The 72,089-nt window shown below is 34.8% G+C and overlaps 1 non-coding gene across 1 annotated transcript; it reads right to left on the reverse strand.

Moving 5' to 3' along the window:
- Nucleotides 1-32,986: 32,986 nt before the first annotated feature.
- On the reverse strand, nt 32,987-33,156 carry LOC123638940. The gene has a single exon (XR_006735522.1). It is a non-coding gene; the product is annotated as a U1 spliceosomal RNA (small nuclear RNA).
- Nucleotides 33,157-72,089: the final 38,933 nt, after the last annotated feature.

A 72,089-nucleotide genomic window follows, 5' to 3' on the forward strand; every position in this document is an offset into this window, starting at 1 on the left:
TTGTCAATTTTTTCAGGGATTGTGCTTTTGATGATGTATCTAAAAACTCATTGCCAAACCCAAGGTCACACAGATTTTTTTTTCCTGATAATTATTTTCAGGGATGCAAATAATTTTTAGTGTAGGAAGCTCCATTAATTACTAGAAAAAATGATAAAAAAATTTACACTCCAATCTTTATTTTTCATTTATAAGAAAAATGTTGACAGTTTTATACAAGAGACTCATGAAATAATACTGCTTATATATGTGCAGAAATAGAATCAATGTCATTTAAAGGCATTTGTAAAATACTCCTAACTGTAATGCTAGCCAATTAAAGGTTAATTTTCTTATATTATTATAAGAACTGCACAGATAGTAGGTCAATTTCTTCCCCATTGTATTTTGATAATTCCCGTTATCATTAATTGGCATTATTGTCTAAGAAGAAAGGGAAATACATAAAGTTGATAAAGAAAGAACATTGCCAGCTGTCCACAAGGCCAAATTCTCTCAACCAGTAGATGTCATTCTCTCTCTATTTGAATGTGAATTTCCAATCTCTGCGTGTAGTTATCTGTTCTTAAGACAAGTTATGAAAACCAGGTTCATTTCAGTCTGCATTTCTCTTGATCATTGTTCCAAGTTGGTATCTTTTCCCTTCCATAATAGAAAGAGTGCCAGAGTGTGAAATTGGGGCACTTTGACAAAAGTGACAGTCGATAAGCTTCTGTCTTTCAGGCATTTAGCCCTTGGTGTGGGATATTTGTCTACTTATTCGTTCAATTTACAGTGAAACATTGATTAACTTGAAATAGAGAGACATTCTGTTCTTGCCTGTCTTTCAGAGTGGGGCATTCCACAATACTTTTTGAGTAAAGACAAACAGGAAAATCTATTTACAGTTTTGGTAAGGTGTCAAGAAAATCCAATCCTCAGAAAGCACTGACTGTGTTTCCCTTTACATGTACACAGCCCTTTAGTGCTGTAGAGATCGTCTCTCCCTTGAGAGGACCGTGGCTCACCAAGACCCATCAGTTGACCTTCCTTTGTTCTCTCCTTAGACGCTGTGCCTACCACAATGCTGCATTTATAATTCTATAGTATCTATGTCTGTTTACTGGACTTATTAATAAATAAAGGCTTGGGAGGTGGAGATACCATCTCACATTAATTGGCATTCATTCATTTAGTATTTATGGAGATCAGATTGTTTTAGGCACATTTTAGGCAGTGTGACCACCATGGTGAATAAATACACCAGTTGCTTATGGGACACTAGTAGGGAGATAGTGGGTACAGGGAAGCCAGACAAAAATATAGCTGATGACCATCCAGGAGGAAAATGTTACAAGAGAACTAAGTAGAATACTATGGAAGCACAGGGAAAGGAGTGCTTGGAGGATCAAGAAAATGTTTATCAGTGGAAAAGAAGCCAAACTCTGTAAAATAATTTAAAGAGGTTTATTCTGAGCCAAATTTGAGGACCATGGCCCAGAGCCACACCCAAGAAGCCTTGAGCAAGTGGACTCGCTGTGGCTGGGTTACAGTTTGGTTTTACACATTTCAAGGGGACTGGAATTACAGGTCAATTCATAAACCAATACATGGAAGGCATACATTGGTTTGGCCTGAAAAGGTGGGCCATCTCAAAGCAGGAGTGGGGTTAGGGGGTGCTGGGTTACAGGTGGGTTTAAAGACTCTTGGACTTGTATAATTGGTTAAAGAAATGAAGCTTTGTCTAAAGGCTTGGAATATTTTAAGTTAAGGAAGTCTGTTAATCAAAGACAGGCTGCTGGACATGTACCAAGACTCAAGTGATCTGTGAAGTAAATTGATGACCTTCAGGTGTGGTTTAAGCTTTGTCTTTCATAACCTTAGGCCTGTTAATGAGTCACACAGGATATCTACAAGAAGGGAATGGGCAGGATGAGGCATGTCTGACCTCCCTTCCCATGGCCAGCAACTCAGTTTTAGGGTATCCCCGTGGCCAAGAGGGAGTCCTTTCAGTCAGCTGGTGGGGGGATCCTTAATCCTTAAGATTTTATTTTGGTTCATAAGTTTCCAGAATATATAATACCTGAGCAGAATTCTAAAGTATTTTTTAAAAATACTCAAGGGAAGAGTCTAGGGTGGAATAGGAAAGGATAAAATGGAATTTCAGGAAAAGGGCATTTGTTTTCTTAATTATTTTATTCCCAGAACTTAGAACAATAAAGAATAGATATATTTTTATTGAATCAGTAGAGTGGTAAATTATTTCAAGAACCCAAGGCCAAACTGGAGATACGAAGCTCTCCCTAAATATAGAACAATTAATGTGCCTACTATTTTTAATAGCCACTTAATCATATTGCCAAGAAAAGAGAAGAAAAATAAAATAATATTTTCCTCAACTAGTGGATTTTCCTGAAAACCTAATTACTTTGAAGAATACATTCTCAAAATGTTATTTTTCAATGACTGGCCATAACATGCAGTTCTAGGGTGCTTGTTAAAATTCTGGAAAATATGGAGGCTAAATACATGAACTTTGAAATAGGATTATGCATTTTAAACCTAAATCAGTCCATTTGTTAAGCTCTTAAGCTCCTAATAACTATTCACCTGATTTTTTCTACATGGCTTATGAAAAACAAGAAAAAATGATTATTTCACCTAAGTAGGCATTTTTGTAATTCCATTGATCATAAATGTCATGACCTGTCTCTCTAGTTGTATAGGTATGCCGCACAATTCATCTGATTTTTGTGGTGTCTCTCCCAATTAGCTAACTAAAATGAATACTAAACATCCTTAGGGTTGATAATGTATTTTAATAAATATATATTATAGTCATAAGTGTTCTCAAATTTAAAGGATTTGTGTAACTGTTGAAAAGTTAAGAGGATAAGAGCTAAGAAAATAGGGTTTCTCCAAGAAATAGAATAAAGTGTTTGAGCATAGATATATGTTTCTGATGTGTTTTTGTAGTAGAAAATCTTATAGTTTTTTTAAAAAATGTTGTATCAGACACCACCGTATATATTGGAATATGTGGAATAATCATTAACTTTAAAATTTCTTATAGCTCTCCCACAAGTGGCTCAAATTAGGATGCAATTTTGACCACCACCAATTCTCATGCATCTTACCCCTTGATTTGAATGTCCAACAATCTTCTCTAATAAGAGGAGACAGAATTCCTTGAGATGGTACTAGAAGGAAAAAGGGGGCTAACCTAAAGGGATTCCATTGACCAAGAAATTTGAAGACAATATCAGTAAAAATAACAGCAACAACAACAACAATCATAACTATTATGGTTTATTAACATAATTTTAGTTTAAAGGTCATATGTTTCTAATGAGTCTTAAAACAGAAAAGAAAAATATATATAATAATCATGCATTGTTATGGATGTACCAGTGGTTGTTTATAGCTGGTATCCATTTTTTTTCAACTGGCACCTGTTTTGACGAATTGGATCTTGAACTCTCCTAGTTATTAAATATTTTAAATAGTATCCCTTGTTTTGAATTAATTTTCAAAAGTAAGGATGTATATTTATTTCTTTGAGAGCATTAAAATAAGAATAACAACAACCCCACAATTTAAAAGCCTATGGAAACTTTCAGGCATTATTTTTTACCCCAATAGCAGTAAAAGAATGAGGTCTCTGTGCTTTGGTGTAAAAATGATTCTTATTATGAATCACTACTGTCTTTGAAGCAACCTCTTCCTGTGATCTCCTCACATGAATTTAATTTTCTATGGCTCTAGAGAAGGGTCATATGGCTGAAAGTCAAAATGTCACTCAATTGTGCCCCAGCACTATGAGAAGACACTCCTCTGAAGGAGCTTTTGTATTTATCTCATTGCTGGCTTTAATTTGATTGAGAATCAATGCCCCAGAGATAAGCAAGAAGCTAAGACTTGCTGGGCTCAGTGAAATGTAAATTCTTGGAGGAGAGTGGAGGTCTAGGAGCTGGTTCAGAAAGCTGGGGCCATCTGCCTAGCAGAGAAACAACGCCAATCAGAAGACCATGCTTTTGAAACAGATTTTGGCTTCCATCTGTGATTTTGAGCTAGATACTTAACACTGTAACTGAAAGTTCAGTACTCATCCCCAAGGCTGATTCAGTGAGAACAAAGAATGAGGACAAATGATTTGAGGAAAAGGAAAAAGAAGTTTATTAATTTGCCAGCAAAGGAGGAAGGTGGCAGACTAGCTTCTCGAAAGACTGTTGTCTGCCTTTAAGCACAAATACAGGGCTTTTTAAATGGGGGTTTTCAGAGGTTGGGCTCAGGTCTATATGACCAGTGTCACATGTCGTGGCCTTGGGCTATTGTTGTTTAACTGTAGTTGGTGGTTTTGGTCTACCTTATCTCCGATGAAGACAATCTTGTGACCTCTGGACAATTCTGTTGAGGCATCTCCTGTGGTTAAGATACTAGAAAACTAAGAACAAAGAGCGTTTTCCTGCCCCTTTGATTACTGGCTTTGGGCAGAAATGCAGGTTTTAATTCCCAAAAAAGGTGGGGAATTTTAAAGAGACAACTCATAATACATTTGTCCCTTTTTCAGGACTTTAAATCTGTTACAGCACATCTGGTCATTAGTGTCCACATAGAATAAGTTATTTGCTAGGGTTAAAAAAATACACATTAAAATATGTACTCCTATCTTCCTTCAGAGGCCTTCAGAACTCTGGGCACAAACTTGTAATTGGCCCCCCATTGAACAAATGTCAATGACCCCTATATAATCTTCTCCTCTAACTATCCACCTGACCTTTTGAGTTGTTTCCCAGAAATTTTCTGCATGACAAAGGAGCTGAGGTTCTGAAGGCCCCTGGGCAGACTTCCTGGAGACTCACCATCCCCCACCACCTGCCCCTACACACATGACCTGCCCCAAGGCACACAGCCCCTTGTTAGTTACACCATGACCTACTGAAGGCAAGTGACCCCTTCTTTAAATGCCCATGGTCTCCCTTAGTCGGAGAGACAGATTTGGGGCAGCTTCTCTCATTCTCCTGACAAAACATCTGTCATATTAAAAATTCCTTTCTTCCTTGGCAATCCTTATTGCCTCAATAATTGGATCTCAGTGTGATGAGCAACTGGAACTAGACTGAAACCCCCTTGTGGTTTTGAAAATAATCTCTCAAGTAAACTCTTTAATTAAACAAATAAAAATGCAATAATGCTTAATTCTTTTTGTTTGATAAGGTTAGACAAGGTGATTGCTAATAAATATCATAATATCATAATTCAGAAATTCTGATACAGAAGTAATAATGCCCAATTACAAGAACCTTCCTGCTGGAACATTAAAACTCTTCTCTACTTTAAGTTTTAATCCTATGAGTTGTGTTCATAAGTCACAGAGCAGGCATTTGAACTCTGATCTTCTCCCAGCTTTCTTTTCCTTGTGTGTTGCACTGTCTGCTCTACCTTGAGTAAGGAAACAAGTCAAAAAAAGACAAAGTAAGAGAGGATGTGAATAATAGTTAGAAGTTAGGCTATATTATAAGTGAATCAAGAGAATGTAAGTTGGTTTGCAGGGAGTTAGCTACGCTCCCAGCAGTAAGTCCCTTGAGAGACCATGAAAATATTGGATGTTTTCCCACTGTGCATAGAATGTATCCACCTTATCTGGATATTGCAAATGGAAATCCCAAAGGCTAGAGGACTATGAGACATCTTGGTTACACTTAGATTTTTCCATGACTGGTATATGTGAAATGAAATTCCATCTCAATTCACTTTTGATGCCTCCCTTAATGATTTCCAAGCAACTGTTCTTTGCCATCACTGAAGGGAAGCCTGGAAGTATTGCTATAATTCCATAGAACTTGAGTTTCCTCTGTGGATTTGAGCACTATGATTTGATGTCATGGATGTTGTCCTTGCTAGGCCTGCTCTGGCAGAATATGTGCATTCTGAGGTCCTATACCAAATAAACATGCTTAGATGTGTGGATGATACTACCAACTTATTTTAGAATTATAAAGGATCACAGCTGGAAGGAGGAAAGTCAACCCAAGTAATCTTGTCTTTTGCCTCCACTCAGACTTATTTCTTAGGCTTTCTTTTTTTCCAGTTCTGGTTTCTGCTGTTTCATTTGTTATTCTGATAAGCACAGACTCAGGAGGGAACAGAACTGCAGGACTGCTTCCTTTGATGCATATCAAAGCTATCTCCGTAAAAAGGAGCTAGTAGGTGTAGAGTTATCAAAAACTAGGAAATTATAATGCACAAGTTACTGAGTCTGCCAACATCATAGTATATCTCTATGGTAAGTTATCGATTGCTTTGTTTAAAAAAGAGCCATGCTGAATCTGTGGCTCAGTTGGTGGCATTGACTATAATAAAAACAAAGCTCTGTAAGACACTGAACATTGATTGTTCCAATTGCCATTTTTTTCTGTATTTTTAAATGCGAAAACACAACCAGACCTAGTTTGCATTTGTGTCTTGGAATCACTGTTTATAATTTGAGTGACTCAACACAAATCATTGGAGCTGAATGTGTCATGTCATGCAGTAAAATTAAAATATGCCTTATTGTTTTACAGGGACATGCAGTTCCAGAAATAAGCTGGGGTAAAAGACCAATTTGTGTTTGAAACAATGAAATGCTTATTAAGTAACTACTGCATGTGAACAGAACATGTTAGTTCAGGGATCAGTAATAAGATAAGCAGATGGTGCTGTCAGGCCTTCAGCACATTTTGATGGTCTCAATGCATATGTAGTTAAAGAGGATTTTATTAATATTGTCCTACTTTTAGCACAATGGTCATATGATCCCACTGAAGATATCTGTACAGTTTTTTGGAACATAAATCTAGTCAAGGAGATCTGATACCTTTGGTTATTCATTTGGAGACAAATCTTCACCCATCTCTATAACCATTAAACTAGGGATTTTAGAGATTCAGTTTTTTTTTTTCTGACTTTAAACAAATAGATTTGAATTTCACTTTTCTCCTTCCCTTTTCCTGGAGATATTTTCCTTAGGACATTTGTTTTTTCTATAGCTAGGAGTTAGGTAGGTCATTTGGTCACTGGCTAACATGGAATTCTGTAACTAAGAACTTCTTTTGTTAAAATTCCTGACTAGTTGAGGGTTGGTCTTTAGCTTGTTAATTTTATTTGTTCAGCTCTTCTGTGATGGTTCATAATAAAATCTATTGTCTGTGGCACATGAATGTTTATTTCTACCTAGAATTGTATGTGATTTCTCTAGGTCTATTTTTATATCATAGTATTGATAATTAATAATAAAATCTATACCTTATTGGTTGCCTGTTATGTGTAGGGAACTCCGGTAGGCACAAGGAACACAACAATGGAGGACTGAATGATGAGGGTTAGGTATTTGATTTCAAGGATCTTAAAATCTAGCTTACCTTTCCAGTTTAAGGATAAGGAAAGTAAGGCTCGAAATTAAGTAACATACCTAAATTAACACAGGAAATAATTTCTAAAATCAAAAGTCAAAAACAGATCTATCTGATTTTAAGGTTCATGCTAGTTACTTGCTCTCTGTAACAGCTATTGAAATTTTTTCCACACTTAATAATGGTGATAAAATGGCTCAGATTAAATGCTGCAAAAGCAAAGACTCAGAAAATAATGTTTCTTCCAGATATGATTTAAGATGCCATCCTGTGCTATATATGCAAATGTTGTCCAATAGAAAAATAGATCAACATGCCAAGGAAATATAGAAAATTTGTGAACAAAGTAGGTGATATTGGTAATTCATGTGAGAAGTGCCCAGTCTAGATGAGCCAGCAGAAAGGGGTATTATGAGCACATATCAGATCTGCTCAAGATGTTGGATGGTTCAATGATGAAGGAAGTGTTATACCTATAGGTACTTGGAAATAAGCTATAGAGTGTTTGAATACTGTTGTATTTACCTTGGTTTTGGATATGTTGAGGTAATTTCTAACATTAAAAATAATATGAGAAAGAATAATAGTGATAATTCTTATCTTTTATTTTATACTTATTTTGCACAATTAATTCTGCTAAGTTCTTTTTACATATTAATTAATTACTAAAATGTCACATGAACAGGTGATATCAACTCATTTTAGAGAAGAGGAAACTGAGACTCAGAGAGCTTAACTTATTCTCCCAAGTTCACACAACTAGAAATACACAGAGCTTTCATTTAAACCAGATCTGTCTGACTTTCCTGTTACGTGCCGCATCCCCTGGAAAATGGAGTGACATAAAATAGCATGACTATTGCCCATTGATCCAAAATTGAATTTTTATTTCTTCTTTATGATGTTATGCCAATATTTTAATTCTTTCTTCTTTAAAATTGTGTTTGCTATTTTCTTTATTTATTTACATTGATTTTGAATGACTAGTCCTTGGAACCTAAACTATTAATATTCTGCCTTTGAAATTTTGTTGTCAGCAAAGCTGATTTTTTTGTACTCTTGTTGATATGTCATGGAGATGTCTAAGTGGCCGTCAAAATCCTTTCAGCTTTTCTATAGCAATAGAGGCATGGTTGCACAGTGCCTGCTCTGATGACCATTCTTAGGTCCTTTCATATTCATTCATACTTGGCTATATACCTAATTTTCATTAATGAAATGTGCATGGAATATATATGTACTTCTGGGTTATGGCCTCTAAAAAGTGGATGTCCTTGTTATGCCTTTATCTGACAAGCTATAGACATCGGCAAGGTTGTAGAGAATAATGCAGAATAGAAGTATGAGCCCCATGTCACTGTGAAAAGGACAGTCACCTGCCAATACCACCTGCTTTGCATGGGGAAAGAAATAAACAACTATTGTGTTTAAGCCATTAGAGGTTTGGATTTATTTTTAGAGTATTTTAACCTAACATAACTAACATCCTATTATCAATAAAGTGAGTCTTGTTTTCTAATAGTAATAGTGGAATATAATCCTATGTTTTCTCCTCTATGGAACGTATTCAGACACGTAGATGCTCTTGCAAGCTACCTAGAAATTCCTAAGTTCATTAGGGCATGGATTTAGAATTGGGCCTGCATACTTAAGTTGGACTTCTTTCTGCTACAAAGTGCAGAAGAAATTTTGATCCACCTTTTATCAGTCATATCATGTTCCATGGCATAGTGAGTGAAAGTTAATTGAAGTCTTACATGTTTCTAATCACAGGGCCTTAGATGTGGTTTGTAGTGGATTTGTCTACAGGAAAAGACACTTCTTTTTACAAACGTTCATAAATAGTATGCAACATGTCTTATTTTTTTCACAGCCAGGTAATTCTGTTGCTTCTAAATTTCTATTGGTCTTTGAAAATGTAAATTTTCATGTGAGTGCAAGTTGTCTTTTACCTCTGTTGATGTCTCTGAGAGAGAAGCTTGTGGTCAGGCAAATCCTGAGAGACAGTCTAGATTTAGATTCATGTTAATATCCCTGTCACCTAAAGGGTTTTTAGGCAATATTCAATGACTTCCACTTTGTGTACATTGGAAGGGTTGCCTCTGATGCAGACATTTTGGATATGTGATAAAAGTAATTATTTTCAGGCAAGTTCTCCAGTGGTCAAGAAGAACAAAGGACAATGTTTTCACAATTCAGCTTTTATTTAAATTTAAACTTATTCCCTTTTTTAAAATAAATAATATTCCCCAGTACTGACCTTGGTCACCAAAGCCTTCAGTTATTGCCTTACTTGGGTAACGCCAGAGAGCAGTGCTTGCAGAATGAGCTTCAGAGGTTTAAAAATTAATCTACCTAAATGCTGGAGCAAAAGACATATGCTAGAGAACAGCTTCTCATTTTAAAAACCAATTACAAAATTCTCAGAGCTGAGAAGAAAGAAAAAGCAGAGCAGGAAAAAGAGGGTGTTGTATAAGTAAACCTGGCTCCTTTCTTTTGAGTCTCTGAAGAGCTTCTCATAGATTTCTTTGTCATGACTTTCAAGACAGTCTCATCATTGGATCAGACCTGGAAAGATTTGACCTATATTTACATTATTTAATAACTCCCCTATGGTTTCATTCCTAATAGTATGTTTTGTTATTTTTTTTCTCTAAAAAGTAGCTTTTTTATGATCACTTGAGTTATATAAAGTTGGGTTCAAATTCCAGCCCTGAGGCTTTATAGCACTGTGGTTCTTGCCTCAGCTGGTGCAGTTGTAAATTACAGGTGATATCAGACAATGCAGTTATGAAGAAAAAAAGGAAAAAAAATTACAGGTGATAATATTTATAACCAATAAGGTTGCTGTGGGAAGCAAATGACTTACTGCCTGTAAAAGGCTCTGCTCAGTTCCTTGCTTATACTAAATGCTCAATAAATGTCAGCCCTTCTTATGTTGTCATTAGTAGTGGTTGTTTAAATCACAAATATGCCTTTGTCAGTTCCTTTCTCATTATTTTTAAATTTCAAACTATTGTGAGGTTACAAATGTTTTTTGTTACATGTATGGATTTTGTTATGCTTGAGTCAGGGTTATGAGTGTGCCCATCACCCAGACAGTGTTCACTGTACCGATTAGGTAGGTTTTCACCCATCTTCTCCTCCTCCCTGCCCCCTGCTTGATTTCCACTGTGTTTTACTTCCCTCTGTGCACATGTGTGTTCATCAGTTAGTTCTAGTTTAATAGCAAGTACATGTGGTGTTTGTTTTTTCATTGTTTAGATACTTCACCTAGGAGAATGGTTTCCAGTTCCACACCAATTGTTGCAAAAGGCCTTAAGTTATCCTCCTTCAAGGATGTGTAGTATTCCATAGTATATATATATATATATATATATATATACTGTATTTTGTAAATCCATTCATGTATTGTTTGGCACTTGGGTTGATTCCACATCTTTGCAATTGTGAATTGTACTGCAGTAGACATTCATATGGAGGTATCTTTTTGATAAAATGACTTCTTTAACTTTGGGTAAATACCCACAAATGGGATTGCTCGATCAAATGGTAGGTTGACTTTTATTTCTTTGAGGGATCTCTGTATTGTTTCCATAGAGGTTATACTACTTTGTAGTCCCACCAACAGTGTATAAGCATTACCTTCTTTCCCAATCCATGCCAGCGTCTATTGTTTTTGGACTTTTTAATAAAAGCCATTGTAACTAGGGTAAGGTAATATCTCATTGTGGTTTTAATTTGCAGTTCCTTGATCATTACTGATGTTGAGCATTTTTTCTTCATATTATATTTCATATTTTTGTGGAATCAGTTGTAATATTAATATTTCTTTTTCCATTTTTTATTGTGCTTATTTGGGTCCTTTCTTTTCTATTTCTGATTAATCTAGTGAGAGTTCTATCAATTTTGTTTACTTTTTCGAAGAACCATCTTTTTGTTTTATTGATCCGATGTATTTTATTTTTGTTGTTGTTGTTTTCCATTTCATTTAGTTCTGATCTGATCTTAGTTATTTCTTTTCTTCTACTGGCTTTGGGTTTGGCTTGCTCTTCATTTTCTAGTTTCTTGAGCCATGACATCAGATTGTTAATTTGTGATCTGTCTATTTGAGGTAGGCATTTAAAGCTATGAATTTTCCTCTTAAGAATGCTTTTGCTGAATCCATAGATTTTGGTAGCTTATGTATCCTTTTTTGTTCAGTTCAAGGAATCTTTTAATTTCCATCTTAATTTTATTATTGATCCAATAATAGTTTAGCACTGGGTTGTTTAATTTCCATGACTTTGTGTAGAACTGAATGTTTCTCTTAGAGTTTATTTCTAATTTTATTACACTATAGTCTGAAAAGGTACATAGTATGATTTCTGCTTTTTTAAAATGTTTTGAGATATGTTTTGTGGCCTAAGATATGATCTATCTTGGAAAATGTTCCACGTGCTGATAAGCAGAATATATATTCAGTAGTTTTTGGGTAAAATATTCTGTAAATGTCTGTTAGTCCCATTTGTTCTAGAGTCCCATTTATGTTCAGTGTTTCCTTATTTGTTTTCTGTTTACATGGTCCTTCCAGTTCTGTCAGTGGGGTGTTGAAATCCCTGGCAATTATGATGCTGCTGTTTATTTCTTTGCTTAGATTCATTTTTCTTGAATAATATTCCAAACTCTGTGGTGGTTTGGAGAATTATGGCATAGTAGATAAAAACTCAGGTCTAATAAGCCTGTCTTTGACCCTACTTACAAGCATTACCAGCTAAATCATTTCAGGTGTGTTACTTAACCACTGTAGGCTTTCATACCTTTATCTATAACAGGAAAATAAGGCTGTTCTTCTTACAAATGCTATAAACATTAGAGACTGATGTTTGCAAAGCATCCAGCACAGGGTTTGGAACATACAGAAACCTCAGAAAGTGTTAGCGATTGATTCTTCCACTGGCAGTGATGATGTTAAAGATTTAATTTAGGCCTATTAAGCATATTACAAAGTATTCATTGGTCTAAATGCCCACTGTGGCATATTGAGCATGTAAAACTGTTTTCAGGTGTTCTCAGTAAATATTTAATAAATACTCCTTTAATCTTTATTTTCACATTAAGTTTAAAAGTGTGAATCTTGAAACTTAAAAATTGATTATTTACCTCTGTACTTTATAAAACTAATTTACCTTGTTTAATACTATTTCTGTTATGATAAACCCATAGACTATGTAGCAATTCCCAGAAAGTATTGGCAGTAAGCAGGTAAGTTTTACACAAAAATAAAAACAAACAAACAAACAAACAAAACTCACAAATTTTTAGCTTGTCTTGTGTTAGAAGGATTTTTGGCAATTTGTTTGATTTTCTTCTTGTAATACCAAAGTGTAAAACAGCAAGAGTCTCCAGGTGAAGGCCTGGTCCCACATCAGAAGTATTGAAAATACACTTTTCATCAGAGAGAAAGACTAGAGTAAGATGGAGACACATTAAGAGGCCTGGGCAAGAGACTGTGTTGATGTTCCATGACTCCTATTGTAATCTTCCTTCTCAATCTTGTATTGATCAATGCCAAAATACAAAAGGCAATATAGTGCATATTTGACCTATTCTCTTCCTCCCATTTGATAACAGCACCTCCCTTTCCTGTTGGGAAATTATCTTTCCTCTATGAGTTTTGTGGAAATTGCCAATCAAGGCATTCTGGCTTCTGTTAGTATAATGTCCTGGATTAGGCCAGACACTTTCCTTTGGGAATTTGAATATTGAGTAGAATTTCCCTGATACTTGTTCTTTCCTGAATCTGGCTCACAAGCATTATGTTTCAGTCTATGTGCTACATGACAATCTTCTAGTTAGTTTCTTATCTTTTGTGGTTATTCAGTGCTGGTTTCTGTTGATTACAACCAACAAAATCCTAACTGATACACACAGTACTAATATTAGAGGCTAGATAAATATAAACAGTCTTGGGAGTAGGTAATGACTGGATAACTATAATTGTTTGTCAACTAAGGGGAAATGAATGGGAAAGATCTACATACCATTCTTATACTCTACACAAGACCGTCTAAGTATGTCTTTAAAAAAATCCCAGTGAGTGGTTTTATTTTCATTAAGATATGAATATCTCACTTCCTTGCAAATCTTTTCCATTTTTCTAAGACTCTTTTGCTTGGATCAGAGCATTATTCAATCAAACAAGATACATTTTTGTTGAATGAACACATTTATTCTAATGCTTTGAGTTTGCAGTTGCCAAAAAGGAAATCAAACCAATTCATTCACAAAAATAGATTGAGCTGCATGCTCTCATCTTTCATGATTGTGTTCAAGGTAGAGCTGTGCTTCTATTTTAAGAATGAAGAACAAATTTCTAGAAGAGATAAATTGGTATTGAAGAATCCCTACATAATCGGAAGACTTACAGGCAAATAATAATTATAATTTGGACCCAGAGATTGAAGTCACTTCAGTAATGATACTCATTAGATTTTTTTGTTTCCCTTCTCTGGCCTATATAGGAGCAACAATTTGCTTAATGTCCTGATGGACATAAGCAACATAAACATGATGATTATTCCTCGTATGATGTCATCTTTGCAGATCACCAGATTGAAAGCTCCCATTGCTTTCCCTGTCTCAACTAAGCAAAAGTAAATCTTTCCCAAGATGCAGTGACACATGTTTAGGCTGTCAAGAAAAATGGGATGATGGTCTATCTGCAAATGATTTACTAGCAAGTAAATAAATATTTATTCTTCTTTGGTTTATTCTAACAAAATTTCTTTTATTAATAGCAGACTGTGAAGGTCCATGTCAGGCCAATCATATAGGGGATTGTAAAATTGTTTATTGTTCTCCCAAGGAAATATCTATGCAAATATAGCAGAACTGGCTATGAATAAAATGTATGATTCTTTTCATTATTAATTAAGTCAGTCTCTCAGAATGGACTACAGTTTTGGTTCTTTGTAACTTATAAAGTAGTATAACATTTTCACCAGAACTTAGAGGGTATCTGCTAAATATATTTATAAGAATTTTCTCTATATTTTACATCACATAGTAGTCTTTTATTAATAGAAAAAGCATAAATAACAGGGAATTAGGATTAGAAAAGACATCAATACACAATTAAACTCTATTTTTATATACATGAAAATATTCTGAAGGCCAGAACCATAACCTCTAGATTTTGGAAATAGAGACAATTTTATAACTTGAAAGAATCATACATCCCAACACAAAGAATCTAGATCTGGCTTTGCCATAACTTACTATATGACCTTAAACAAGGCACTTATATAATCCAAATTCTACTTCAGGTTTTGTATTTATAAAATAAGATGGCTGAACATTAGGTCAAGAGTTTTACCTAGTTGGCTCTGAGTTGGATCTAGTTTAGAGAAAGGTTTTGTTTGATCGTGATGTAATTTTTAAAATTGAGTCTGATGCTTTTTTCCAGGGGATAGTCTGGAATTCTCTGCAAACTCTATCCCTCTCTGATGTCTTTTATTTTTACATTACTTGCCTAGCTTTTTTTGGAGATATTTCCTGCAGACAGTTATGACCTCAAAATCTTATGGTTTGGTTCTAACTATGTACGTTTGGAATGGATCAACTAACCCCGTTTGCACTTACTCAAGGTACTTGGATAGCAAAAGCAATAAGGAGTCAAATTATATATTTAATTTGATTATATAGTTGGTTATGACTTTAGAGTGAATTACTAATTTTCCAAGATATGTCTACAAAATCCAGGAGACTTTTGTTATTTAAAAGTGTGCTTGTTTTTATTTAACCTCAGATAAATGTATGTATACTATACAAACCAAGAAGTTTTCAAGTTATATAGCTCATGAAAAGTTCTACATTCTGAAAACTTATTTAAATCTATGCTAACAGTTTCAATCTGAAATAGGATAGCGAGTTTTAAATGAAAAAACTCAAGTCATTTTCTATTGGGTCATAACTTATTTCATGAAACAGTTTTCATTTTATAATCCATCTAAATATTGGATTCCTAGTATTAACTCCAAATAAAATCAATGTTTCTCTTTTTAAGTGATTTCTAAGAAGAACATTTTAGAGTTTATTTTCAAAACAGAAACAATTCATGCTTCCATCAGTAGAAATGATAAACAAATTGCATGTTGACTTTAAAAACTATCTGTTTTTAATCATGCACTTGACAATAGCATCGAAGTCACAATCATTTGCTGTGAAAATGGTGTGGTGAACAAGGACTAATATTCTTTTTCTCTTCTTTTTATCATTCAGAACCACCATCCTCCAAACAATGGCATGCTACCATATTACCTAATGATATTCCTATCAGAGAAACTTATTTCCACAAGATGACAATGTCTCTTCTTTGTGTAATATTGTTAACTTAAAAATTACTCTTATATTCTCAATTTAAAAATTATCTGATTGGAAGAGAGTTTGGAGCATATCTACTACTGTCTTCTCTACAGCACTCTGACAGTTGAGTAACTAGCCTATCCCCAAACCTTTCTGATGACAAGAAGTTCATTACTTTGCAGCATTGTATTTTCACTTATGGGAAGCTCTAATTGCTAGGCATGTTTCAACTCAAATTTATTTTGCTATTGCAGTGTTCTAATGACAGACAACATTTTTGAAACTTTACTTGTCCTTGTTAATTATCCCTGATTATTTCAAAGTTTGTTCCTGCAACAGTTTCCAAACACTTGACCTGTCCTTTATTAGAAAGCTCTCTGTTTTGAGCAATGTCTACTTGGTGTGACCAATACAGTATATGATACCCTGTTGTGTCCCTTGAATGAGATAATAGTTCTATTTTTGTAGTCTTAGATTTTATTCACTTTTTAGCAGCCAGGCAATTGAAATCTTAATGAGAAATTGTAACCTTATTTTTTTTCAGTATAGTTTTAAATATATTCTCTCTCCTCCTATATTTGGACATTGACTGATTTTGAACAATTGACTTTGTGTACTTAAATGCAGAACTTTACATTTACCTATTATCTCATCTTAACCCTATAGTGATCTTCAGAGATAGAGAAGAAAGATATTATTTCCATTTTTATTAATAAAAATAGTGATTTATGAAGAGACTTACCTAAATGTGTACAGCAAGTTAGTTAGTGGCAAAGTTAAGTTTCAGAACTGATGCATTTTTTATTTGATGAGAAAAGGTCTAACATTGACTAATAACAGAAATGCATTTATGTGGTAAGCTCTATTGTTAACAAATAGTTGAGATACAAAATGAAACTGCTGGTTATTTAGTACATCTCCCTCTTTTTACTTCACTCTTATCAGCAATTCCTTCATGTTTCTATATAACTTCTTAATTATTGGAAGAATTCTTCTCTATCCAGTTACACAAATCAGTTATATAAAAGAAAAAAAATCTGCATTTGCTCTTTCTATATTCTACAGAAGTATAGGCAGTACATTTTAGATCCACATGGTTCTTTCCAAATCTACAGCTACAACACTCATCTGTCTTACTAAACTGAACATTTGCTCAGTTTGAGTCTCAACTTCAGCTGTTTATATCCTGTGTTTAAATGAAAATTCTCTGATGACCAAGCTGGGAATTACTACACATTTTAGCTTTTACCTAACAGGCACAATTAGAAGAGAAAAATAGAGAATCTGTGACTTGTAGATTAGCATCTCTCTCTCTTTTTTTAGTAGATTCCCTAAATATTTTGCTTAGTTGTCTCATTGCAGTTTGTCATTTCTGTATTAAATGATACCTTTCTAAGAGGTGGAATAGAGCACCTGTTTATCGGTCTCAAAGCAACAGTGCAGGTCTCTTTTAAGGACATGAAATAGCTGGGAAATGCTTACCTGAAAATAAGTTTTTTCTTTACACAATCATGTGTAACCCTAATGTGACGGCTTATTACCCATTCCCATAGAGAGATTGATGTGGGCAGGTGCTATGACAAATTTGTCAATTCCAGCCCAGAGCTACAAAATTCCTTGTGCAAGGGCATAGAATTGACTAACTCAGTATTAATGTTCAAAAAATGCCAAAGACAGTTCTGTTCTCTCAAGCATTCCGTTTGCTCTAATTGAGCTTCGCTAACCTTTTCTCTTTGACAGAATAACTTTGAATACATGCCAGGAGGAACCTTTATAAATATTTATTGAATCAAGTAGCTTATTTGGATATGAAATGAGTTTAGAGACAGGAATTAAGGCCAGTAAACCTCTGACTGTCTGGTGTGGAAAATGTGTGCTGGGAGAATGCCTAATATCAAATTTAAAATGACAATAATAATTGATTATGTTTTTAGTATTAAACTTAATGTAGTGCTATCTTAGAAATATAGAACTTGTGCTTGTCAGTAACTTATAAAAAGTTTTTGGAGGGATAGATATCTTCAGTTTATATACCATTCATTCATTTGTCCATTTATTCATCAAATTTTTCTAGGAATGACTTAAGATCATTCAGAAAAATACTTATGATATTAATATATTTTAATCATATAAAGAAAATCTGGACAAAACAACAAAAATGTAATAAATCCAGGGATGGTATCTATAAAAAAATTGTACTCTATCTCTGTTCCGGTAAATCATGTAGGAGCTGAACTCTGAAAATTTGAAGAGTTTTTACAGTTTGTTTTCTTGTTTAATATAGATCAGAATGAGTCACCATGAATCAATCTTTTTATGCTGATGCATTCTAATAAGGTATAGACTTCTTGGAACTATAGAGAGGTTAAAATACCAGTCAGAACTTGCTTGTTATGTTCATATGGGTAATAAGAGACATGAGGGTGTAGGGAAGGGAGGGATGGTCTGTGAGTTTGGAGTTGTGGATTTCTGTGCTTGTTACCATACAAGCATTATTCACTCATTTCATAGAAACTGTGATGGGTTTGGGGGAAGGAGGATTTCACAGCTGAATAGGATATAATCTCTTCCTTCAAGGACTTGCACAGAAAACATTGTGGCATGTTATAAAATTAGAAAGTATACAACTCTATAGGGACATAATTCTGTGAGGTGGAATGCCAAGGCCCTCCTCATATAATCTGAGTATTAAATATTAAAACATTTTAAATCACAAAGTAAAGACAAAGGGGAAAAATCCAGAAATAGGAAAAACAAATTTCAAAGGCACAGAAACATTGTAGGGCAAACCTATCTTGAAACATGGTGCTGGGAGAAAGGAATGAATATTTTTTTAAAAGTAGCACAACTTACTTAACAATGATACTGGGATTCCATGGGTTGTATTTTTAATATTAACCAAAATAAGGATATCAGGTAAGCAAGAATACTTAGCACTTTCATTAATATTACAGACTTAAACGAAAAGGAGAAGAAATGTATTTATTTTAAGGTGAAATAAGATTTCTTCTGAAATTATCATTGCTTTGCTTAATATTTAATCATGATAATTATTTTGATTTCTCTGTTCCCATCAAATACCACTAATGGGACCAGGCACTCATTCCTGTAATCCCAGCACTTTGGGAGGCCAAGGCAGGAGGATTACTTGAGGCCAGGAGTTCAAGACTAGCCTGGGCAATACCAAGACCCAGTCTTTACAAAGCAAACAAACAAACAAACAAAAAATCACTATGGAAAGTTTTAGATTGTTCCTTATGGGAAGGTTAATAAAATCTGAGAAAAACTACTTTGTCAAGAATATATATATGACGAATGGGCTGACTAAATAGTTGTAGTAGGAAGAAGGGGCTTCCAGGAAATAGGAGCAAAGAAATATTTTATGGAAGCGTAAATATTTGATAGGAACAGAGAAATCAAAATAATTATCATAGTGGGACTGCAAATTTGTACAACCTTTATGGAAAACAGTATGGAGATTCCTCAAAGAACTAAAAGTTGACCTATCATTTGATCCAGCAATCCCATTACTAGGTACTTACCCAAAGGAAAATAATTCATTTCATCAAAAAGACACCTGCACTCTAATGTTTATTGTGACACAATTCACAATTGCAAAAATGTAGAATCTACCCAAATGACCATCGATATATAAGTATATTAAGAAAATGTGGTATATGTATGCTGTGGAATACTACTCAGCCATGAAGAAGGATGACTTAATGCCTTTGCACGAATCTGGATGGAACTGGAGACCATTATCCTAAATGAAGTATCTAAAGAATGGAAAAACAAACACCACATGTACTCACTATTAAATTGGAACTAATGATGAGCACACATATGTATTGAAGGAAGTAAATCTTAATGGTAATCAAGCAAGGGAGTGGGGGAAGAGGGGATGGGCAAAAACCTACCTAAGGGTACAAGGAACATTATCTGGGTGATGGGCACACTTTTAGCTCTGACCCAAGCATTACAAAAGTGATCCGTGTAAACAAAAACATTTGTACCTCCATAATATTTTGAAATAGAGAAAAAAAAGAAATTAAAAAAAATAATGGATCTTTTAAATGTTCTATTAATTAAAGGATCACTTTATAATTAAAACTGGCTTTTAAAAATGCAAGGATAACAAAACCTTTTTTAAAAAAATGGTAGAGTAGTTAATATTTCTTTTTTTAAATTTCAGAATATTACAGGGGTACAAATGTTTTGGTTGCATGGATTGCTTTTGTACAGTTTGTGTCAAAGTTATGTGTCCCCATCACCCAGACAATGTGTATTGTACTTGTTAGATACCTATCGCCTCCTCCCCTCTCCCATCTACTTGATTTTCATTGAGTTTTACTTCCATATGTGAATGAGTTTTAATTGGTTACTTCCAATTTAATAGTGAATACATGTGGTGTTTGTTTTTCCATTCTTGGGATACTTCATTTAGAATAATGATGCCCAGTTCCATGCAGATTGTTACCAAAGGTATTAGTTCACCATTTTTCTATGGCTAAAGTAGTGCTCCATGGTATACATATACCACATTTTATTAATCCATTCATGTATCGATGGACAATTGGGTTGAGTCCACACCTTTGCAATTGTGAATTGTGCTGCAATAAACATTCTAGTGCAAGTGTCTTTTTGATAAAATGACTTATTTTTCTTTGGGTAAGTACCTAGTAATGGGATTGCTGGATGAAATGGTAGGCTAGGTCTACTTTTAGTTTTCTGAGGTATCTCCATACTACTTCCCATAGAGGTTGTACTAATTTGAAGTCTCACCAGCAGTGTATGAGTGTTCCTATCTCTCCGCATCCACACCAGCGTCTGTTGTTTTGGGACTTTTTGATAAAACCCATTCTCACTGGAGTTAGGTGATATCTCATTGTGGTTTTGATTAGCATTTCTCTGATGATTAGAAATGTTGGGCATTTTTTCATGTTTATTGGCCATTAGCCTATCTTCTTTTGAAAAGCTTCTGTTCATGTCTTTAGCCCAATTTTTAATTGGTTATTTGATATTTTCTTGCTGATTTGCTTGATTGAGTGCTTTGTAGATTCTGGTTATTAGCCCTTTATTGAATATTTCTTAAAGTGAAAAAAAGATGAGTTATATTCTGGCTTTAACAGTTACTAGTTTATGGGAGAAGAAATGCTCACTATTTTCTCCAATACTGCCCCCTCTCACTCCCTAAAAGGGAGAAATCCAATCTAATTCTTCATACTGTAGATCAGTAGTTGAGCCATTGTTATTAGTGGTCAGGGTCACTGTGGAGTTCTTTTTTCTTACTTTCTCCTCCTGTCTCTTGGACTTGTAAGGGCCACAGGCCCACTCCTACATGGAAAGGCCATTATGCATCTTGAATCTCTATGCTTCCACTTAGAGCATTCCCTGAACTTTAGGGAACCATTCTGATTGGATTCCATCACACAGATAGAGGAGCTGTCTCAGGGCTTAAGCCTAAGCTATGTGTATGATCCAGGTTACAAGGAAGTCTTGCTTTTGGGTATTCCTACTATTCCATTTAAATATTAAAGCAATGTTTTGGGTTCCTATTTATGAGTGATATATGTATTTAGCCTTCTTAGCAATCATCTAAGAAGAAGGGGCTGCTTGATGAAATGTGATTGTAGGGTTCTTAGGCTCTTATTCAAATTTCATCAAATTGTGCCTCGAATACTATCTTAATAACTATTGTTTGCTTTTCAAGATTAGATATGCAGAAACTTTAAAAAATGATATTATCTGAACTTAGGCTTGTTAAATAATTTATTACATCTTTTAAATGGCATTAACTGTAGCTCAAAGGATTTAAAGAATAAAATGAGATACTATATTTGCACCTCCCCTATTGGCACATAATAAGGGCTTAACAGGATTTATTAGACTCTAAACAATTTGAGGGGAGTAAATTGGCTTGTTCATTATTGTTTCTTCAACACTTAGTATCTTGTTGGTCTATTGTGTGTATGTCCAGACACATATACACACACATATACTTCCTTTAATGAAATGAATGAAGGGAATGTTAAAACCTTTTCACAGTGTAAAATAATTAGATAATCATCTATTTGGCATTCTGAAATGTATTTTCTGATCGGTATGGGAAAGAAAATAGAAGAGACCTTCTATGGAGTAAATTTAAAAGACCTAGTATTGAAGTAAAATTTGACAGCTTCTGGCCAGCAGAAGACAATGGGTATATAAAGAATTTGAGGGCAATAAACAAGACAGGCTAACTGCTCATTCATGATGCAGTTATGGAACTAATTTTAGATTGAATATTTTTATCCAACACACACTATGTGTTTATGTAAATGTGTATATAAATATGTATATATTATACAACTCCATGCATTTTTGTACATTAAAGAATTATCAAATAATGACAAAATTATTTTCCCAAGTAAGAACACAATTAGACTTGATTTTAGACTAGACTATATAATTGGGTAATATTTACTGCATACTGTGTGAACTATAAGCTATACATTTATTTTAACTTAGTAGGTATATTTACGGACAAATCACACTCATAAACAGGGTCTTTCCTATTAGAATATTTAACTTCATCTGTGACTTTTCCCGGAAAATGCTGGACTAAACTGTTGCAAACTTTCTGTCGCATCTGCTTATGAATTAGTTTATTGAGCTATTTAGTTTTTAAATGAAAGAGGAAGTAAAATGATTGAATATAGAAGGAAAAATTACACATGATTCTATTTTTTAAACTCACTGTATGTTTTCCTCATCACATTATCATTTAATATTCTCCTAATAAAGAGAATGTTGCTTCAAATGTAATTGTGAATAAGTAATTCCAAAGATTTTGGACTATTGCTTTATGTACAATTTTATTAAAATATTTATTAATTTCTTGCTCTTCAAACTGGTCAATAATATCATTCATCTATCTACTTTCTTTTTTTGAATGCAATATTTAGGGCCTTTTTAAATTTTTTTGTGGTTAGTATACAGAGGAACCACCTGATAAAAGATTTATGTTTATAAATAGGGGATTGTTATTTGAAAAGTCATTAATCATCTCCTTTATCATTCTGTTGTCAAGAGCATTTGTGGTAGACACTTTCTGAGATTTCTGCTAAGGACATGGACAACTGCGTGTATACCCTCCCTCCCCAAATGACTGTAAATAATTGGTCATACATGACCTAAGATAGCCCAATCAAGTTATTTCTTGAAACAATTTGTAATTACTGTGTGGTGAGAGAACATGTTAATTTGAATGCTGTGGAGCTGCTATATGAACTTGGAAGCAGGAAAACCATTCTTTAGGGAGAGAAGAATAAAGAAATGCACAAAGAATAAAAGAGAAGAGAGACTATCTGGGGAAAGAACTAGAAGGTGAAGGAGAATGAGAAAGAGAGAAGGAGAAGAAAAGACAGACACCAGTGTGTATTAATTAAGGAGGCTTCTTCCTAAACAAATAATTAGAAAATATCTACTCATTGTTTTCTTTATTTTGTGAACTCTCATTTTTGCTACCTAACACTTATTTTTCTGTCAGGTACTATAAAGGATTCTGAGGATAAAGTTGTAAACATGGGACTTTGAGCCCCTTTTTCATGGAGATTTTATTCGAGAAAATAAATGATCCTCAATGAGTAAACAAAAGCATAATCTAGGATAATGATGAGTAATGTGAAGCATTATAGAGCACAACAAAGGGTTAAATTGTGAGGGATGGGGAGAGGAAAGTCGTCAGTGAAGAGGTGACATTTTTAAAGCCTATACTAGGAAACTAGCCTGCTAATTTTCTGTTTTCCAATTCTCCCCCTAGAGTTTCTAGCTCAGTAATTATATGATCATAAGTTGCTGTAGGTAATAGCATAATCACATGTTTTGTTTCTGTATATGAGGGAGTAATACATTTTTGACCTCCAATATCACCTTCCTGGCTGCCCTAGCACTTGATTCCTGAACAGATGCCACATATTTTTGTTTTCATTTTGGTTAAAGAAGTCCCCACCTATTCCTGGTACCAATTTTGTTGTTTTAGAGTAATTAATACTAGCTGCTACAAGACACAAACCCCATAATCTCAGTGGCATGACCCAGTAAAAGTGCATTTCTCATCTCACATTCTGATGCAGTTTGGCAGCTCTCCAAAGCAGCACTCCTCCAAATGGTGACTCAAGAATCCAAGCATCTTCAATCTTGTAGTTATGCCATCTGGAATAGGTGGCCTTTAAGGTCACTACAGCCAAGAAAGAGGGAGTTAAAGGAGGCACACCAGTTCCTAATTGCCTTGGAGTAGATGTGACACTGTTGTCACTCAAATTTCTTTGGCTTGAATTAGTTCCATGGTTCCAACCTAACTTCGTGGGGATGTGGAGGAGAATGGGGATATTTGTTGAATATTAACAATTACTTCTCTAAGGGGTATATTTTGAAAATAGAGCCACAGACTTTGGAGATAGATGGATTATAAGGATGTGAGATGATTCCTAAGCTTTGGCCTGTGTAATTTGGGGAATGGCTGGAAAGATCGCTGATATAAGTAAAAGCCTGACTTTAATAGTATTCAAAGGTGCACTTTATTATATCTGCAGCCAAAGCTGTTATTGTTTGGCAATATTATAATTGATTTAGTGATACGATGGCATGTCCTATGTTATAAAATTCTTTTTAGTTCACAAAGATGAAGTACTTATTTTCTCTAAATTTGATTTTCAGCTCCATCTCTAGCTTTTATGGCATGAAGAATTTTATGTTACATTTATTTATTCAATATATCATTTAATAACATTGAATGCTTACTATGTACTAGGCTCTGGAGATAAAAAAATAAATAAATAAGACACAATTCCTTATCTCAAGGAGCTCAAGGGTAAATATAAATTTAAAAATAGTGATAAGTCTAAGTTTGTGAAATTTTTATCTCATATGAAGACAGGGGAATATATCAAGTGACCTTTAGATATTTCTTCCCTGTCTGTGGTTTGATGAGTCTAGAAATCTTTGGAGCACTTTCTTCCATCTAAATTTATTCCAACTGTCTGGTTTGAGCTCTAAACTGAGTGAATCTGGCTTTGATTTTTCTAAGATTGTCCCTTACGGGTTTGGTAGCAAATATAGAGCAGATGTTCATAAAATATTTTAGGATTGCATACTTTGGCTATTAAAAGCACGACGTGAAAAAGAATTTCCTTTTAGCATATCATGTGTAACCAAATAAAATAACCTGATGAAGTGAAAAAATCTCCAAGATATTCATCATTTCTTGGGGTCATCTCAGCTTTGGAGAAGACACAGGTCAGTGAATTAACTAACCAAATTGTTAATTAAACAACAACAACAAAAGGCACGGTGGTGGGTACTTGGGATATAGCAGTGACTCAAATGAACAGAAATTCTTCTCTCAGTGAGGATGTATGTGAGATGAAGAAGTATGGTAGACAGAGTAATGGCCCCACATGATGCCTACATCCCAGTCTCCAGAACCTGCGAGTATGTTTTCATATTATGTGGCAAAGGGATTGTGCAGATGTGATTCAGTTAAGAATCTTGAGTTGGGAAGATTATCCTATTAATAGATTGTCAGTGTGGGCCCAATATAATTACAAGGATCCTTATAGGATAAAGAGGAAGGCAGAAGAGTTAGGGTCAGAGAAGGCGCTACAGATGCAGAAGTCAGAGTGCTAAGATCACTGGCTTTGAAAATGGAGAAAGGGGTCCATTAACCAAGGAATGCCAGCAGTCTCCAGAAGTTGGAGAGGGCAAGGAAATGAATTCTCTTCTAGAACCTCTAAAAGAAACAGAGCCCTGTTGATATCTTGATTGTAGCCCAGTAATATCATCCATCTTGGATTTCTGACCTCCAGAACTATAAGATAATAAATTTGTGATGTTTTAAAGAGCTAAAGATGTGGTAATTTATTACAATAGCAATAGGAAACTATTACAGGAAGCTAACAACTAAATAAAATACATCTAATGGTATATGATAGATGCTTTTAGGAAATTAAAAGTAGGGAAAAAGGATAGGCAGTGTGTAAAGAGGGGTTACAGTTTCAGATAGGTGGGTCAGGCAACGACTCAATGGGGTAGTGAAGTTTGGCAAAGACCTGAGGTTGGTGGAGGAGTGAGCCATGCAGACGAGTAGGGGAAAGCATCCCGATCATCAGGAAGAATAAGCCCAGAGTGCTTGAGTTGGGAGCTTTGCTTGGTGTATTCAGAGAATGGGGAGTGGTCCATTGAAGCTGCAGCTCAGTGAGATGTGGTAAGAGTACTAGGGGAGGCGATCAGAGTGAGAACAATGACATAGATTTATAAGGCTGTGCTTCCGAACTCCAGATGCAAATATCAGATACCCTTATTAAGAGCTATAAAATTATCAATGGGCATATTTCATGTAGACATGTTCTTATTGAATTTGCTTGTGGTGGGGTTTGGGCTGGAGTAGTTGTTAAAGCTCTCCAGGTGATTCTAATGTTCACCCAGGGTTGGGAACCGCTGCTGTTAGGCCTGGCAGATGGTTGTAGCAAACTAAACCAAACCAAACCAAAACAAAACACTGGGTTTTATTTACTGTGATTGACATGAGAAGTTGTGGAATGGTTTTCAGGGAAGGAGTGGCATAACGTGGTGTTTTAACATAACTGTTTTGGCTGCTCTATTGAAAACAGATTGCACGGTATTTAAAGCAACAAGACTAGCTAATGTTAGCAAGAAAGTATGGGGAGATAAAAAAAAAAAGGAAAAGGATTAGGAAGTGAGTCCTGGGGCATGCTAAATTAGAGAAATGACAAAAAAAAAAAGAAGAAGAAGAAATAGTGGCAAGTAATGTAGAAGAAAAACTAGATGACTATGGTGTCTATAATTTAAGTGAATAATATGCTTCAAGGAGTATGAAGAATATAAATGCATGTCACAGCAGGATGGATTCTCTGGCAAGCAGACTCTGAGACCAACTGTAGTATCTGCAATGTTTATTAGGGAATACCAGCAGGAGTAAATCTGTGGAAGGAAGTGGAGGGAAGACAGGGCAACAAGAGAGGTGGAGTTGAAATGCTTGTCTGATGACAGCCTAGGTTGACCCTACAGAGTTAATATAACCCATCAGTTATATTGGACTGGAATCTCTGAGCTTTTCACACCTGCCCCCATGACAACCAGTCTTTGAATGTGTATTTCCTTGGGAAGGATGTAACCTTGAGTCAGGTTCTGGACACAAGTACCCAGAGACCAGCTGTAGTTTATAATTCAAACAGTCTTTTGCTTGGTCTGCTGGTGGAAGTATGATTATTTGGGTACCAAGACCTTTAACTTTGCAGAACCTAGAGTTTTGGGGAGAAAAACTACAAATTCTTCAAGTGACAATTAAGTCCTGGGTCTGGTCATTAACTTTCTCTGACCTCCTGCTGCAGGAGATGAGAGCTTATTTATGTATTGTCAGAGAGGGTCTCTGCCTCTCACACTTGGCTTTCAATTGCCTATTAATTGCTCTCAGCCTTTCATTGTCTTTTTCTAGCACATCAATGGAGTTTAGTAACAGCAACCTCACTCCATTGTTATTATAGTTACTATGTCCTCATATTTTTCAAATGCCTAATACATTGTGTTAGTTCATGCCTTCCTTGCACTGGTACTATTCACTGCCAGTGAAAGTTTTAAGAATTGGGCCATCTAGTAACAGAATCTATCTGTCCTCTACCTACCACCAAAGATGGGACCCTAATTACTAGCCAGGCAGTGACTAGTCCAGCTGATCTCTAAGATCACTCCTCATACATACTGTTGCAGGTTGAATTTTCTGGGAAGCAGACCATGAGAAAGGTTTGGTGTACAGGGTGTTTATGAGGGTGTGAGCTTGGGCAAAGTGGCTTTATACAGCTAAGGCCAACTGTGTAGAGCTGACAGATGAAGGTGGTAGGCCAATAGTACTCTTAGAACAATGTAGAAGTCATCAGTACATGGGTTTTTTGGATAATGTTTTGTTCTTAATTCTTTTCAAAAATTCAAATCAAAACACATTTGACTTTGGTTACTTACATTGTATTAGGAAGGGTACAGGTTAAGTGTCTATAACAAACAAATACTACTACTAAAGCAGACCAAAGTAGCTGCAAGTTTCTTTCTTACATAACAGTCCAGCTTAGCCATCCACAACATTTGTTTATGCTTGTGTACCCAAGACACATCCTCCAGTTCTTACCAAGAATCTGCCTGTGGGAAGAGGTAAAAGCCTAGGAAGTACACACTGATTCCTTTTTAAAGACAATATTTAGACATTGCACACTTAATTTGTTCTCATATCCTAATGGTCAGAACTGTATCACATGGCCAAGCCCAGATGCAAGGGTTGCTGGGAAATGTAGTTTAGCTGGGTGGGCACATGCCCATTCAAAACTCTATGAGGAGTGGGGAACTGAATGTTAGGGAGCAACTGAAACTCAGCCACACCTGTACGATGCACAATTTTCTCTATAGTAAAACTTACATTCAACCTTCCATGTGACTTCACATAATTTTAACTATAAGACTTGCTCAAAGTAAAAATCTTTTCACGATAGTCTTCACATTCCCACTAAGCAGTCTAACCCCAGGGCTTACATTAACCACTGCTATTCTAAAATAACATTTTAATAGCAGGTAATGAGTTTGCTTTTGTAAGTTTTCTTCATCTACTATCCTGAGTTTACGTGTTTCTGGTTTACATCACGGTATTTGCTTCTGAGTCACCCCTTTATTTCTTCTGTTTCCACTGTAGGGTTTTTGACACAGTAAGTGGGTAAGCAGTATGAACTGGCAGGTGTGTAGACTTTTATATTCAGGTCAGCTACCACTTTGGTGTTTTTTCAAGTTTAAATTCAAGTCCTCAAAAAGCTGAAAATAAGGACATCTACAAATGAATTTGGCATAGTGTTATTGCTCTCAGAGCAAACTGTGGGGATGGATAATAGCCATGATAATGCTGAAAGTTCTGTTTGAAATCTTTTAAAAAAATCTTTTAGGAGAGTCTTTTTTCTTCTTCAATTTCTGCCTTTTGAATTTTGTGACTAAATTGGTGCCAATATTGGTGAAAACAATCAGATTGGTCCTGTAAGACATTTTGGCAAAATGTATCAGGAGCTTTAACATATTTATTCCTTGATTTAGTTATTTTTCCATTTGGGGAATGTTAACTAAAAAAAAAAAAAAAACCACTAAAAGTGAAAAAATTCATGCAAAAGTGTATCTATATCAAAATAATTTCTAACAGTAAAAAACTGAAAAGAAACAAAGTGCCCAATTATAAGAGAATTGTTGAATAAGCTCACATTCATTTGATAGAAAATGGGTAGCCATCAAAAATAACAGAAATATGCATAATCCTAAGTAAAAACAATCAGGATACTAATAGCTAGCATGCACTCAGTGTTTACTATATGGTGGGCACTTTTCTAACTGCATTACGTATGTAAACTCATTGAATTCTCATAGCAATTCTGTAAAGAAAGCACTGATGTTGTCCCTATTATGCAGGTAAGGATGTCTAGGCACAGAGCATTTATGGTATCTTGACCAAGGTGATAAAGAAAGTAAACGTCAAGGATGAGATTTGAACTCTGGCATTGAGGCTTCAGAATCCTTCCTCTTAACTGTCCTGCAATGTTACCTTGTCTTTATACTGACTAGGTTTGGTGAAGTAAAATTTCATTTTGTCTCCTTGATGAAAGCATGGATTTTTGCCACTTGAAGTTTGTCTTGGAATTAATGGGCTTGTTTATATAACGTGCCAAGAGCTTTGGGGAGAGACATGATTAAGATGCGTGAAATACCTTTAGCTCCCCTAGTACTGATGGGAAAGGTTTCCCATCTTCCACCTTGAAGAAACCATGTGATCTGCAATGATTTTTTTCCAAAGAAGGTTCAGGTACAAGCATTAGCATTGTAACCATACAGGAGAATAATATGCTCCAGCACTGACAGTGGCAACTGCCCTTCTCCAGGTTTTGTTTCAACCCCAAGTATCTATTTTGGGAACTGTTTGGACCAGACTAATCAGCTCTGGATCCTGGAATGTTTCATTTTCTTTCGTCTTCAAAGGGGCATATATACACTCTGGCTAAAATAAGAAAATTAGAGCAAATAGGACTTGTCCTTTGGATGAGAGAATTACAGGTGAAGAGTGTGTGTGTGTGTGTGTGTGTGTGTGTGTGTGTGTGTGTGAGAGAGAGAGAGAGAGAGAGAGAGAGAGAGAAAGGCATGATTCAAACTTAAATATTGTACTTTCGATTCAAACTGTAAAGATAAATGGAATGGTTTCAATAGATGATGGATGCTTTGCAAAGTAAAACAAATTATACATAGGGAAGAAAAACTGGAGCAAATATGCTAAAATGTTAACATTGCTTGTTTCATGATAGTGGCTCTTGGAGGAGTAAAAAATTTTCTACTAGGTTATAGTCAACCTTTTCTTTAAGCAATAGGCATTAATTTTCTAATGAAAAATAAATGTAACATTAATTTTTAATAACTATTGTTGGGGAGTGATGTTTCTTTATGATTTTTTCAAACTATTTCTTAAATATATACTTTTTTCCATTCTATTTTTTAAACAAATTTTATTATTAATTCACCAGATATTTTGAAGAATTAATGTTTACAGAAATAATTTGTTCACCATATCCATTGACTGGGCATGATTTCAGCATTTCACTTATATAATGTGCTGCCTTTTAAACAGAAAAACATAAGCACCTTAGGGAAACACCAAGGATGTGCATTTATGATCTATGTACACAGTGAAATCTCAAGGAAATCAGGCCCTTACTCACTTCATCTTAAAATGCCCAACTCAACCATGCATTAAAATTTAGTAGTTCAGGAAAATGCTCCCCAATGTCATCTTTATAACCTCTTCCAGGATGCAAGGATGATTCTATAAAGTTGTTCCCGGCATTTTAACACCCCTTTAGTCTGCACCTTTGGCATGTGAAATTAAATTAAAAGAAACAAATTAAATTACCAAATTCCATCCTATGTTGACTTTTTACATTTCTCTAAAGCTAAAATGATTTAGGTTTTGTTTTGAAGGTAGCTTGGGTTTGCTTTACTGTAGAAAATCACTGAGACAAGTTTGTTCACTTAGAGGGCAGCCCATGACTTCAGTAGTTTCTTTTAGAGAGGTAACTTGTAGGTATTATTAAATGCTTTGCTTTTTTTTTTTTTTTTTTTTGAGACAGAGTGTCACTTTGTTGCCCGGGCTAGAGTGAGTGCCGTGGCATCAGCCTAGCTCACAGCAACCTCAAACTCCTGGGCTTAAGCGATCCTACTGCCTCAGCCTCCCTAGTAGCTGGGACTACAGGCATGAGCCACCATGCCCGGCTAATTTTTTTGTATATATATTTTTTAGTTGGCCAGATAATTTCTTTCTATTTTTAGTAGAGACGGGGTCTCACTCTTGCTCAGGCTGGTCTCGAACTCCTGACCTCGAGCGATCCACCCGCCTCGGCCTCCCAGAGCTAGGATTACAGGCGTGAGCCACCGCGCCCGGCCTGCTTTGCTTTTCTTAATGCTGATTTCATGGTCCTGTGAAAGTATAATAGATTGCAAGGTACATAGTAAATCCCAGTAAACAAATCAGAGTATCCATAACCTTTGAGAGTACAAATACTTATTAGTAAATTTCTTCTATCCTTTGGAGTGGTGATCCAATCAGGCTCATGGTGTACTGCTGTTCATGTGGTATACTGCACAATTCCAGGGGATGCAATTCCCTGTACTATCTTGCAAATGGCACCTTTTGAAGTTATGCAATACATTGGGAAAACATATTAACTGTCATGATGCTTTACTAGAAATAATGCTGTTCTGAGAACTAGAAGAATGTAGTTCCTTACCTGACTTTTCTAAAATTGAGCCATGATCTTGCCAAAAATTTTAAAGAATAAATGTATAATCTGGGTCACTGGGTGATTATATCAGTAATGGCCTTTCTATTTTAGTTCCTGTTTTTCCATTTTGATTAAGATATTGACAAGTAGACATCTAAAATGGCAGCAATTGGCATTTTAAAAATAACAGATATAATTCACATAGCACATAACGCACCTGTTTAAAGTGTACAATTCAATAATTTTTCATATATTCAAAAAATTGTACTACCATCGCCACAATTTTAGAATATTTTTACCACGCCTCATAGAAAACACATTTGTATTAGCAATCAGTCCCCATTTCTCTCCAACTTCCCGGCAGCCCTCGGACACCACTGATGTACTTTTTGTCTCTATACATTTGCTTGTTCTGGACATTTCATGTAAATGGAATTATGCAATAGGTAGTCTTTTGTGACTGATTTTTTTCATTTAGCATGATGTTTTCAAGGTTTGCCTATGTTGCAGCATGTATTATCACTTCACTTTTTCTGCTGAATAATATTTCATTGTGTGGATACACCACATTTACTTACCTTTTCATCAGTTGATGAATATTTGAGTAGTTCTCACTTTTTGGCTATTATGAATAATGTTGTTATGAACATGTGTACAAGTTTTTCTGTTAATATATGTTTTATATTTCTTTTGGGTAGATACCTAGAAGTAGAATTGCTGGGTAAATGGTAACTATGTTTAATATTTTGTAGCACTGCTAGACTATTTTCCAAAATAGCTTCACCGTTCTACAATTCCATCAGCAGTGTTTGATAGACCCATTTCCCCCACACCTTCAAGAACAGTTGTTACTATCTGTCTTTTTGATTTTAGTCATCCTAGTGTGTACAAAGTGGTATCTCAATGTGCTTTGAATTTGCATTTCCCTAATGGCTTATGTGCTTATTGGCTATTTGTCTGTCTTCTTTGGAGAACTGTCTATTCATCTACTCAGCATTCAACTTTTCATTGAGTGTTTCTCAAAAACACTATCTTTATAGAATCTCAAGAGTTTCAAATTCTTAATAAGTTTGAGAAATATTAGATTTTTTATCTCAGATTTAATATTTTATCATTTTACACGATGTGTGTGATCTGAAGAGGGAATACAGCCTGTCGTGTCTCTCCCCACCAGACTGTTAGCTCCAGGGAGAGAAGTATGGTCTCTTTTAGTCATTGTTGAGTTTCAGAAACTAGTAGTGTGTGTCTAATATGATAGATACCAAAGTTTATTTGAAGGATGAATGAACAGAGATACCTCTGTTTAAAAACACTGACCTATTCTATTTCCCTGGGGCAGATTATGTGATCTTTTCTAGCCTCTCTACCCTGCCCCAAACTATGTTTATTCTGAAATTATTAAAAGTAATAGTAAATCTTAATCACCTTAAGTTAACTAAAAATCATTATTACTGACCAAAAGTAGTCTTGATTTGAGAAAAATACCATACCTACTGGGGAATCACAGGGGTCAGCCCATCTGGAGTACAATGGATAAGCCTTTCCCTGGGAAAATCACATTTATGATCACAGTATCTCCCCTGCTAGGCAAGTATAGAACTTTTTTTAATCTTCCCAACTCTGGCGATAACTTTTAAAATATGCTTTTCCTTTTAATTTGTAGTTGGATGAATAATTCTATTAAGCATAGGAGTAAGTTCCCAGGGAAGTCACATAGGTTTTTTTCTCTCCTTCCCAAATCTCTTCCTTCCGTTCTTCTTCCCTCTCTCCCTTTTCCTCATCTATTGTCCTTCATAGCTAATGACTCTTCACCATTGTGGCTACAGGAATAATCAATCATTTGTCTATGTCTTCTTCCATAATATCTTTTTCATACAGAAGTTTAAATGCTTTCAATGTTCACAGTTAGCAAAACAATGGATGTAGTCAATTTTCTTCTGGCTCATGTATGTCTACTGTTTATATTACATTATTGGTTACTTTTTCCATTTCATTTTTTCCTAGTGGAGACAATTGGTTGGCTATTTCTTTTTTTAGTTCTTTCTGTCTTACTATTTTGGAGTTTTATTGTATATTCCATTGCTCCAATGACTAGCTACCTCTGTTCACAGTAAAAATATATTTATCTATTACATGAAAGTAATTTACAAATAATTTCTCCTCATAATAAACTCTATTTTTCTGTTTCCTAATTTTCCAAAAAGAGATATTGCTAACAGTCTAGCTCTGCATCCTACTCCATTTTACTGCTTCATTTATATATATTTTTCTTAGGTATCTTAGTACTTTTAGTTCCAGATTATCATGATGTTTTCCCTAGTAGCATGTCTTTTCTATGCCCAATATCCTTACTTGGCACTTAAATTGCATACTCCCAGGCACTATAGCATTATCCATTTAGATGAAACTGTGTACATTGTAAAGTTAATTGCTCTACTCTCAGTTTCTTCTCTTACAGTGAGATCTCTGTCATAACATTTGTGTATTTGGTTACAGTTACTGTTCTTCCTAAAAAAATTTATCAGAAAAATTTTCTTAAATTTATTTAGTCATGGTCTTTTTATGGTTTTTTTGTTATTGCCTTCTGGATCACCTATTATTTGTAGTTCATACTCTTACATTCATTCTCCAAATCTCTGATGATTTTGGGAATATATATGTTTGTGTATGTTGTAACACAATTTCTACCAGAAAGCAGGCACTTAATAAAGGTTTCATATTTGCCACTTAGCCATTGCTTTTTACCTTTTCTTTGTTGCAAAAATATAATATCAACTCAAATAATAATTCATGTTCTTCTCTCTCTCATTCTTTCTTCTGTCTTGCTATAAAAATAAAGCAGCTTAAAGCTAATAAATTAAAATCAAGTAGCTATAGAAGCCACATTACCTGAGATTTTTGTTTTGTTCATGCTTTCTTTCTTTTCCATGGTTTATTATTTCAATTGCTATTCTGAAAGGCTTTATTGTACATATGGGGCTTTTTTTTTGATAAGCTGACTCAAGTCATTTCTGAAAGTAGGCAAGGTATATAATTTATAAATTAAACAAACAAATAAACTTTTGCTTTCCTAAGTTCAAAAGGCACTTAGGTTAATAGAAAATAAATTGTAATTCACAAACCTTGAACATTCAAAATCCTTTATGCTGTGGCATATTTTCTTGAACAGAGTCACTGAGAATGAGAACTATAAATGATTTCCATGGGACTCTCATAGGCTTAAGAATAATGCATTTACATAAATATTTTTCTTATTTTTACTACTGAGGGCTATAAGAAACTTTCTATTATTCTTTTGGTTGAGGACTACTCACAAGTTAAGATTGTATTGACATGAAGCCTCAACCCACAGACTTAATATGAATCAATCCAAATTTGAGTAAACTAAGGTGGATGGAGACACCTGTATATCTATCCTTCTCTATTCTCCTCTTAGGATTTAATGTTCTCTTTCCCAGGACAATATACTTGGGGCTTATTGAATCCATTTTCTGTTGTTCCTTTTGTTGCCAGCTACTTATTTTAGAATGCATTTGCTGGAGATCTTTGCATAGATTCAGTTACAACCTCATGTGAAAAAGAATATATAGAGAAAAATATGAAGATTTTAGGTTGCCTTACTTCATATATAAAAATGAGGTAATTTTCATTGTTAAATGTGTAGTCTAGCCAAGTCCCATTTGGTAGGATTTTAAATGATTGTATATTACATGTAACACAAGCGCCAACCTTTGTCATTCTGTCAGACATGGAAGAGGCCAGAAATGAGAGGTTGAAGAACATATTGTTTTCTTGGGGTTTATATATTTCTGACTTAATATGTCTGACTGGCAACTAAAGATTATTTCTCTCCACTTCATATCTCACATTTAAATGGCAGGACAAAAATTCAAAGAACAGAATTATTAGCATAATAAAATCCTGTTTAAATCAGTACTCTGTAAAAACAAGACATTTTTGTATAAAAATCTAACTAGATGCCTATTTCTTTTTATTTTAAGTGAGAAAAAATGCGATGTGTTATATATAACCTAATCTGCCCAACCATTTTTCCTAAAACATAGCTAAAACACAGTAAAATGACCACATATCAATAAAAAACTACAATTTTAGGTTGTAATATGCTTAAACTGCTACATTTATTTACTGCCTGTGACCACTAAAATAATAATGGGTTTTTTAACAAAAAGGATAGTCAGAGGAGACTCACCAAATTGAGGAATTTCTAGAAGGTGCAGTACAGATACGATCAGATGAAACCCTAATTCCAGCAGAGCTGAGGAATTTGTGGCCCATACAGAGAAAAGAAAGAATTCCGCAAGATGTGACCCTAACAAGGAAAACGCTAGAATAACACAGTCATCAGAGGCAGCAAGGTCTGGAAGAGAGAGTGGGCCGTGGGTTATTGTACAAGGTGATTGATGAATGCTTAGTGTTTGCCCACAGGATAAAAGCTTAACTCATTTATTCAGAAAAAGTTCTAGATCTGTAGAAGGACACTCTCTCAGTAAGCTTTGGGGCAAAGGAAGTATAAGCCCGTACCCCATATAAGTTTAGGACCAGATATGGATGCTCCAACAGTGTAAAGACAAGCTTCTTCTCTTTCCTAAAGGAAAACTCAAGGAGCTGTGTTTTCTTCCCCTCTTCACTTCCCCAAGTAACTCTTGGAACTTTAGTTCATTGTTCACTGCTAGACAGACAAGACATTTTGCTTAGATGTAGGAAATATGCTTTAACTTCCAATAGAAATCAAACTAAAAACTCATTCACATATATCTACAATGAGCCAAAACTTTGTTCATAATAGATTCATAATCATATTATGTTTCCCATCTGCACCACAGGATGAAACAAACCACTGGATTAATGTCTAAATGTGCTAAAAGGGAACGATATTATAGCTAGAATACAATACCAGTCAAGCTTCAAAAATGAGGACAGAATAAACCAATTTTTAGACATAGCAAGGGATTAAAAAATTTATTCTTTAATCTAAATCTGGCTTTTGCTTAATATACTCCATCAAATAAATAAGTACATTTTAAAAAGTAAAGCTTAGTATATAAAATATAGTGGTGTGCATACAAATTATTTAATCTCATAGTTAATTCTAAATAATTATTGATAATGCATCTCTAACAATCTGGAATTAAAAATTCCAAATTGTTTTTGACAAAATTTAGAGATGGGAAGAGGAAAGAAAAAATATATGGTAAAGTCTTAATTTGCTCAGGGGATACACAGTAGATATCTATAAATTATTGTCATTAACAATACAATGTGGGTAAATGTAATTGTTACATACTTAACTAACCACCAGAAGAATGATGGGACAGGGCTATTTTATACAAGGTCATCAGGAAGTCTTCCCCAGAGCTTTGGTGTTTGTGTGAAGAGCATAAAGGAAAAGCAATACAAGCCATGCTGATATCTTATGCAATACCGTTTCAGGCAGAAGCAACAGCAAATGGAAAATCCCAAGGTAGAATCATGTCTTTCCTTGTTAAGATCACATTTTGGGAAATTCTTTCTTTTTCTGTATGGGCCACTCATTCCTCAGCTCTGCAAGGCCTAATCTGTCATGTTAAGAACTGTGGATATTATTCCATGGAATGTTTAAAGCTTGGGATTATTTTAAGCAAGTAAATCATATGATCTGATTTATATTTTAAAACAATCTCTACTACAGCAGAGGGAATACTTTTTAAGTGCATAAACATTGAAACAGGCAAAACAGGTGACAGATGATGACAGCTGTTTTGAAGGCTTGTAATTTTTGATGAGTATGAGATGAGAGTAAATTAAAAGTCAAAAGTAACTCTAGAATTTTGGCTTGAGCAACGGAAGAGATGGGTGTCCTATTTATTGAGATAAGGGAGATTAGAGGAGACACCAGTGTGAGGTAAAAACTCCAGAGTTCCATTTGTGACCTGATTAGGTTGAGATGTCTATTAGACAATCAAATGGAGATGTTGAATAGGCAGTGGAATATATGAGTCTGGATTTTATGGGTAACACCTAACTGGGATACAGAAATATGGAGTTGGTAGTACATATTAGAATATATTAATATCTAAATGACTTAAAGATGGTAAAAATAGAACAGGTCCAAAGTCTGACCTTGGGCACTTTAATTACAAGGGGATAAACTAGAAAAAAAAGGGTAATGGAATAGGAGGATAATCAGAGCTCAGGTGAAGTGCTTTAAGAAGGAAGAGTTATCAATGCCAATGTTATTGACAGATCAAGTAAGATAAAGATTGATCATTGACCGTTGGTATTGTAAGAAATGGTGTGGAAAAGACTCCGATAATAATAAGAGAGAATGTGAGATAAAGGAGTGGATACTGGAAGAATAAACAGCTTTTTGGAAGAGTTTTGCTGTAAAGGGGACCAGAGTTATAAGGTAACAACTGGAGGGGGATGTGATATGGAGGAAGAATTTCTTTTAGTTGTGTGGTTGCTATATATAGTACCATGGTATGTTTGCATGCTTATGGGGCTGAGAGAGTAAAGAAAAAAGAATTGAGAGAAAATGAGAGAAAAATTGCAATAATGGTTTTTCTGAAAAAGTCAGATTTGACACATAAATGGATAGATATATAGCCATATATTAATAAAACATAATTCATAATTCATTATAGATTAAGTTATGCTGTCCTCCAAATCTCAGTGGCATAAAATAACAAATGTTTATTTTTCAATTAAAACTTATGTCCCTTGTGGTTTAGTCTTGGCTTTGCTCCATGTTGTCCTTATTTCATAATCTAGGTTGAGGACTTGTCTTTATCTGGAACATTGGCTACAGAGAGCAAAAAAATAGACATGTGGACCATGAGATGGCTCTTAAAGTTCTGCTCAGAGGGTCCATATATTATTTCTTTCAACATTTCATGGATCAAACCAAGTCATGTGTCCATTCCTGAGCTCAATGAGATGGGCATGTGCAATATTTCCACAAAAGGGAAGCCAGTGAAAGTACCTAAAGGCACAGGCTCAGGGAGTGAATAGTGGGAGGGACGGTGTGGTGCTCACTTATATCAGTCTGCAAAGTTTACGGTAAGGAGTCAATTCTGGTGAGACTCTTTGCCACTTGAAGAATACCCCTGACATTGCTCCTTCTGAAGCAACTCTCACTGCTTTTTTTTTTTTTTTATCATTAGTCTCCTATCTTGTTCTATTTCTTAGAGATAAAATCTATCTGATAATCTTTAGTAATTTATTCCTTTTCCAAACAGTACTCTTGGTTGTCCTCTTCCTTTTCCCCCCACCCCAAGATTTCGTATTATTCTCTTACTTTTAATTAGAGCATTAAACACAGACCTCAAATTACTACTGACTGTAAACAAATTTTTCTAAAGGAAAAGGAGAGCTTTATCTTCAAACACCCTCAGAAGGTAAGAAGAAGTGTTTGCAACAAAGCAAAAAGGAACTCAGAACAGTTAGATTTCCATATAAAAGAGCCTATGTCAACTCTCCTTCTGCTTCAAGGAATATAGAGTAAATGTACTTTTTCCTATTCAACAAAAAATGCTGGTCATTATGCATAAAACAAACATAAGAAGACTGAAATGAAGGAAAAAAGGGCAGACTAGCTAAGGACTTTGTTAACCAAAGAATGAAATGGTGGTGTGTTTCCCTATGAATTTTTTTTTTTTCCCTCAAATATCTCAGACATGAAGCTGAAGAAGCTGGCAGCCTAGAAACAAGAGTGAGACCCTGTCTCTACAAAAAATAGAGAAATTAGCTGAGTGTTGTGGCACATGTCTGTAGTCCCAGCTACTTGAGAGGCTAAGGCAGGAGCATTACTTGAGCCCAGGAGTTTGAGGTTGCTGTGAGCTATGATGATGCCACGGCACTCTAGCCTGGCAGACAGAGTAAGACCCTGTCTCAAAAAAAAAAAAAAAGCAGAAACAAACAAACAAGAAACAAAACAAAAAGCAAAAACTAGAAATCAAAACAAAACCTCAAAATAAAACAAAAAAATGAACAAGCTAAATGTGAATCTAAAATAGCTAAAATTATCTCAAAATAATTAAAAAACAAAGAGCAAATCCAGTTTATTCTTTCTCTAGATTGATGTTTAAATATGCCTATATAACTCATAATGTAGGCAGACATTCTCCTCAGTGATAAGTAGGAATTGACTCAATAAATATCTAACAATAACATTTTAAGATTAGCTACTTATTCATAAATCATGAATAAAACTTAAACTACTCCACAGCTGTTAGCTTGTGTGTGATGGCTCCAATCATAGAGTTGAGAGCCCATTTCAGTCTTAGAAGAGATTTTAGCTAGCATAAAGCCAGCTAAAAGTGAAGCCACAAATTTGACACCCAAAGCAGCTCTGAAGACATATTATAGCCAATATTCATGGCTACTACTGACTTAAAATACGAATTGTACAGAAACATAGAAAATTCAATATATATTATTTTGTTTTTAGTAAACTGGATCTGGATGATCAAAGGGTGGCTTTTATATTTTTATTTTACAGAAGATATATTTACCTTCTATGCTTCCAGGGAAGTTGTGGCCAGCAAGATAATCCATACTAAAGTCTGCTATTGATTCTTAGTGTCATGTAGATCGGGTCTCCATGTCTTCAAAATTTTGCTAATTCATTATTCATAGTGGCAAAATTATTTCTGTGTAATGATTTTCTATGAACATACTTTTACAGTCATTTTAGGGCCCTTGTGAGTTAATGTTCACCAATATAGCCTACTATATTATATGGTTAGATTATCAAAAGAGTTTTCATTTCTATTCTCAAATCTGCGTATCCAGTGGCAGAGCTAACTGTGATGGGTCATGTGGGATATCAGTAATGTCTTATTGGCTCCTGTTGACAGTGTCAGCAGAAATTAGACATTTTTAAAAACAGCTTCCCAAACTAGGTTGCATGTCTGCTAATGCCTTGGTCTCTGGCCCAGTATCGTATTAATACTTCTTCCAAGGTTGAGATCTTTGCTGCATCTAAATCTCAGATCCTGTGTGCTGCTAAGAGCTTTGCTGGACACTGACCATGTGGGACTCCATCAGCTGCCAAATCACTTTCCTCTTTGCAGAAATGACCTGCTCTTGGGTGCACCTGTCAAGCACATGCCATACCTCGCCCTACACTTTTCTCAGTCTCTTGATTCATGCCTGCTCTGTCACCAGCGGCACCTTAGTCTGGACAGAAGTTGATTACCCCGATTACTCCAGGGTTTGCAGGGTTACTCCTTGTTTAGGTGTTGAGAATCGCGTTGTGAAAATAAGGCATTGCATATTATGACATCAACCACCTTTTAAAAGGAGGATTAAAGTATAATAAATTATAAAGTGGTGTATTTATTTAGGAATGAGTAAGGGTCAATAATTATTTGTTGCCTGAAATATTTTCTATATTTTAGTATTGACCCAAAAGCTCAGTTATGCTTAGGCAAATTGTACAAATCCAGCATCTGCAAATGAATGTAGAGGCAAGCACGTAAAAGGTGAACAGGGAAAAAATCCGGCATCCAACCAAAGCTATAACTTTTCAATGACTTGTCTTTTTAACATGCTTCCCTGTCAATTAGTGTCGCAGGATCATACTAACATAAAGCAGTCTTTGTTTCTGATTTATTTGTTGTATTAAGGCCATGCATCTTTTGTCTGATTGGCTTTGGTTTAATTCTGTGACTTCTAACATGATTTATACATTATTGTAATCAATAAAATCTCAGAACAAGGGGGGTTAGTTCTGAGTGTTTCTACATTAATGATTTTTATCTTCAAAGTAAAGAAATGCAGGTCAGACAATAATGAGATACAAAAAAAGAAGTTTCTTTATTCCTATGAAGACTTATGCAATCATTTTATTTGAAATAGGCTGTTTCAACGACATAATTTTGCAGTGTTTTGAGCACAAAAGTGCTTTAAGTTAGATTCTTTCCTTTTAATCTTATTCTGTCTGATCTGGGTATGTCAGCTAAACACAAAACTCCCTGTGGGAGCTTGTTGTCACCATAGCAACCAGATTGCAGTTTCCAATATCTGTGTAATGAAGTGCTGACACATTTTCAGCACAAGGTGCTAAGTGGAGGTTTGTTTCACTAATTAGGTGGCAAAAATAATCAATTCCTTCATGATTAACTATGTCACAAATTATGCAGTAGACAAACCTGAAAAACTTTTTAGACTAGTACTTCATATCTTAGAGGGAAGAGTTAAATGGTAAAAGTCCTTTTTAAATTCTTTCGGTTAACTAGTGGGATAATTACTGTAATCTATAAAATCACAGGGTCCATGATCTAGAAAAGGAAATAAAAACGAAATATATTGGTAAGATTTGTAGAATTACTGATTTTTTCATCCTGTCATGTATTCAAATATTTATTCCACAAAAATTATATTGAGCCACTACTCTGCTAGGAATTTTGGACAGAATTGGGAACCCAAATATGAATAAGGCAAAGGGTCATTCTAAAAATGAGCTTAGAGTTAGCCTTTTCAGAAAAATGACTGTCATTACTGTATCTTGGAATCATTCAGATTTATCCATATTTACCAATGCTAAGACTGACTTGGGTTTGTTTCTGATGAGAAAAAGAATAAATTCTTTGCAAAAGATATGTCAGTAGTCATTCATTTCAGATGATGCCATGAAGCACAAAGATCCACTGTTACGGGTTCTCACTAGGTTGCTTATTTAACTGAGAGTTAGCAATTGTGTATTTTCAATAAAATTACCTGCAGAAGAAACTCAGTTGGGTAGACATCATTCTCATTTTCTTTGGTGAAGTAATGGAAGCATTGTCATAAATAATTTTGGGGTGTATGTCTTCTCACGCATTCCTGGGCTTCACGGCTGCATTAACATGGTTACTCTAATAAAAAAGACAGATGTTAGCTGGGACAGCAAGGCCACAAAAGTCACACAGACAACTGCATAGTCTTCAACTATACATTGTACCTTCTTTAAAGCAGTGTCATGAACTAATGGGAATCTATATTAGAGATCAGCAAACCCCTCAGGCTTACAAAACTCGTCCTTTTTTCTCTTATGCTTTGTCTTCTCTTCTTTTATCAAAATTAGTGTGACAAGTACTTAGACATGAACATTTTAAAATACCTTTTATCATTTCAATGAATTGACCTAAATTCAAGAACAAGTTTTCCGATTTTTGAAAATTTAACTGCCTATTGTTACTGCTCTAAAGTGGTGAAACACAAGGGGACATTAAACTGCGATTGCTTCACATGGTAGAAAAAGGCATTTTGATAGATGCCTAGTCTTCTCCGCGTCACTTCGCCTTTGCATTTCCCAAAGAGCTGAGTATGAGTTAGAATGCTTTCAAAAACAACTGTTATTACAAAATCTCATCAACAGCAGTTTCAATATTAAAGGCAGTTATTCACCCTCATTCCATGAGAAAGCTTGTGGTAGGTAGGTGGTTCTAAGGTTGGATCAGACAGGTGGATGAAAAAAGATTTTCTTTGCATGTCTCTTTTCAAGGAAAAATAAATATCTTTCCTTGGTGCGGAAAATAGATTCACCTTACTTTTATTGGCCAGAACTGAATCATCTGTCCATCCAAGACCAACTGCAGGTAAGGGAAATATCATTTTAATGATTTTCTTAGACTGATCATAATTCTTTCCCAAAACTGGGTATATGGCTACTAAAACAAAATTGGAATTCTGTTAGCCAGTTAGAAAGGAGAAAAGGCTGTTAGGTAGACAACTAAGAATGTCTGCTATAGGGCTCTAATATAAACAATCTTTCTTTAATTACCATAGCTTTAGTTATTTTCTAATATGCCACATTATTAGCAAATTATATTTGTATCGTTTCACATTTTTACAAGGGGTTAACACTGAGGTTATATCTTTTGTTCTTTATAACCACCCAGAGAAGAAAGTAGAAGTGGATGTCATTTTTAGCATTTCACTGATGAGGATACTGAAATTTAGCTGGGTGAAGAAAATTGCCTGGGCTGCACAGCTAAAAAAGAAATGTAATCAGGATTTTAATGTAAGTCTTCTTATTATAATCTGATGCTTCATTGTAGTCTTCTTTTGTAGTAATAAAAGTTGCTTTGTCTCCACCAGGGCCATGCATGTGAGCAGTAGAGGAAGTGTGCAAATTTCTCTTCACCTGTTATTGGTGTTAGGAGATTATAAACAAGGTGGTTTATAGTCCCATAAGACTATAAGCCATTCATTAATTAATTTAAGAATAATTTGTTAAGTATCACTTCTACAAAGCACTGCATTAAGTTATGGGGATAATAGCACACAAGGCATTAATGGTGGCTGGAGCTTCAAACCTGAGAGAAGTGACAGGCCATTAAACATTAAATTTTGATACATGCTCTGAAGGGGAAGTAGAGGGTGTGATGAAAGCACTTAGTCAAGGCATCAAATCGAGTCATTGAGAAAGGTGGTTAGAAAAAATCTCTAGAGGAATTGCCATTTGATTTGATACTTTGAAGGTCAGAAAGAGGGAGAAGACAATGGTCATATGCACTAGTTGCTCAATAAACATTTTGAATGTCTTGAAAACCAACTTTAATGAGATACAATTCATATGGCATACAATTCACCCATTTAAAGTATAGGGATCATTGGCTTTTAGTATATTCTCAGAGTTATCTCAGAGTCATGCATCTATGACCACACTCTTTTTTAGAACATTTTCATTACCCCAGAAAGAAACCACATACCTCTTAGCTGTCACCCCCCAAAATTCTCCTACCCCACCCCACCCCCACCTCCTCAGCCTTAGGCAGCCACTAATCTACTTTCTATCTCTATAACTTTGCTTATTCTAGACATTCCTTAAAATTGAAATCATACAGTAGGTAGTCATTTGTAACTGGATTCTTTTAATTCACACGTTTTCAAAGTTCATTCACGTAGAATGTATCAGTACTTCATTCCTCTTTATTACCAAATAATATTCCATTATATGGATATAATACATTTTATTTATCCATTTGGCCATTGATGGACATTTTATTTGTTTCTACCATTTGGCTATTATGAATAATGCTGCTATGCACATTCATGTGTAAGGTTGTGTGTGTGTGTGTGTGTGTGTGTGTGTGTGTGTGCATATGTGTATGTGGACATGTGCTTTCATTATATATCTAGGAGTGGAATTGTTGGCTTATATGGTAACATTTTATTTAACATTTTGAGGAACTACTAGACTGTTTTTATTTATTTTTTTTAATTCTTCCTTTTCATTTTCCTAGGTTTAGAGTACCATGTCAGACTGTTTTTTAAAGGGACTGCACCATTTTACATTCCTACCAGCAATATTTAATGGTTCCAATTTTTCTATATCCTCACCAACACTAGCCATTTTTCTTTATATTGATTATAGCCATCCTAGTGTGGTATCCCATTGTGATTTTGACTTAAATTTCGGCTAATGAAGTTGAACATCTTTTTATGTACTTATTGGCCAGTTGCATATCCTCTTTTGAGAAATGTTTACTCAAATCTTTTGCCTAATTTTAAATTGGGTTATTTATGTTTTCATTATTTAGTTATAAATGTTCTTTATACATTCTTGGTGCAAGTCCTTCATCAGATATATAATTTACACAATTTTTCTCCTATTCTGAGTTGTCTTTTCACTTATTGGTGTCCTTAGAAGAAAATAAGTTTTTAATTTTGATGATGTCTGTTTTTTTGTTGTTGATGATGCTTGGGTTTTTGGTGTTAGATATTAAGAAACCATTGCAAAATTCAGGGTCATGAAGATTCATGCCTCTGTTTTCTTCTAAGGTTATATAGTTATTTTTATAGCTTCTAAGATTATATAGTTTTGCTATTTCTCTTACATTTGAGTCTTTGATTACGTGTTGAGCTAATTTTTGTATATACTGTGAATCGAATACCTTTTGAATCATTGAGATTCTTCTTTAAGTTAATCTGTGCCTGACTGTGGTCTATGTACCAACAATATCAGCATCACCTAGAATCTTGTACAAAATGCAAATACTCGGGTCCCATCTCAAACTTACTCAGTCATAATCTTTGAGTATAGAGCCCCAAAATCTGCATTTTCACAAGTTGCCAGGTGATTCCTTTTTTTTTTTTTTTTGAGACAGAATCTCACTCTGTTGCCTGGGCTAGAGTGAGTGCCGTGGCATCAGCCTAGCTCACAGCAACCTCAAACTCCTGGGCTCAAGTGATCCTCCTGCCTCAGCCTCCTGAGTTGCTGGGACTACAGGCATGTGCCACCATGCCTGGCTAATTTTTTCTATATATATTTTTAGTTGGCCAGATAATCTCTTTCTATTTTCAGTAGAGATGGGGGTCTCACTCTTGCTCAGGCTAGTCTGGAACTCCTGACCTCAAGCGATCCACCCACCTCGGCCTCCCGGAGTACTAGGATTACAGGTGGGAGCCACCGCGCCCGGCCCCAGGTGATTCTTATATACTCTAACGTTTGAAAAGCACTGTCTCAGAGAGTTGCAAACATTACTATTCACTCCTACTAACCTCCTCTTTAGATCTACCTTGGGAAGTTATCACTTTAGTGGTTTCTGGCAGAACTGCTTTTATTTTAAAATTGCAGATAGCAATTCCCAACATTCAGCATAGGGTGACTCAGCATCTCAGACTGTTTCAACCCAAAAAACCCAAGTGATAATCTTGTCCAACCATTGCTTTTTGTATAGGAGAGTGATGTGCTGAAATCCAGAGTCTGTATTTTCATGTGGTTTAAACACTGGTTCAAATTTATGTTCAAAAAGAAACTTTCTAGGACAGACAGAAGCCTATGGATTCTAATTTTGTGGTCTCTGATTTATTAAACACACACACACAGATTCGTTTTTAAAAATTTTCTTTCAAATATATTAGGACATGAACAAAGAAAATAATATTTTGGAGGAATGTCGGTTCAGAGGAAAAATAGTTAGCTTTTAAATTATATTTTGTGTGAAAACTGAGAAGACAATGTAATACAATTTCTAGGCTTCTCACAGCTTAGCACTGTATTCTATAATGTGGTTAGCTATTTATTTCAGCTTTTTCTGATATATTTTTGTTTAGCAAGCATCAGAGCAGTAAATAAAACTTAAAGACAGTTTCAGAGTAGGCAAAATTGATTGCATGCTGTTAAAGGAGGAAAATAATCAACATATTAAAGAAAACTCAATTTAGGCATGAATTTCAGGATACAGGGGTCTTTGAATAAGAGATTAAAAATATTTTATGCCCTGAAGACATGTATCACTTGGTAACTTTTAAAATAATTACTTGAGACTGGATGGCATTGAATATTCTCCTTTTACTGTATGTTCATTTCATGCAAACAGACACACACGAACACACTGCATAATTAAATAAGTCATGCAAACCACCTCAATCTCCTGTATATCTAAGATATATTCTGTCCTGGTCCTTCATATAATTCTACAAAATGAGTAAATCATAGGATCATTGTTTACAAGTAGGTTTGGTCTTATAATTAGAGCTTTTGGACATAGAAATTATTATAATTGAAGATTATGTAAAAGGTCTTGGTGGTATTCATGCCATGTCATTTGAAGAAATTTTAAGCCCTCTCTAGGTTTTTAAAGAAAAAGGCAAATTATTATTGCACAGGTGGAAAAATTCTTGCCTATATGGGAATGACTTTCCTTCCCATTACCAAAGATAAACAGCATGAATACAGTTGTTCTTACTAGGTACAGATTTAATCTCAAGGGAAGTTTTGGTTTGTATGATTTACATTTATGACATAAACATTTGTAGCCTACCATGGATATGAGATGTGTTTAAGGACTTAAACTCTGTAGCCATATAGACCTGGCTTCAAATACTGCTTCTACCAGCTACTAGCTGTGCAAGTCTGGGCAAGTAACAATTCTCTCTAAGCCTCAGTAACTTTCTTTGTAAACTGAAGTAATGTGTATACTTATCTCATTGTCCTCATTTGAGGACAAAGCCATACGTTTATGCATCCAAATAACCCAAGTAAACTCATAAACAGATGTTGTAATTTCAAAGTTAATCATGGAAGAGCTAAAGATGATGACCTCTGAGTAACAAGTTTTAAATAAATCCTTCTCAGAGAATATACTCATCCCCTTTAATGACTATATCTGCTTTTATAATCCTAAGTAAATGTAGGGTTAGTACTTAATTTTCTATTTGAGCTGTCTTGTAGATTGTTCTAAACTTCATTCATTTATACAGACCCAATCCCAAGTACCCGTAGAATTTGCCATTCCAAGCTCACAGTTGACTCCATAGCTCTCAACTAACTTATATTTTCCAATGCTTAACTTCCAGAAAGTGGCATTTACTTGGCAGATAAGAAATATTTTTTTGTCTTTTCTTTCCCTCATGGATCCCAGAGACAAACAATCAGAAAACCCATTAGGATAGAAGGGAGGAGAATGGCTCTTTATTGTGGTTTGGCCGATGACTGCTGTTTTAGAGTGCCTGTTCCCACGCGCAAAACCCAAAAAGAAAATTGTACTTAAAAAATAGTGTTCCATGTGATCTTTGGAAAAGTTTGGAAATCCACTTGCATCCCTCAGGAAATTAAAGAACTGGAAAAATTGGACCAAAGAGATTAAGACAATTTTTAGATTACAAACATTTTCTGGGAAAGGATTCAAACCAATTCAAACAAGCGGCACAGAGGAGAACAAGGGAGGATTCAAGGACAACGGAGTAACAGTAAATTGCAGGGTTGGGTTAATTGGTATGGGCGGGAAGGCTTCCTATCAGGTTTAGGCAGCGAGTGTGTCTAAATAATGCTGAGAAAATTGAGTTAGAGAGTGTACACACAACACTTAGAAACCATGATGATTGCATTCCTGCTTAAACCAGAGATCTAGCTAACGGAAATCTTTTTTCTATTTATTCACATGTGCAAGAGAGGAAGGACATCTAGAATTAAATCTGAAGGCAAGCACATGAGCCTCAGTGTGTTGTCTGCAACTCTATTACAATGATGCTGGTTGCAGATCTTTTTAAAGCTGCTTTCGCTTATTTAGCTTCTCGCTTATGTCAAATAAAATTTAAACAGTGAAAGTGCAGAAGCTCAATTGAGGAAGGTTGAGGAAACAAATATAATCAGTTCTCTAAAATTTTGTATATAACCATGATGGCAGTCAAAGTTGGTTTTATAAATATTTCTGTTTAGTTTTTTATTATCTCTTTTTAAAAGGGTACATATTTACTAAATCAAAGCTTTAAAACTGATATTTTTTACCTTAAAAAATATTGGATGATCTTGCTTGGAAGAGAGTATTGCTGGGATGTTTACACAGGATTTTTCTAATGCTACTAAAAAATGGAGATGGAAAGGCAGGAAGATTCAAATAATCAGTTCATGTTTGTAAATCTAACAACCATATTCACTTTTGTGCCTTTCATCACGTTTCCTGAGTATCTGGTAGTGTTATGAGTAGCCAATACCATCCTTTAAACCTTATAGTATATCAGTCAGGACTCTAGAGTTTTTAGTTTGTTTATTGCAAGCAACTAAAATGATCTCTAGATATCTTGAGGGAAAAAAAATTAGAATTTAATGAAAAACTTTAGGAGTTCATAGAGTAGACCAGACTTGTGAGGAATAGGAGGGAGAAGAGGTAGAACAAAAGCTCGCCTGAAGGCAGGGAGCAGGGAGCTCGATACCATTTTAAAGAAAGCAGCTTCCTATTTACCTCCCAATCATGTAAAAAAGAGTAGATTTGGAACCTTGAGATTGGTGACTTAGTCCATGTACTTGCATATGGCCATTAGACAAGTGGACAGAATAAGGATTCTATTGGCTTCCCCTGCCTAGTTTCTATACAGGGATATGATGTACAATAATCCACCAAATTATATTTGCAATGGAAAGTTCCACCCCAATCAAGGAGGAAGGGCATTGAATATTGGAGACACACACACACATTCTGATACAATTACACTCTAGTGCTCAGAAAATGGTTATTATTTTATTTATTGTATGCAAGACAGGTAAAACTAAATGACTCTAATGTATGTAGCAAGATAGTTGTCTAGAATGACTAGCTAATAAAAGTTTGGTAAAGCTAGTGACAATTTACTGAGGAAGTTCTGCAGTATGTATTCTATGAGTATTTTGTATTAATATGTAATAGCTGTATATATTTTAGGGGTACATGTGATATTTTGATACCTGTGTACAAAGTGTAATGATCAAATCAGAGTAATTGGGATATCCATCACCTCAAACATTTCTTTCACCTTTGTGTTAGGAACATTATAATTCTCTTCTAGCTATTTTGAAATTTACAATAAATTGTTGTATATATATTTCCCTACTATACTATCTGTATTCTATGAATTTAAAATGGACACAAAATAAATAGCGTTTCTCACAAAAGTTTCTTTTGAAAAGGTGGAGAAGAATTATAATTCACAAAGATGTTATGCTTTAAAGAAATTGTTAGTATTAGCATGACCTTTAAAAATGTATCTAATAATAAACCAGATATAAGGCAAGAGCATCATTTCAGTTAAACCTGCCACCCAGATTCAGAATCAGGGCTTGTTTTAAGGCAGGGCTGAGAGTATAAAGATGTATTCTATGTAACTTAACTATTTACTGTTTGTTATGGTTTGAATATGTTCCTTACAAAATTATTATTGAAATTTAGTACCCATTTTCTTAATATTACCAGGTGGAGCCTTTTGAGAAGTGATTAAATCATAAGGATTCCACCCTCATGAATGGATTAGTGCCTTAGCAATGGGCTGCAGAGAACTAGCTTGGGCTTTCTTGTTTTCCTACTCTTCTGTCATGTGAGAACACAACTTTCAAAGCATCGTCTTTAAAGCAGAGAACTGGCTCTTATTGGACCCCAAACCTGCTGGCGCCTTGATCTTGGACTTTGTAGCCTCCAGAAGTATGAGAAATAAGTTTCTATTATTTATAAAATACCCAGGCTCATGTATTTTGTTTTAGCAGCACAAACAAGCTAAGACACTGTTCTACCTAATATCTTTTTTTAAAAAAAGAAAGTAGTAGCAATGAACAATAAATATTATTGTGCAACTATTATGTTCTTTCTCTTTTTCTTTTAATAGTTATTGGAGTTCATTTCTAAGAGATGTCTACCTTCAATTTTACTCATCATTCAACGATTTTGGAGGAGTTGCCACAATGAGATATATTTAAGCTCTCTTAGCTCCATGTGATATGTGGCAAAAAAAGAGTGAGAAATGAAGGGAAAAAATGCATTGTGCAACCTAGGTACAATGTGTATACTTTGACTTTTTATTGTTGTTTCTGTTGCTCTTGTTTAAAAGTACTTGCAAGACTTGGCTGAGAGCATGGAGAGTTTAATCTTCTAAGTGAAAAACTCCATATTTCATTAAAGGAAAAATATGCATGGTTTTTTAATCTGAATTACTGTGACTATGAATTTATTTCACTGGAATGCAATTTAAAATCATTACACTAATTTCTTATGCAAATGTGTCAAAATAGGCAATCAATTTTTATTTTGCTCATTGAACACTTAGTCATGTATATGGAAAAAAGTGACTTGATGTGAAAACAAAAATAAAGTAGGAATTAAACCGGCAATTTCCAAGATCCTTAAGAGCAAGGTTGTATTCCACTTTCTCAAAATCTGCAGTAAATCCGGTCCCTTACGAAGTGCCAGTGGCTCCTTCAAAGTCTCCATGAGCACATTAGATGTCTGTACTACTTAGTGTTTTTGGTTGCAAACAACTAAAGCAGACCTTGGCTGGTTAGACATACAATGAGTTTATTAAAAAGATACTAAGTGTTTGAAGAATTGTTGAGGTGCTGGAGAACAACAGGCAAGGTTAGGCAGCCAGAAACCATACACAAAAAACTGAATTATAGAACTGGTTTATTGATAAAAGTGGCAGTTTTGCTGGGACCCATAATTTTCAGATACTGCTATTGTTGCTATAAAGAAAAAGAGATCCATTCGTACTATCCTCATTGCTTTAGTCACTGGCTCTGACGCACTTAGACTGAAGCTAGGACATACGCTTCTGTCATAGTATTGAAACCTAGGGAAGTGTCTGACATTTTACAATTCTTATGGTAGAAGACAGACATCCATAAGGTGAGGAAGCCCCTGAACATAGGAAAGAGGTTCAATGTTCTAAGCGCTGGAGTGCAGAATGGATTATCTGCAGGGAATTCACAGAAAACACAAAGTAGACTGTAATATAACCATAGATAAAGCAGATTTTAAAGGATACTCCAAAAGAGCCTCAGAAAATGTTTCCCTCATCAATCAGCGTTTCCTATTACTTAAAGTAAACATCTTAAAGGTACATATTAAATGCACATTTGGGAAAAGGATCCTATTAAGCTCCTATCACCATTAATCTTAAGTAAAATTGAAGTTCATTTTTCTTGGTTGACAGAATGGAGCATAGGAAGATTACATTTTGAAGGATGGAGAAATGTGGTAAGCAGAAGTCTATAGAGCACCACTCCTTGTCACCATCCCCTGAACTTTCAGTCAAATGCTAATCTAGTTACTGTTGTAAAAGAACTGTGCAGAAGAAATTCTGGTTATTAATGAACTGACCTTCACATAAGGAGATTATCCTGATGGGCCTAATGTAATCTCATGAGTCCCCCAAGCAGAAGAGGAAAGCAGAAGTGTCAGTCAGAGAGATGTAGTAGAAGAGAGAGGCAGGGGAGGAGAAATGAGGCTAATAGGGAGGTCAGAGAGACGCAAATCATAAAGACCGTGTCACTGGCTTTGAAGATAGAGGAAGAGAGCTATGAGCCAGGAACTGGCTTCTAACCTGCCAGAAGTCAAGAAAGACAACACCACCCCCACAACTGGCCTCCAGCCAGCAAAGAAATGAGGACCTCAGACATACAATTGCAAGGAACTGAATTTGGCCAGCCACCTGAATAAGCTTGGAAATGAATTTCTCCCTAGAGACACCAGAAAGTAAAGCACACAGCCCTGCCAACATGTTTATTCTGGCTTCGTGGACCCTGGAGCAGAAAACTAGCTAAACCAGGGAACTCCCAGGTTCTGACCTACAGAACAGTTACATAATAAATTTGTGTTGCTTTCAGTCTTTATGTTTTGGTAGCAATAAGGAAACTAATAAAAGGAGAGGAGACATGACTCAGATGTGGAATAAAAGCTGGTCTTCTTGTAAAAAACTGAGCCATATGGATAAGACAGCATACTGACACCAAGTGTCTCCGTTGTAGAGGTTGGGAGGTGGGAAGTCAAATTTGGAGAGAAGAGGCAAAGCACTGAAAAGCAATTTGAGGACTACTGAAGACTCATTAGATCTTTGTTCAATTGTCCGTTTCTGCTCTAGAAGGGTTTTCATCCTAAATATACCTCTCCTAGTAGAATTTCTGGGATTGGCACAGTGAGCGAAATACGCTTCATTGATCCATAGATCCCCCAAATATAGTCAGAATTCTTTTCAGAATTTTGCTGTCAGTGAATATGCAGACATAGTCATAAAAGTAAGACAATATTAGATACTCAATATTTATATAGAAAGTAATCTCTCATTCCCCAAACATTGAATTTCTTTTTTAAACAATGTCAATATTTGCTTTTATTTGTTTAGCCTGCTCTGATTACAAACATTTGAGGAGGTTTTGGTTTAAAAACAGTAACTAACAGATGGTTTGAGTTATTTCCAAATAGACATTTGTTTTAATTACCTGTGATAAGAAGATAAAGACTTTTGGGCCAATGAACTTAACACTGTTAAAAGTTTATTGTCAGATTTTAATGTACAACCAAATTGAGAATTTTGGAATGTTGAAGGAAAGTCAGATTAGGATACCTGTGATGTCCCGGGGTTGACAACTAAGCAAGTTGGAGCTAAGAAGAGAGAATGAAAGTGCACCAGCATGGCTCCCATATGTTCTCTGAGCTAGAGGTAGGATTAGGATACCATGTATTTAATTCATATTGTCTTTTGACCCATCACCTGAGGCTGCATGTCAAGGACCGCAAAACACTGAAAAAGCTAGTCACTTAAAATTGGGAAAATAGGAAGAATATATATTAAAAACAAAGAAAATCCAAAACTAAGAATTATCCTCTAAATAAGCCAGGATTCTGTGTTGCAATAATTGAAAACATAGTAATCTAAAGTAATTTTTAAAATAAAAGAAACTTATTGGCTCTCATGATTTGAAAGTCTAGGAGTTACCATTTTTGTCATCGGTTCTAAGATGTCATCGCGGACTCTCTGAGTTGTCAGTCACATCTTAAGACTTGTTTCTATCATAATAGAAAAGTGAATGTGGCAATCCTAGTTGGCAAAGAGGCCATCTGACACTAGCCAAAAAGAGAGATGGAAATGGCTTCTGGTGGCTTTTGTTCAGAATTATAAAGAAAGAAAGTTCCCTGTATGCCCAGAAAACACCCACTCTAATGTTTTGGCCCCACTGAGTCAACGCACATTTCTTACCCAATCTTGACTGCAGAAAATTATTACATGCTGACCGGCTTAGGCCTAGGTTAGTAGAATCAATAGAACCCAGCACTGGGAGATGGGGTCTATTTCCACACACCACATGGATCTCACACAACAAATGTGGGGGTAACCATCTTAATGCCCATTATGATTTTCTATCCTAAGATTCCTTCCTTGACCCCTTAGACAAGATTAGCTTCCCTAATATTTTATTCAACTCTTACAATAACAATTATTGCATTTTATAAAATTGTTTTATTTGTCTCCGATCTGCTGAATTTTTACCTAAAATTTTATTTTGAAAATTTTCAAATATGCAGAAAAGTTTAAAGAATTACAGAAAGAACATCTATATTTACTCACGACCTAGATTCCACAATTATCATTTTGTTATTTTTGCATTATCACATAACTGTCCATATGGGTATCAATCCATTATTCTGGTTTATGATCTTCTGTGGGATTTTAATACCCTTGAAGGAAAAGGACCTTCCATATAGTTCAATGTTATATCCTCTGCCTACTAGTATAATATCTAACATAAAGAAAGATCTTAATAAATATTGAGGAAGGAAGAAGGAAAAGAAGAAAGAAAGAAAGGAGGAGGAAGATAGGGAGGAAGAGTATCTTTTGTAAGAAGAGAGCATATTTTCAGCTTAATCAGAGTAACGTGTACCATTACAGGCCATGACAGTTTAAGAGGTCACCAAACAATACCACATGCTGAAGTCAACGTGAAGTTTCAGACCATGACTTTGGACATGAGTGCAAAACTAGGGATGTTAATATTTTATCAGTAATTGGCTACATGACAAGAAATTTACATATACATGTTGGCTGCATGGATTGTTGGCAAATGAATATTAAACATGACTTAAAGATATTCGTATCTATTTTCTTTTAGCCAGACATCATTCACAACATAGTTTATGAAATAATTTTGGTGGAATTAAACTTGAAATGTTCATAATTGTGTAATTAATTATAATCAGCTTTGATTACATTTGCTAATTAAAGCAAACTCATAAGCATGGCACTTTGTGCAGTCACTGTGTGACTCACAGCAGTAGGTGTGAGAAGGATGGTGGTTTGAATATGGTAGTAAATTCAAGAATCTTTCTTCGTGGTTCCTTCTAAAAACCTCTGACAGGCAAATTCTAAAGGTCAGTGGGTTCACATTTGGCCTTTGGTCCCCAGACAGTAGGCAGAGGTTAAAAGATCATTTGAGAATGAAAAGCATTGTCAGTTCAAGTGCTGCTAAAGCCACATGTGAAGTGATAATGTCAGTAGGACAACAGGAGGCTATACCCACCTGGCAGAGCAGGGAGGTGATCTGCCCATAGCATTTACAGAGGACAGCCTTAATAACCTGTATGACTATAGTAGGAATCATTTCCGAACCCTTTTGATGTAGGAAAAAAATCAATAACTTTGAAGTTGGTATCAGGACTTCTGCTTCTAGATACTCAGAGATAGCATGGTTCCCAACACAGCAGGTAGATGTGCTTAATTTTATCCCTTTCCTATGCTTCAAGTGGATGATAAACTTAGGAGGCATGACTTCTACAAGTGAAATACACTATTTTTAATTTTTAAAAAATATGTTTCTGTTGGGAAGGTAAAAACTGGTCTATGTTTATGATTTAAAATCATCATTCCTCTGTGAAATAGATTTTAGTGATTAAACTAATGCAGACAATAAAGCTTTGCAGTTTATGTGTATCATGTCTTCCAGTTGGTTACCCATAAACACTCTTTTGTATTATTTATCAGTAAACCTGATTAGCACACAGAATTTTATTATCCCCATTTTATAGATGAAAGCATTGACAACAAGAGAAAAAAATGTGATAGGTATTTAGGACTAGTTCTATTACTTCTTAAATAACTCTTCTTTAGTGTGTTACCTCTTATTTGACACTTACTTTGTTGCATTGTAAAGAAACTGTGTCTTTTTAGTCAATCATAATTATGGTTATTAATTATAGCCACCATAGTGTACATTAGGTCTCCATAACTCATTCATCTTATAATTGAAAGATGTACCCTTTGACCAACATTCAATTTCCCCTACCCTCTGACTCTTAGTAACTGCCCTTTCACTTTCTGTTTCTACGAGTTCAACTTTTTTAGATTCCACACATAATTGAGATCATGCAGTATTTGTCTTTCAGTGTCAGACTTATTTAACTTACCATAATGTCCTCCAGATTTTTCCATGTTGTTTCAAATGGCAGAATTTCTTCCTTTATTAAAGCTGAATAAAATTCTATTGTGTGTATATATGTATATTACACATAGAAATTTTAATATATGTATGTAATATATAATCTAAATCTCTCAACAGATGAATGCATAAAGACATTGTAACATATATTTTAAAAGATATGATATATGCATATATTATAGTTTAATATATATGTACATATATTTTATAATTTCTTTATCCATTAGTCTGTTAAAGACAATTAGATTGTTTCCTTATCTTGGCTATTATGAATGATGCTGCAGTGAACATAAGAGTTCAGATAAATGTATTCTTTTCTTGACTAATTACTTTGGCTAGGACTTCCAGAACTATTTTGAATCAAAACAGTGAGAATGGACATCCTTGTCTTATTCCTGATCTTCACCACTGAGTATGATGATAGCTGTAGGATTGTCATATATAGCATTTACTGTGTTGAAGAACATTATTTTGTTGAGAATATTAATCATGAAAAGATGTTGAATTTTGTCAACTGCTTTTTCTACATCTGATGAGCTGATCATATGATTTTTATCATTCATTCTGTTGATGTGGTGTATTACATTTATTAATTAGCATTCCTCTTTGAAAGAGACTCTCTTTCCTCATTCAACTCCACAAAAACATGCTAAGCTTGAATACCTTGGCTTGCATCAGGTCATTTGGCTACACCTGTCTCATAATATATAGCTCTGACTTGCCTTGTATTTAACCTTCAATCACTGGACTAGTCTCAGCCCCCTTTAATCACCTTATATATGCCTAAGATGGGGTGGTACATTAGAATAAAATCAAAATATTGTTTAGCAGAAAGGAAAGTGGACATTGACAGACTCCAAAATGATGTCACTACATCAAGTTTAATAAAATGATGGGTTTTACATATATAGGGCAGAGAAAATGTATAATTTTATAAGATATAGTTTCTTGAGAGACATAAGTTTATGTTAGTTCCATGTATAAATCAGTTACTTGTATTTGATATATAAAATATTATGAAATATCAAATATTTGTTGAGTATCAACACTGAAGCCCAGTCCTCCTTTAAAGATTGTAAATAAAGAATAAGCATTAGCAAACTGGTTAATTAGTATCATATCTTAACTTTTATTGGCAAATAAAAATATAAGTTTAAAGTGAATTTTACTTAATTTACAACCTTATGTTTCTGCTGGACATTATATGTTCACATACTTAATTTTATACTCTGCAAAGTTCCAGAAGATTTTTTTACGTTTTAGTTTTCGTTTTCACCATGCTGAGAAGAGAATTCAGAAAGGAAATGTCAATGAGAGTTGGCACTTTGATATTCTATATTTACAGGCTAGAATTGTTATACAAACAGAAGAGTTGTGGGTGAAAATTAGTTTCCCCCAATCTAGTCAAGGTTCTGGGTTAGTTAGAATGAGCTGTAATTGGACAGGGACCGTCAAATGCAGTGGTTAAATATTTGGGCCTTAGAATCAAACAGAAAGGGGTTGAGTCCCAGCTTCATCACTTACCAGCTGTGTGATGCTGAACACACCTTGCCAATCCTCAGTTTACTCATCTTTGAAATGAAGAACACACGATCTCCTTCAAAAGACTGTCAGAATTACAGGAGATAAAGCAACTAAAACATTTATTGTATTCCTGATGCAAAAAGAGCATTCATTTAGTCATTTTTTTTCTCTTTATTGGAACACAATAGGTAATGTCTTCTAAACCATAGTGTTTCAGGGTATAACCTTTCTCAGCTGGCTGTTTGAATCTCTGTTTTATTTGCTATGTCAGTGGACTACTTTCTTATTAGTGAAGGTGTTTGGAAATACGCCACTTGTCCCTAATACGAATAAATTAGCTTTTCATCAGCTTCAGTGTGCACAAGACTGTAATTAACAAGTAAAATGAACACGGACCATTTAAAATTCATTAAACTATGGGAGAAAAAATTCCATTTGATCACAAGTAAAATTCCCTGCATGTTTACTCACTTAGCTGGAGACATTTGGGGAGAAATACTTCATTCGCTAATGTGTCAGCAGATCGCAAATGAAACTGCTTGTAACCTCCTGCTGCCATGGTTATGAAATGCAGTTAACATTAATTGAGACATCTGAGTGCTTGGTGTTACAACCTGTGAGCCAAACATGAAAATCTTTTGTATATTTTACTATTTGTCTTTTTCAGTATGAATATTAGAACATCGGGATTTCATTTATTGCTTGCTCTGTTTTGATAACTATTGTAGGAATGAATGGCTTCTCTAAGATGTCCTTAAGGGATACCCATAAAAGAGTTAACATCCCTATCTCTGTGCCAAGTTGACACAGGAAAATCAGGGTTTGTAGCAAAGGTCCAAAACAAGATAACCTAAATTTTATCCCTGCTCTTCAAAGACTGACATTCTGAGATTAAATGGAATCCAATAATGATTTGAAAAAGGAAAGAGAAACATTCTGTCTCCATTCACTGGGCATGGTGGAGAGATGGATTTGCTAATCATTGCAAAGTGTTTGGGACATTATGATGGCAATTAGCTTTTGTACCTTGCTGAACTGAGGGCTTAAAGAGTCCACAGGGCCTTTTGTAGTGAGGACTTTGCTGAACTCAGACTGCTCTTATTCTGTTTGTTTTGCGTTTTTTTTTTTTTAGCGTATACAAAAGAAGAAAACTGAAAGAATACTGCATGAATAAAAAAAAAAATCTACCTGTAAACTCAAATGTGTAAAATAATTTTGAAAGCCTAATGGTAACAGGGCCTTGACATTTGTTAAAATGAAATCACATTATTTAGCAAAATGACTGCTAAGCTAGTATGCTGTCTCTTTATTCTTTCGTTAAAAATCACACACACATACAAACACGTTTATGAGACTCTTTTGAGTTTGTTCTTGTGTTGATACCTGGTAACCTGGAGAGAAATAAGAGCACCTCTGCCTTTACTTTAAGTTGCATGCAATCCTCTAGGATTATGTGGATTCAATAATTACTCAACAATATAAACATTGATACATTAGTATTATTTTAACAACTGTTCGTTAAATATGAAGGCTAGATTCCAGACTTCATTGTTTCATAGGATATGAGAGCTAGTAAAAGCTTTACTAAGTATGCCAAAGGATTCTATAACTTTACCTTTTTTAGCAGAACCCATGTTTTGACAGCACTTTGTTTAAAACAAGTTCACCTTTTCTCAAGTGTATTCCTGAGATGATGGCAAGAAAAAGAGATGTGACAATAAAGAAATACAACCACGTAATTTAAATCACTTATTTGGCCTACTATAGTGGAAAAAGCAATTTGAGTATGTTCAACATACTGTAAATGTTTTTTAAATCTTCTTTTTCTTGTAATCCCACTCATTTGGAGAGACCAAATATTCCCACCAAATGTTCCCACATTCTTTCACTGACTCTTCCCCAATGTGAATCTGACTAGACTACTTGTGGTTGACAACCCAAAATAAATGACTGAGGCAAAGATCTTAATCAATGGAGGTTTATTAAGCCAAAGTTTGAGGACATGCTCAAGAAAAACACAAACCACAGACAAGGCCTGTGACTGTTTTTACAAAGGGGAATTTGGAAACTTCAATGTTTAAGGAAAGGCTTAAAGAAAAAAAAAAAAATGAAAAAAGAAGTGAGTGAGGTAAATGGTTGCATTTCTGTATGGCCCAGGAAATCTACATTTTACATGAGATAAGGTAAATGTTAGAAAAGAGAAGGAGAGTGAAGGAACTATCAATTATGTAGATGTCTCTGGGAAGGTGGGAGAATGTTTGATCTTGTATTGTCTCTGTTGAGCACCTGGGAAGATAAACTTGTAGTCAACATTTGTTAGTGTGGAATTGAGCAGACTTTAGCTTTAGGAGCTAAACTTAGCCTGCAGACCTAAAGTTATAATTTGCATTTCCTTGTTTTTGGGAGCCGGCAAAGAATTTCGCTATAAATGATCTGTGGGCACAGTCCTTTGCAGGTGTCTGGGGCCTTTTATCTTTCTATGGGTATCTGAGTAATGCATAATGTTAGTAATAGCTATTCATTTGGAAGAGGATATTGCATGATTCAGCCCCTAGGCTTGAACTTCCTTTTTGCATAAAGAGTTGGGGAGGTGGTCCTGAGATTGGTATTGTCAAGGTTATGTGGAGGTGTGGTGGGTGGGATATTGCACAGAAACTGTGAATGTGAATATGCATTTCACCCTTAACTGAAACTTAACCTCATGGTCAAACTCTTTCTATATCCTCAGCTTTCCTTATTTTTGTGTTTCAAACAATGCACATCACTCAAATATTCTGAAAGCTTCTTGTTTTGTTTGATCTTCTAGATCTTGAGGATATGTACATATTCCCCAGATTCCACAGACTTTACATTCTTTCTTCTGTTTATCCTTGAGAATTCTTCTTTAAAATACATTACTGTTTATATTACTATTGCCTAAACAACAACAAAGATTCCCAATATACTATGTTATCCATTTCCTTCAAGCCAAGAAACTTCACTTTGCATTATCTATTTTTTCTAGTTTAATGTCATGTCCCTTTTAATGTCATAGCTTTGTATAAGATGAGTAAAGTTATGACTGGACAAAAACACTTAATGCCACTGCAGACGATATGAGACAGAAGCTTCACTTATATTTCTAAAGTTGTGAAAGAAATTAAATACTTTTTAAAGTCTTTCCTCCCACAAACCATAGTTTTTAGATAGCATTGTAAATATATTAAAGATATGATGCTTATTGGTCTAAAAACCTGTTGAAGTTTGTTAACATGATAAGCAATGGAAAAATGTAGCATCAAATTCAAGAACTCCTTCATGTTGAGATTAAAGATTGATACAATCATGCTTTTTCCAGATAATGGTGTTCGAAATGAGACTTTAGTTTACATGATAGGTCTGTGATTAAAATCTTATAGTTTCTTCTGTCTTGACAAGCAATTGTCTTCATTATATTATGGTATTTTATCTAACGCAATACATGTAGATATTAAATTGTCTTGATGTTTAAGTCTACTTTTTTATCTGAGAGGGTAGAGGGAGAAAAATAATAAAAGTGGAAGATTCTTTCAGTCAGGAGATGGAACAGTTTTGATAAAACAAACTTGTATGAGGAGGAAGAGATTTAAAGAAATGGGGAATATTTTACAGGATCGAATACTTCTGAAGGAGAAATCAGAAAGAGTTGTGTTTTGCCAATAGGTGATCGATAATGGCTTTTATATGAGCAGTTTCTTTAGAGTAGTGAGAACAGAATACAAATTGCAAATCATTAAGGAATCATTTCATGATGAAAATTTGGGGGCCATACTTTTGTATTAATATGTTTTTAAAATAGTTATTAGAAAACAAATACATGCTATATGAAAATAATGCAGAAGTCTAATGTCTTTGATAAAATGATATCTTTCACAAGCCCATCCATAAGAAATAGCCAATATTATAAATGGATGAATGATGTTAATATTATACATTTTAAAATATATACATTATTAAAATATATTCTATACATAGTCCATTTATGCAAAGATACAGTGAAAGAAATAGAGAAAAGATGATTGTAATTTAAAGAATATCTATGACATTAAAGGTATTTTTTGTTATTGTTTTTGTTTAAATGATAAGAGTGAAGAGTGAAAGAAATAGAGGTGGAGATAATTGATGGAGAAAATTGTAAGAGAGACATTAGAAAGAACATTTGTATTTCTAAGCAAGAAGAGGAGGAAAAAGTAGATCCTAAAAGTTAATAAGGAAGAGAAAGAAGCAACAGAAAGATTAATTGGTCAACTTAGCAGAAAATCCTACATAAGAATAATAAAGGTTTTGATAAAATACACAAACACACGCACATTCCCACCTTCAGAGTTTAGTCATAGATTCAAGTAAGTAATATCATTATATTTTAGGTAGAAATGTTCAAGCTGTGCTTTGCCAAACCTAGGACTCCATGAATTTGCCGAATATGCCAAGCTCTACTGGAAGGAGAGACAGAGAGAGAAGCAGAGAAAAGAGAAAGGTTGAGAGTGAGAGAGAGTTCACTCTTCATCGAGAGTAGCCCTTTCTATATTTTTACACAATATTCTATATTTTTACAGCCCTTTCTATATTTGCTTTGAAGAAAGGTAGTCATCTCTGAAAGTTATTGAATAATCATTGTTCATTGTTCTTGGTTAACAGTTTCCAGGGAGATCTTGGAAGTTTATTCATAGGATGAAAAAAACAACCTGAATGTAGCAATTTAAAACTATTAGAAAGGCTCAGACCTGTTATCACTGCTGATTCTTTTTGATACTTGGCAGTCTGGAGTCACATGAAATGGAATCATAGAAAGAAATATTGAGAACTCATCCAAGGAAGATAATTATTATATTATTATATTATTACCAGCAATTAAAGGAGAGAGGCCAAGAGATGAGCCTAAAAGAACATGGCTCTTTGGCTCATTTTCATGGCATTAGCAAAGAGTGTATTTTTCATCCAATAGGGAGAAATATCCCAGTTTCTCAGATGTGTATCCTATAATGGACTCTATTAATTTAATGTTAAATAAAGACCAGAAGAAATGTGATCAGCTGCAAAGATATTATATATGGTAGTTGTAAAATGGTAGTACATCTCATTGTCTCTGACACTATTTTATGTTCAAATTAGGATCTCCTTAAAGAAATGAATTTGGGCAACTGTTCAGGACCTAAAACAGAAGTCTTAATCTAACAGTTCATTAGGTGGGTCTTGCCTAAAAGTTTTGTGTGACACAAAGCGTGTAGTTCCAACATTTAAATTAGTTGCTCATATTTAAAGGTCAAGAAATTTACACAAAGTTTAGAATTTTTTTCTTCTCGTGTAGAATAAATGGCAAAATACTGCAGCACCAGACCCTAGTCCTACAGCAGGTATCAACTGTAGGTTAGAAGTTGCTGTTACCTGTCTGGCCCTCCAGAGTTTGGAGACAGTGATTGCTAACTTTGCAAGTGGCTCTCGTTGTGTTTTTGTTCCTAAGAGGGAAGTACATTGAATGTGAAGGTGAACTGACCAGTATTCTATTCCAGGTAATCTCCTTAAGAGGTTCCCTTGGGCAATTCTGCTCTTAGACAGGAAAAATTCTTAGTATGAAAATAAGTTGTGACTTGAAGTACCCACACATGCTTCACTGAGAGAATAAGGAAGCACACTGCATGAATTGACTTCTGCGTTCAGCTCTTGTTTCTTTCTTTCTTTCTTTCTTTTTGTTCAAAAACTGCTATAGCCTCCCTACAGAGAGTAATCACTTAAATGACTTCATTGTGATTATGGTTTGACTATTTTTAATAATTCTATCTCAAGACAGAGGAACAAGGGCTTGCAAGTAAGAAAATAGTTTGAGATCCAGTGTAATGAGGTATTAATGTTCTGTGCTGGTGGCCTAAAGCTTTGTGAATGTTTGTTACCCAGAGATACGTTAAAACTAAAACCCCAATAGAAGCTAGAAATAAAGGGTAAAGGAGCAGTAAAAAGTGCTAGTTATTTGGAAGAATTTACAAAGATCAATTTTATTTTTTTTTCTTCCAATAGCATGGTCATTTCTTGCAAGATTTAGTTCTCTTGAAGGATGTTAAGATGGGAATAAAGCCATTAAGCCATTAATCCTAAACAGCCCAGTGGGGCAGCTGTCAAAAAAAATTAATTAATCTGGCCTAATTAAACCCAAATATTAGGGTAGGCAACTTAGGTTAAATCTACAGCCACAAATTATTTTGACAGATTTAAACAGGTAAGTCAGCTTCATCGAAAACACAGTCAAATCACATTTCAAGTTATTTACTAAGGGGCATCAAGGTATAATACATAAAATGGAAACAGGGAAACAAAGCTGATAATAGTAATAGCCAGCATTTATTTGAACAATGTGCTAAGTAAGCACTTTGCACATATATTTCATTTAACAGTCACAACTACCCAATGATACCAATTCTAATATTATCCTCATTTGAAAGATGAGGACCCAAAGTTTAGAGGAGCTAAATACATTGTCTGAGGTCATGTGGGTAGTCAAAAAGAGGCAAATCTGAGAATCAAACTTTCCTGCATGTTGTACTATTCTCTATATTGAACAGAACAGAGGGGATTACTTATAAGTTAGACAGATTTTTGGTTTCCTACTCCATGGTGGTCCCTAAAGCAGTTATAGTCCAGTAAAATTAGTCAGAGACTCACTGATAGCCCTCCAAATGAGCATTTTTTCCCTCTGATTCAACCAACATTTTGTGTTTGCTTCCAGTTTTGATTTCAAGTTACTTATCGTATATGGCAAATTTTCATCAATAAAACTATTTCTCTAGAGAAACTGTATAGATCTGTGTGGAAAAGGTCATTAATCTTAAGTAGTTTAGGTGATTCCTATAGTAAGAATAATTTTGGTAATAGCATTAACAAAAACATCATCAATCAACATTTATTAAACACTTACCATCTGCCAGGCACACTGCTGGAATATTATTCAAAGTCTAGGGACTTTATACCATCAAATTCAGTATTAGCGACATGGGAAAATGACTTCCCACAAAAAATACTCATTTACCCTTGAAAAGGGTTTCATCACTGTCTACAGCTAGAATAATATGTGGAAAATACTGTTTTCCTCATGGGTTTGTTGTGAAAATTTCATGAGAAAATGCAAATTAACATAAAGGCAATAAATTATGCAAAAAACAATAAATTTGAAGGCTTTGGAATAAGATGAACCTGGATTAGGGTTGCCAGATTTAGCAAATAAAAATATAGGACATTCCATTAGATTTGAATGTCAGATAAACAATTTTTTAAATTATAAGTATATCCTAATTATTGTATATTCCTCACTAGGAGTGTGACCTCGGGCAATTTCTCTAAGCCTCAATTTTTCCATCTCTACTAGAGCAATCACTTGTACTTCACAAAGTTGTAAAGATGAGAAATCAGCAGCATAAAGTATCTAGCACTCAGTCTGCCACAGAACAGATGATCAATAGATAGTTAATTTGAACCTTTCAAGTATGAAACCTCTAAAGCAGATGAAGTTATCCTTTCAAAATTACTTCTAGCCATTCAGCAGTTAACAACCAGTCTATGATTATGGGGAAGTTATAGATCTAACCACCGGATTCTAAAATCAAGGTATTTCAGAACTAAAGAAATATTTGAGATCATATTATCCAATGAATACCTTTCTTATGAGTAAGAAAGAAGTAGGAAATCAGAGAAGCCTAGAGCCAGCATTATAGTATATAGATCTCTTAAAAGTATATAGATCTCTTAAATATCCATCAAAGGTTCTTTATAATTTAGCAATATGTATTATAGGAAAGCTGTGGAAAAATAGTTCATATCTATACAGCTATATTATATTTATATCTATATCTATGTCCATGTATAATCAGGTAGGAATAGTTAGTAAATTTTCAAGTCCCTTTTATAACTTGAGCAATATTTTGTCCCATGATGTAGACACAGCCTGTAGTAATTTAGCCAACCACAGTTGAGTTAATAAACACTAGTATTTTTTAATCATTTCTAATAAAATATTCTTTCCAAGTATGGGTCTTAGTCACCAACCACCAGCATCCAGTAGGTGAAAAATGTGGTGAACTTTGCACACTTGCTCAGTAAGCTTTTTAAGTAAATTTGACTTCTCACCCTAGTAGTAGAAAGTAACTTACCTCATAGCCCTGACTTCATCTCTTCTTGATGGTTTATTTTTATACAAAACAAATGTTAAGATCTTTTTTAATCAATGATAAGCATCTCAGTTTTGCTGATGCTGAGCTCTTCAATAGGCACTTTTGTGAGGCTTATTTGCATTCAAACACACATCGCTCTACAAGGGATAATTTGTGTTTCTGATCATGAGTATAATTTTCCATTAACTCTGTGGCAACATAGAACATAAGTACTGATATTACTTTAACTCTAATCTATTAATTTTAATATACGACGTAATCTTTAAAAATCAATCCAAATTTCTATCTGGATGTTGTGAACTGTCAGTTTTATAGACATTCAGTGTTATTATTTACTACCTGCAGAGTTCAAATAATTTACTCTCACATCAAACAGATTTGTCTTTGCATTGCAGTCCTGATACTTGCAAAATGTATTACATTATGCCAGCCACTTAAGTACTCTGAATTTCAGTTTTCTCATTTTTCAAATGAACACACACCTAGTACTTATGGCAGAGGAATTTTGTGAGCATTAAATAAAACTGCATGGAAAGCACTTGGCCCAGTGACTGGCACATAGCAAATACTAAACAAATTCAGCATCTGTTTTCCTTTTTTTCCCCAGTTATCCTTATACTTTTAATTTTTCTGTTGCTTTCTTGATTATTCCATCACTACTTTTAATTATCTTTAATGTTTTATATTAGAGAAGATTATTTCATGGAAGTGTATGTGCATCTCAGAAACAGGTGACTTTGGCAGTAGAATCAGGTAGCTGACCTCCCTTAGCAGAGGAGAGTTCATCAGGGAAAGAGGGCAACGACACTCAGTGCTGTGATCTTCCCAAAGCATTATGCCATTTTCATTGACACCTTCATGGAATACATACTGGTAATCGATGACATGGTGTATTTCAATTTACCTGTACTGAGAAATAAGAAGTAGGGGCTTACTCGATGCAACAAAACTTGTTTTAGTTCCAGAGCCCACAGTTCTATGATATTGGCTATTGAGAATGGTGGTCACCAAGTTGAGATAGTATATAAAATAATGAATGACCAGAAAGAAGGCATTATTTTCAAACATGGAAACTCACATATAAATATTTCTGAATGTGTTTCAGTTTTGGAAGACATCTAAGAGTACTTCAGAGAAGGTACTTGTCTTGGGAATAGAATTAGTTGGGGTTGCTTTGAGGCGCATGAATTTAGGAAAAAATTGCTTTGAGGCGCATGAAACCTGATAGCTACTGGTTCAGTAATTCACCCATTTTCAGGTGGTCATGGGTCGGGGACTTGCTGGCAACTTCCTTGTTCAGAATGGTTAGTGTCTGGTATCAGTCAAAATGGCTGTGCTCAGGCTCCCTTGACCTTCCTTTTCTGCCTCATCCCTACATTACATGCATCATTTGGAATTGATTTTCACTCTTAAAATGCAGTATGCATTTTCTTCAATGGTCATACAAATAACCTTTTTACATACAGTGACCTTTCTGATGGAAATTGTATGAAAAATCTGCAACAAAGACATGTACCTACTTAACATTTTAAAGCTTAATTTGCCAATGAAGAGTAGCATGCATTCAAAAAGTTGGAGCTTCCTGTTTGTTGATCCCACTGTGTGCAAATAAAAATAATTATTATTATAGCAACATTTATTGGGCACCTACTATGCACTAGATACTTTACTAAATTTCACTTTAAAACATCCAATGAAGCTATCAGTTGTGCACTTTTATTGTTTTCCTGTTTTATTCTTAGGAAACTATGGTCTGTTTTTACTTAAACAGTTGAACATGAGATATAATCTAATAGTTCTCAGGGTGCAGGATGTTCAACTCCACTCACCAAACATATATGATTGTTTTAAGTGGTCTATGGAATTGGCATTAAATGACATTGAAGGTGACAAGTTACTCCTTTTCAATTCTTGCTCATCCAGAATTACCCCCAGGAGAAGGCCTTAGTCTGGTGATTATCACTTTAACTCCCTTGACCACGAGGTCATTTTTATTTTTTAGAGTGGTCCTCACAATTTGTTGTTCTCAGCATCAAATAACTAATAGTGTATAAATAGAATTAAACAATATTATTTTCTATCAATTGAAAAATATATATATTTTCATTTATGGGACTGATATAAAGTGAAATTTGTTTATGGAAATAAAGTAATGGTGGGTGGGATACTTTACGTTTGGGTGTAACAGTATCCCAACAGAAGTACAAAAATAAGTGGTGTTTGAAAAGCCCTATAATTCAAATGAATTTTTGGAGTCACACAGCTTTGAGTTTTAATTCTGCCACTCAGTCCAAACCTCCTTTCACATGCACGCACCCACCCACACACACACACACACACACACACACACACACACCCCTTGCCCTACCATTATGTCCTAGCATCTAAACCTCAGAAAAGTTATTAATTTCCTAGTGTTTTCACCTGAAAATATGAGATATGGAATATGAGAATGCAAATGTTCCAGAATTGTTTTCCTATTAAATGTCTAAATAGATATTATATATAGTGTGTAGCTCAGGGATAGACATTTTGTGACAGTCATTCATGGGTGGACCTACTAATATTATTCTTTTTCAAGCCTTTCATTCTCTTTCTCATTTTCATGCCTCATATTGGTTATCTCTATATTAAAAATTAAATATCACATTAAGCAAACTCAGAAGTAAAAAAAGGCCTAACTTCTTAGAATTCACTGATTTCTATCTTTAAGTAGGGTTAGGCTCTCTATATAATGAGAATAGGATTCATCACAATAACGGTTATTGCAGTATTAAAATTCCTAGTCAAATGAAGTATTTAACTATTAAAAATGATTCAATTAAATCATTTTTTCTTGCCACAAGTCAGTCTAACATGAATGATCATATATAACCTGAATCATGAAACTAGTCAGAACGCGATCACACAGTTTCATCATGAAGAATAATAAGGATCAGGACATTACATTTCCTTATAGATATTTCTTATAACAAATATTTTAAGAGTTACTGGAAAAAAATGAATGGTGATGGGCTATGATTTTACATTGTTCATAATAGCAAGTGGCAGAGCAACTTTATCTGTTTTTGATGGGATTAAATAAATTTGTATAGAAATAAATATTTGAATTCCGCAGAGACTCTAAAATCCACACTAAGATTTGGCTTATTATAAGGCTTTTGCCCATGAAGATTTAACTGACTGACAAGGCACCCATGACCGAGGTGGCTTTTTCTTTACATTATTGCTGCTTTATTGTGCTTCCAAATTACCTGACACGAAGAGACCTCGTTCAAAGGCAAACCCTGATTCGGTAGGTTTGGGATACACCCTGAGATTCTTCATTTCAAAACAGCTCCTAAGTAATGCTGCTGTTGTCGATACCCAAGCCATACTTTGACAAACAGACATTATATCATCTCCTTAGAAAGATCTTCCATGATCTTGTCATTCACAGTAGTTCCCTCCCTGTTTTTCCTATTCCAGCACCCTGTTTGTTTCTTGAATAGCCTTTATATCACAACTTTATTTTATTTTCTAACTCTTTGCTTGTCTATCATCTCCAGATTATAAACTGCACAAGACGTTGGATCATATTAGGTTACTCACGATATCTCAAGTGCTTGACAACTAGTAGATACTCAATAAACAGATGAACAAATGAATGAAAAGTTACCTCTAGATTATACCAGTGTGTCATAGTTTTACCTGAACCAGTGAATCTAAAATTTTAGCCTGCGTAGAATCCCCTGAAGGGCTTGCTAAAATGCAGATTGCTGGACTACCAGTATAAACCTTTTGATTTAATAGGTCTGGGGCAGAGCCTTGAGACTTTGCAATTCTAAGTTCCCAGGTGATGCTGATGCTGCTGGTCCAGGAAATACATTTTAAAAACAACTTTATTTTAATAAAAGACATAGTTTTAATAATTGTCAATCTCAAAAGATTATGCTAAAAAGCGGATGCTTCTTCTGAAGAACTATTTAAACTATCTATTAATAATTTTTGTACTTATTTGGTTCTTAGTATTTAGTTTTTAGTATTCATTTAACGACTGCATGATTCATACATATATAATTACTCTTCTTTTTATTATTCATATGTATGTATGTACACGTATATATATGGCCTTGAGGAAAGGAGAGGGAAGATGCCACCCCTGCATCAGATCTTACGGATTGCAGTCACGCCGGGCTCTTTTTAAGTCCCAAGTAATGTCGCTCGCTTACTGTTTTCTGACATTTCGCAAGCATCAAAGCTGGCCCCTGAGATCATTCGCTCTGTTTGATTTTCTTCACAATAGCTCGGAGCCCAACAGACTTTCTCTTTCCTCTCTCTCTCTCTCCCTCTTTCAGCATTCAAAACCTTACTTTCTAGCTCACATTGTGTTCTCTTTTCTTTCCCCTTTGCAATGATGAAGCATCACAGGGAAATGGAGGCGACTGAATAATTGCTGCATGAGCTTTCTAGTGCATGGAAAAGCATTGAAGTCATTATTGTAAAGTGCTCTGTGAATTTTAAGAAGGGCTATGTGATATCTCATTCTTTCTCTAATTATTTCCAGCAAATAATAACATGGATAATGAGAATTGGAATTTTAGCAACAGGCAAGATATTAATGTAAAATGACATTTTCATTTAAATATTGATCAATAAAAGGTATATTAAAGGAAAATTAAGTGTTTATTCAATGAAAAAAAGTTAATATTCGCAAACACATTTTAAGATGTGTATTTTAATAGATGCTGAATTAAGCTTGATTTAAACCTGTCAGAAACATCTCTCTGCATAAAGATAATTTAAATGAATTTTAAAACATGTTATTTTTTCATAATGAACACAAAACAATACAAAATATTATTTGTATTTGAAAAGACCGAATCTTGTAATTATATTTTACATTTCCATAGTATTTTTTTTCCTTGAAAGTCTCCATTCACATAAAGAGCAGATGCAGTTGTAATGAAAATTATTGCTTAAATTAAATATGAAAGGGCTGGAAATCATCAAAATTTGAATAAAAAATATTTTATGATTCCACTTTAGTATTCTGACCTGTATTTTATTGTCTCTCTGAGTTCTCACATCTTTTTTATATAATTTCCTAAGCCACTATCTGATTGGCTCTATAGAAAGTAATGCCTTGACAGACTGAAATATCTAATTTTTAGGATTTAATGATACATGGTGTCAGTTTGAGGAAATAAAACACATCCTGGCATTTAATATTTATTATCTTCCATTGCTCCAGAGCAACCAGTGATATGTGTGCTGTAGAAGTCATAAGGTCTGCCATATTATTACAGGTTTATTTGAACTAATTACAGCAGAAATGCCATGTTGGTTTTCAGCAATTCATTTGCTGGACAGTTCTTCAAGTAGCAGGGAGAAAGCTGCTAAAGACAGTTCCAGCAATGCTGAGATTCTTTAATTAAGCTCCAGCTGATGTTCCAGAACCTTTCTTCAGAGCCTGGGGAAATAACAGTCCTGTATTTATTTAGACGGCACCTCTTGCCCTAAGGCTTTCGAGTCTGCTTAATATAACCAGTATACCAGCCTGTCCTGGAAAGAAAAACCAAACATTCTGTTTGAATTTATAGCAAGTTCCTGTGCTTTTGTGCAAATGTGAATTTCATTGGTTAAAATATTCCAGATGCCAATTTATCTTTTATTCTCATCAAAACAGTCTTATCTATAAAGGAGGTAGTGAGAAAAAAAAATAGGACCCTTACTGTCCCTGACTAACCCTCAACAAAGCTCCCTTCATTTGACTACACAATTACAAATCTGATTAGGTAAATTAGAAATTCCCTTGAGAGAATTTAATATTTTCCTTAGGTTTTAAACCCAGGAATGCTTCTAGTTCTTTACATATTTAACAGTTTATATGTAATTATGTTTTCTTTCTTTCCTGTCCTACCCACAAAACTTATTCCAGGCATATTTAAGGTGGCTTTATAAAAGACTATATAGTAGAGAAAGAAGGAGTAAATTGAAGACAAGACCAAAAAATGAGGCAAAGAAAAATAAAGACATGGGAATAACAAAGCCACTAGTTAAGGTATTGCCTGAAATGTATGCATTTTAGCCTCACACACAACTTCATTAAAGGGTATACACACATGGGAAATAAGCAGACAAAAACATATGCAACATCACTAGCCATTAAGGAAATGAAAATTAA

The sequence above is a fragment of the Lemur catta genome, chromosome 5 (assembly GCF_020740605.2).
Source record: "Lemur catta isolate mLemCat1 chromosome 5, mLemCat1.pri, whole genome shotgun sequence".
NCBI lineage: Eukaryota > Metazoa > Chordata > Mammalia > Primates > Lemuridae > Lemur > Lemur catta.